Source organism: Rutidosis leptorrhynchoides, chromosome 11, assembly GCF_046630445.1.
Source record: "Rutidosis leptorrhynchoides isolate AG116_Rl617_1_P2 chromosome 11, CSIRO_AGI_Rlap_v1, whole genome shotgun sequence".
NCBI lineage: Eukaryota > Viridiplantae > Streptophyta > Magnoliopsida > Asterales > Asteraceae > Rutidosis > Rutidosis leptorrhynchoides.
The window spans coordinates 211868566-211940654 of record NC_092343.1 but is presented as its reverse complement, the minus strand read 5'-3'; the positions used below and the strand labels follow the sequence as shown (position 1 = coordinate 211940654).

The window sequence follows — 72089 nt, the reverse complement described above, 5'->3', positions numbered from 1 at the left end:
TTCTTGGAGTCATTCATGACATATTTGAAAAGACGTTGCATTCGAGTCGTTGAGTTCATCAAGATTATTATTAAATTAATTATAGTTAGATATATTATAAAATGGTATGCATGTCGTCAACTTTTGATGTAACGACAGATTGTCTTTTCAAAAACGAATGCAATGTTTGTAAAATGTATCATATAGAGGTCAAGTACCTCGCGATGTAATTGTGACAACCCGGAAATTTCCAACCAAATTTAAACTTTATCTTTATATTATTCCGACACGATAATCAAAGTTTGTTAAGTTAAATCACAAGAATTTTAAATTGTGTTCATACATTCATTATATCCTCGACCAAATTCCGACAATTCACGAACCGTTATATATAAATAAATATGTATATATATGTATATATATATTATAACTTGAGAATATTAATAAAGTATTAAACGTATAATACTTTACATGAACGTATTTGTTTCAATATGTTTATCGATGAAATTAGAAGATAATATCAAATGATTGATTTATCAGATACATTATGATATGATTACGGGTCTATGTTATGATGTCCACTGTGATTTAAGAAATCTATTCTTTTTGACAACATTCGGAAAATGGTAAAGTGATTTATAAGTAAGAACGTGAAGTGTAAATAACTTAGATGTTGGATATCGACAAGTTATGTAACTTGACATTTTTCATTAAGATGATTGCATATGTTTATTTAACCTTTGAACTTTATCCCATGCTTCACCAACAAACTGTAATTTAAAAACTTGAAACCTATTATGAATATATATGATTCTACTTTTCTAAAACAATTTATGATATAACGATTTCCATTATTTTAACCTTTAAACAAAATGATTCTTAAAAATATATTTGGTTTTGGAAAACAAAATTATTATATTTATTTGATTTAGTTTCAAACGTACAAAAACGTTTTCAGTTTAAAAAGAACTTTATTATTAAAACGTATATAACTTTTATAAATATCTAGAACCACTTTTGACAACTTATTACTTAACCAGTATGATAAAGATAACGATATTTATATTTTATTTTATTAAATATATATAACGATTTAGATTAATATTATATATATTTATACGCGTATTATATGTACATAGTTTTATACTTTTACTATACTTAAACTTTACCTTTACTTTATTTTTACTTTACTTTAACTTTAATAATTCACTTTAATAATTCATACTTTAATAATTCACTTTAATAATTCATACTTTAATAATTCACTTTAATAATTCATATTTTAATAATTCACTTTAATAATTCATACTTTAATAATTCACTTTAATAATTCAAAAATCTATTATAAATAGAATTCAATAGGTTTCATTATTTCATAAGAAACTTGAAAATATTTTTCTCTAAACTCTCTCAATCGATTTACATATATATATTTACTCCGTATTATTTCAAGATATTATTAGTATACATAAAATATTACGTCAGAGTGCTGTCCTAGTGATTTCGAAATTGTTTTTTCGAGTAGGATTGGATTAAGGAAATTATGGGTTATAGCTATGGAGGTGATTGGGTATGGTTCATGGGTATGCTCGTGAGATCAATATAGTGTTTATCATCTCCGTTGCGTCTACGTACCTTTCCTACAATATTGAATCTCAATATTGATACGTGAGAACTCATAATTTAACTTTTACATACTAATAGTGTATCCCTGACTAGTGCTCGAGTATATAGGATTATGCATGTTTGTACTTTTGATATTGCCTTTAGTTAGGTTATGTTGAATCCTGAATTAGTTATATATGCAACTGAGATAAGGTATAATATATGCATGTCATTGGAAAGCTAGTGAAAAATTAAGAACTTTTCATTTAGATATCGAATGATTTCGATGAACGGATTTGAAGTTATAGTCCATCGAATTTTTGTATTATTATTAAAAATGATTATTATTATCGTCGTTCTAGTTTTATCTTATTATTATTATTATTATTATCTTTATCAATAAAAGGATTTATCATTAAAAATTGTTATTTTTTTATTATTACTATCGTTATTATCGTTAAAGTTATAATTAGTATTATTATTATTATCCAATTATTATTATTATTATTGGTATTATTATTATTATTATCATTATTAATATATATATATCATTATTTAAAAATGGTTATTGTTATTGTAATTATTATTATTACTATATTATCATTAAGATAATTATTAGTATTATCGTTAATAATGTTATAGTAACTATCATTATTAATATTAGTGTAATTAAAACAAATATTTGTAACACCTAATTATTTTATTACTATTATCATTATTACGAACACGATATAAAAGACAATTAAAAGCTATTAAACGAAACGATTAGGAAATAATGGGAAGAGTATCATGATGAAATTAAAATATTATAAGATATTGATTTAGATAAAATTATCGTTCTTTTTATTTTTATCATTACTATTATTATTAAAATTATCGTTAGTATTAAAACTATCATTTTAACAAAAATTATCATTTTAATAGAAATGTCATTGTTACTATAAAATATCATTATTATTATTATTATTATTTTAAATAGAACTATTATTTTAAAGATAATATTAAAAATTATCGTAAATATTAAAGTTATCATAATTAGAATTATCGTTTTATCATAATGTCATCTTAGTAATTATAAATATTGATATTTTTATAATAATAATTATTATTACAAAATAATACAACTTTTACTTACTATCATTATAGACATTATTTTATTAAATAAATATTTGATACAAACATATTTTACTACGTGTAATAACTTACTTTAATAATACCTATCATATTATCTTTATAATATTTAATGAACCCTATAAATTTTATTACTTAATATATATAAAAGTATATTTTATTATATAAATATAATATAAAATTTTATTTATTAATAAATAAATTATATTATTTACTCTAATAAATCTTTTAAAAATATTTAAAAATATAAAACGACGATATTTAAACTATATATTAATCATGTATAGATTTTTGGAAATTATTTTGAGTCAAATTTACTTTTATTGACTTTTGCATATTAGTCTCGAGCATTAGGATTGTGGTACACTATGACTTGACCTAATTTGTTAGACAAATATTGACCAACACATAAATATATATAATTAATTTAGGTTCGTGAATCCGAGACCAACCTTACACTTGTTCAATGACATTATATGTATTTTTACTACGAAATACAGTATGGTGAGTTTCATTTACCTTTTTACCCTTTATATTTTTGGGACTGAGAATACATGCGCTTTTATAAATGTTTGATGAAATAAACACAAGTAATTGAAACTACATTCTATGGTTGAATTTTCGAAATCGAATATGCCCCTTTTTATTAAAGTCTGGTAATCTAAGAATTAGGGAACAGACACCCTAATTGACGCGAATCCTAAAGATAGATCTATTGGGCCTAACAAACCCCATCCAAAGTACCGGATGCTTTAGTACTTCGAAATTATATCATGTCCGAAGGAGGATCCCGGAATGATAGGGGATATTCTTATATGTATCTAGTTAATGTCGGTTACCAGGTGTTCACCATATGAATGATTATTTTTTGTCTCTATGCATGGGACGTATATTTATGAGAACTGGAAATGAAATTCTTGTGGTCTATTAAAATGATGGAAATAAATGATTATGATAAACTAATGAACTCACCAACCTTTTGGTTGACACTTTAAAGCATGTTTATTCTCAGGTGTTAAAGAAATCTTTCGCTGTGCATTTGCTCATTTTAAAGATATTACTTGGAGTCTTTCATAGCATATTTCGAAGAACGTTGCATTCGAGTCATTGAGTTCATCAAAGATTATTATTAAATCAATTTATAGTTGGATAGTGGATATTATGAAATGGTATGCATGCCTGTCAATTTTTGATGTAAAGAAAGATTGTCTTTTAAAAACGAATGCAATGTTTGTAAAATGTATCATATAGAGGTAAAATACCTCGTAATGTAATCAACTATTGTGAATCGTTTATAATGTATATGAACGGGTCCTTTCAGTTGGTATCAGAGCTGGTTTAATGCCGTTTATTAGCGGGTTAATCGTAGAGGGGGTTCTCACAGTGTTACCTGTGACGAAGCATTGGCTCTTACTCCTCACGGTCCCTATTAGGGTTGGCTGTACGTTGCCGAGAGGCGGGCCGTAAAATCAGTGTCTGAGGTACGCTCAGTGGTCACCAGGCGGTTAGCTGGGAAGGCACTGAGTGGGATGCGTCCCCAACTTTCAGTTGGTATCAGAGCGGTGGTCTTAGCGAACCAGTTCTGCGTTAGTGTGTCTAACTGATAAGTCGTTAGGATGCATTAGTGAGTCTGGACTTCGACCGTGTCTGCATGTCAAAAGTTTTGCTTATCATTTCTAGTCGGAAATCATCTGCTTATCATCCATAGGAAATTACCTGCTTATCATTATTAGTCTAGACACATCTTGCTACATTAATTGCATGAGTAGTGTATAGACAAAATTCATATCTTAGCGTATCTGCTAAATCATATCTTATCGTATCTGTTACTTAAACTTTGCCTGACATATCCTGCAAATTCCTCCGTAATCTATGAAATCTTTTGATCTCTATATATAGATATCCTATGTAAATAGAATACCACCCGATAGCCGAAAAATCATTTTATATCGAAAATCCTTTATCCAATTGTACGAAATGGAATTTGTCATCAGTTCAAGTCACTCGGATTCCGAAATGGAATCTCACTCAAGCTCCGAAAGCAGTGTGACCGAAATGGATCAACCAATCTGTCATCACCTATTCTGGATGAATTGGGGATGGGTTCGTAGCCTCCTCAATCATTGGAAATAAGAAGAAGGCGATCCTTTCCATCCACCACATTGCCCTCTTGGCGAAGAACCTGAAGCACTTACCGGCGAACCTGTTCGAGACACCATTTTCTCTCTCATTTCCAGGGTATCTCGTCATGATTATATACTACATCAAATTCTAGATTTTATTTATCCGCTCGTTCCGACCGACAATCATCCTGGAATAATAGAAGAAGTCAACGAACTTCGCGCTCGGGTAGTGGCTTTGGAGAATATGGTGCAGAGATTACAAACACCAGCAGCAGCACCAGCAACATAACCAGTACCACCATCATCAACGCCAATAGTACCATTACCACCTCCAACCACAACCGCATTGTAAACCTCAACTTCACAATCTGTCCCACGAGCATCAACGTCATACGCACCATAGATACCATGGATTACCAACAACAATAACTGACGAAGTATTAATTCATAACTTCATTGGATAAACATTCCGCAGCGATTATATAATCTCTAAAGTCTTAGAGATTATCTAATCTAGCCCTAACCATAAATCAGTTAAGCGAACCAAAATGATAGAAGGAAGAGTAGAAACCCTGACAAAAATGGTGTGTGATTAACAAGTTAAAATTGTTTTACCAACAGCATCAATAGTACCGTCAACGTCACCAGCATCGTCAGTACAGTCAACATCAGAATCAACAACACCTATAACATCACAAACTCCGTCAGTTCAAGAATCACTGTGGACATCATTACGAATCAATAACGTGTATATTGTATCAACAAGTTATGAAGAATTAACTCATTCCCTATGAAGAAATTATATATATATTTTATATATATATATATATATATATATATATATATATATATATATATATATATATATATATATATATATATATATATATATATATATATATATATATATATATATATATTTTGAAATAAAAAATAAATCTTTCCGTGCTAAGCTATTGTGTGTGAATCTTAACTACTCGGTTAATTCATATTACAAATATGCAATAATGTACGTCCCTCGCCCGCAACTTAACCATCGTTAACTACAATCTCTGTCTCAATTCAACAAGTTCCAATTCCTAATAAATCAAGTATATATTTGATTTTACACTTCATCATTGATGTAACCGAAACTTTTCAGATAACATCATTCGTACTTTGCGAAGTTCACAAGAATTTAACGAAAACCAACATCACATCTCAACAAATAACGAAGTATTGATTCATAATTTTAATATTATTGAAGAAATACTTATGTAACCTCTAAAGCCTTCAAGGAATTATTCAATTCTAGTTCCAACCGTAAATCGAATGAGTTTAATTTAGTATTAACTCATTAAAATCTATGTTACATCTGAGGAGAATATATACATATATATTTTCATAAAGACTGTAATAAAATTCTTATGTACAAAATATTAATTGTGAAAATTTTTTAACGGGTAGGTAATACCCGAGAGAGATATATAAATTCACAATTAATATGTTACATTCTTTGAATCAGATTAAGCAAATTATCAATTATACTTCCTACTTTCACAATAATATACATTCTTTCATAGAAATCAAAACAACCATACTCATTCAAACCCAATTACATATTCTGATTTTAAAATCTCATAATTCAATTCGAGATATAACCGGTACCATCACTTTTAGATTCCTACATCTTTCAAAGCTATACTTTGACTTCAAAAGTGTGTTAGAACATCAAATGTATACAAACGATTACAATCTGTGTTCAAACCCTTCGAAAATCTCTGAAGACACTTCAAATAATGAGCAATCGAGATGATGATCCAACCACATATTACCCACAGTTATGTACTTAAAAAGCTCTAGAAACCAAAGTCATAATTCAACACATATCTGTGTCAGATCTTTTGGCATTTATTAGCCAAAATAACCTTGCAATTCCTTTGCAAAGTAGCAAATTATATCACAGCTCCAGCAAGACAACTTCGATTTTTTCATTCGGAGTAGCCTTATCATAATTTTGATATATGTGATTACCCTTTTGTTACCGGAGAACCTTTCATATTCCACCACATTAGCAATAAACTTACCAACAACTTCACTGATCTTGGGCATTCTGAAGAATCTTTATATTTATCGAAACCTCATCATTTACTCATCTGCCTCTTGTAACGAGAATTGCCATACGAATCATTGGGAATTAGCAATCAGTATTTTGAAATCTCACAGCATGTTGACGCCAACAGTTATACATAACGTCTATTTCCAAGGCTTACATACTTCGAATGTGAAGTTTCTGAAAAACACTCTGAACCGCGAACTAGTTCTCGAAATGCTGATGAAGCAACAAAAACTGTAAACGACCTGAGCAGTAAAAAGTTTGATGATAAAGATTAGTGTATTAACAAAGCTCAGAAATAGAGAAGTTTTGGAACTGGAAAACAGATTGAGCAAAGTATGAAGGAGGCTGTGGACAAATCACAAAGACTGAACCTGCCTTCAAAGAATCCAAATGATTCAGTGTCTGCTGAAGTCATTAACGAATACCTTGCTCCTGACACTAAACCCTTACAGACAATATTCTTCATCATCCTCTGATATTAGAAATTCTAAGATATCATCGTATCTTTCATTATAAATATCCTCCATATTTCTGAAGATATTTCCATAACTATTCTTATATGGAATCATTTATCTCTTTGCGCTATCTGTATTACATCAAAAAGGAAACTGTTTAGTTCCTATACTCTGTAAACCTTTGAGTTTAAAATATGAATGTTTTTGAAGTAGTGTTGGAAACTGAAGCATGAGTTAGTATAATATAATGACACTTGATCAACGTGATTATATTACAGTAATTCATGCTGAGTTTCTAAATGGAACGTGATGATTCACAGATCATAACATCATCATGTGCCATGTTATACGACTCTTGTATTCTATTTAACCTCTAAAATATCAAGAAAATATTTCTTGATGATTCGGCCTTTTACAAGGTATTCTAGTAATTTGACAAGTCAAGATCGTGCCATCACAATTTCCTTCCTAGAACATTAACAATGTTCATTCCGAAATTCATATCTGTGAATTCTGGACCATTACAAGCGGTGCTTAATCGCAAGAAGAAGAAACGAAAGGACAAAACTCCGAAATAGAAATTGGGGTATAAATTGCAGCAAATAAAAGAGAGCATTAACTGTGGATGACAATGATTATAGAAGATAGAAACAGAGTCTTTGAAATATAAGGGAAGATATAAAGCCCAACGACAAACCAAAAATTATAAACCATATATATCGATGCATATAGCAATATAAAGACACGGGAGAACTAGAAACACTATAAACCCAAGAGTATAGTAGAAGTAAATAGATTCTTTCGGCGGTAGATGAAAAAGAAGAATGACCGATATGAAAGTTATAAGTATATCGAGAATCAGAACTGGATGGAGCATATTGATGAATACTTTAAAATATGAGTTGAGGGGGAAAGAATAGAAGGTGATGAAACATGACTAGGAACTTAGAAATCAACAGATTTAACACACACAATGATGGAATAAGTAAATCAAACCCTCTAGTGAATAGGTTAAGCTTTTTGGGATTAACTTAGTCATACCACAACTAAATCAAGTGTGATTAGATCAACACCTAGAGCTATTATTCACCACCTGGGTGATTTGGGTTGAGAGAGAATCGGAGGAGCTCACCAGATCTGAGTGTGTGTAACAAATGAGAGGCTTAACCTAAAATGAAGAACATAAGACTTTATATACCCCTGCTGTTGACTCACCCGTACGATTCATCCATCACATATACGAGTTGGCTTCATCAGCCATACGGGTGATCACTCACTTGTGTCTTCTCATTTAGGTTGTAATTATGACTTAGCTCAGCATCAACCGTGCGTATGAGCCTGTCAGCCATACGAGTGAGGCTTCACTCGGACGTCTGACTAAGTCTAACATAGTCAAACATCCAAATCTCGTTCCTGCAGTTGCTGTAACCACATACAAACACGGATAGGATAATAAAGAACGATCATGGTAGCCTGTAAACTGTTGTACCTGCAATGGACGTGGGTAGATGTCTAGGGACTTACGTAAAATGCATCAACAGAAGGTGTGAGTTGTAAGAAAATGAAGGAGGTGAATTTATAAGAAAATCTCTGACAGAAGAATTAAAATGGACGATCGCATTTAAAGCGGATCCTAATTCCTTTTGTTACCGGAGAATCAAATCTTATTACAAAGATTTTCTTCAAATCCCTTGAAATCTGGAAATCAATCATATCTACGTCAAATGATAAGATGAATCTACACTTACTTATTTCACTCTTCTCTGTTAGCTTCATTCGTACTCTTCATATAAATGGATTGTTTATCTAAATTATTCGCTGATGATAAAACTCTAATTTTCAGCCTGTATGCATCATGAAAACATACTTATTATCATTCGCGACCTTTCCACTCAAATTTTGGGACGAAATTTCTTTAACGGGTAGGTACTGTGACAACCCGGAAATTTTCAACCAAATTTAAACTTTATCTTTATATTATTCCGACACGATAAGCAAAGTTTGTTAAGTTAAATCTCAAGAATTTTAAATTGTGTTCATACATTCATTATAACCTCGACCGAATTCCGACGATTCACGAACCGTTATATATAAATAAATATGTATATATATGTATATATATATTATAACTTGAGAATATTAATAAAGTATTAAACGTATAATACTTTACATGAACGTATTTGTTTCAATATGTTTATCGATGAAATTAGAAGATAATATCAAATGATTGATTTATCAGATACATTATGATATGATTACGGGTCTATGTTATGATGTCCACTGTGATTTAAGAAATCTATTCTTTTTGACAACATTCGGAAAATGGTAAAATGATTTATAAGTAAGAACGTGAAGTGTAAATAACTTAGATGTTGGATATCGACAAGTTATGTAACTTGACATTTTTCATTAAGATGATTGCATACGTTTATTTAACCTTTGAACTTTATCCCATGCTTCACCAACAAACTGTAATTTAAAAACTTGAAACCTATTATGAATATATATGATTCTACTTTTCTAAAACATTTTATGATATAACGATTTCCATTATTTTAACCTTTAAACAAAATGATTCTTAAAAATATATTTGGTTTTGGAAAACAAAATTATTATATTTATTTGATTTAGTTTCAAACGTACAAAAACGTTTTCAGTTTAAAAAGAACTTTATTATTAAAACGTATATAACTTTTATAAATATCTAGAACCACTTTTGACAACTTATTACTTAACCAGTATGATAAAGATAACGATATTTATATTTTATTTTATTAAATATATATAACGATTTAGATTAATATTATATATATTTATACGCGTATTATACGTACATAGTTTTATACTTTTACTATACTTAAACTTTACCTTTACTTTATTTTTACTTTACTTTAACTTTAATAATTCACTTTAATAATTCATACTTTAATAATTCACTTTAATAATTCATACTTTAATAATTCACTTTAATAATTCATACTTTAATAATTCACTTTAATAATTCATACTTTAATAATTCACTTTAATAATTCAAAAATCTATTATAAATAGAATTCAATAGGTTTCATTATTTCATAAGAAACTTGAAAATATTTTTCTCTAAACTCTCTCAATCGATTTACATATATATATTTACTCCGTATTATTTCAAGATATTATTAGTATACATAAAATATTACGTCAGAGTGCTGTCCTAGTGATTTCGAAATTGTTTTTCGAGTGGGATTGGATTAAGGAAATTATGGGTTATAGCTATGGAGGTGATTGGGTATGGTTCATGGGTATGCTCGTGAGATCAATATAGTGTTTATCATCTCCGTTGCGTCTACGTACCTTTCCTACAATATTGAATCTCAATATTGATACGTGAGTACTCATAATTTAACTTTTACATACTAATAGTGTATCCCTGACTAGTGCTCGAGTATATAGGATTATGCATGTTTGTACTTTTGATATTGCCTTTAGTTAGGTTATGTTGAATCCTGAATTAGTTATATATGCAACTGAGATAAGGTATAAGATATGCATGTCGTTGGAAAGCTAGCGAAAAATTAAGAACTTTTCATTTAGATATCGAATGATTTCGATGAACGGATTTGAAGTTATAGTCCATCGAATTTTTGTATTATTATTAAAAATGATTATTATTATCGTCGTTCTAGTTTTATCTTATTATTATTATTATTATCTTTTTCAATAAAAGGGTTTATCATTAAAAATTGTTATTTTTTTATTATTACTATCGTTATTATCGTTAAAGTTATAATTAGTATTATTATTATTATCCAATTATTATTATTATTATTATTATTGGTATTATTATTATTATTATCATTATTAATATATATATATCATTATTTAAAAATGGTTATTGTTATTGTTATTATTATTATTACTATATTATCATTAAGATAATTATTAGTATTATCGTTAATAATGTTATAGTAACTATCATTATTAATATTAGTGTAATTAAAACAAATATTTGTAACACCTAATTATTTTTATTACTATTATCATTATTACGAACACGATATAAAAGACGATTAAAAGCTATTAAACGAAACGATTAGGAAATAATGGGTAAGAGTATCATGATGAAATTAAAATATTATAAGATATTGATTTAGATAAAATTATCGTTCTTATTATTTTTATCATTACTATTATTATTAAAATTATCGTTAGTATTAAAACTATCATTTTAACAAAAAATATCATTTTAATAGAAATGTCATTGTTACTATAAAATATCATTATTATTATTATTATTATTTTAAATAGAACTATTATTTTAAAGATAATATTAAAAATTATCGTAAATATTAAAGTTATCATAATTAGAATTATCGTTTTATCATAATGTCATCTTAGTAATTATAAATATTGATATTTTTATAATAATAATTATTATTACAAAATAATACAACTTTTACTTACTATCATTATAGACATTATTTTATTAAATAAATATTTGATACAAACATATTTTACTACGTGTAATAACTTACTTTAATAATACCTATCATATTATCTTTATAATATTAAATGAACCCTATAAATTTTATTACTTAATATACATAAAAGTATATTTTATTATATAAATATAATATAAAATTTTATTTATTAATAAATAAATTATATTATTTACTCTAATAAATCTTTTAAAAATATTTAAAAATATAAAACGACGATATTTAAACTATATATTAATCATGTATAGATTTTTGGAAATTATTTTGAGTCAAATTTACTTTTGTTGACTTTTGCATATTAGTCTCGAGCATTAGGATTGTGGTACACTATGACTTGACCTAATTTGTTAGACAAATATTGACCAACACATAAATATATATAATTAATTTAGGTTCGTGAATCCGATACCAACCTTGCACTTGTTCAATGACGTTATATGTATTTTTACTACGAAATACAGTATGGTGAGTTTCATTTACCTTTTTACCCTTTATATTTTTGGGACTGAGAATACATGCGCTTTTATAAATGTTTGACGAAATAAACACAAGTAATTGAAACTACATTCTATGGTTGAATTATCGAAATCGAATATGCCCCTTTTTATTAAAGTCTGGTAATCTAAGAATTAGGGAACAGACACCCTAATTGACGCGAATTCTAAAGATAGATCTATTGGGCCTAACAAACCCCATCCAAAGTACCGGATGCTTTAGTACTTCGAAATTATATCATGTCCGAAGGAGGATCCCGGAATGGTAGGGGATATTCTTATATGTATCTAGTTAATGTCGGTTACCAGGTGTTCACCATATGAATGATTATTTTTTGTCTCTATGCATGGGACGTATATTTATGAGAACTGGAAATGAAATTCTTGTGGTCTATTAAAATGATGGAAATAAATGATTATGATAAACTAATGAACTCACCAACCTTTTGGTTGACACTTTAAAGCATGTTTATTCTCAGGTGTTAAAGAAATCTTCCGCTGTGCATTTGCTCATTTTAAAGATATTACTTGGAGTCTTTCATAGCATATTTCGAAGAACGTTGCATTCGAGTCAATGAGTTCATCAAAGATTATTATTAAATCAATTTATAGTTGGATAGTGGATATTATGAAATGGTATGCATGCCTGTCAATTTTTGATGTAAAGAAAGATTGTCTTTTAAAAACGAATGCAATGTTTGTAAAATGTATCATATAGAGGTCAAATACCTCGTAATGTAATCAACTATTGTGAATCGTTTATAATGTATATGAACGGGTCCTTTCAGTAATCAACTGTTGTGAATCGTTTATAATAGATATGGACTTCGTCCGGATGGATTAGGACGGTTTATGACACAAAACACTTAACAAAATATCTTCTTCACTCATTTCCGGATGATACCTCTTCATATCAAGCATTTCATTCTACAAAGTTAACAAATATTAATGTTAGTATCATCATATAATAATACGACATCATTTAACCCCTATTATAATCAATATTGACTAATATTGACCAATATTTACCCCAATCGACCATTTGGCTCAATTTGACCCATATTGACCCATTTTGACCCATTAAACACAATATAGTCGTTTAAAGAAAAATTAAAAAAACAATAAAAAATTTATAAAAAATTACAAGTATGTATGTGTGTGTGTATCTATATATATACATATCAGTTTGTGTGTGTGTATATATATATATATATATATATATATATATATATATATATATATATATATATATATATATATATATGTACTTATGTATTGTTCCTCCGCTTTATTATCGGGGCCACACCATCCACCGCACTTCTTTATATGGTACGTGTGATTATTCTTGAAGGTTTCGATAAGACCAGGAGGATCCATAGCGGCCTGCAAACAAAATTATGTCAATTTGTATATATATATATATATATATATATATATATATATATATATATATATATATATATATATATATATATATATATATATATATAGACACACACACACACACACATTGATCAATAATACTATATACAACATTAATAATAAGAGAATTTAAGTAATTTACCAAACGGTCGGCGATAGACCGACTACCATGTGTACTTGGGTATTTCATTTTTGGCCGATTTCGCTTGTTCTAGGGCTGTTAACGAACCGAGCTTTTAACTAGCTACTCGAGTTCGAACTCGTCTATTTTGAGTTCGAGCTTTAACGAGTTCAAATTCGAGTCGAGTTCGAACAAAAAATATTGTTCGATTATTTTCACGATCCGAGTATGAAAATGCTAATATTCGGCTCGACTCGCTCGAAAACTCGTTTAATAATCGAACGAGTTAGTCGAGTCTATATGGCTCGAATAGTTTGTATGCTCGTTTATGTTTAAACACGAGTCGAGCTGCACGAGCCGAGCTAAACGAGCCAAGTTACACAAACCATGTTGAAAAATACAATATTATTGCATGTAGAAGGATTTGAACTCATGACCACTTGGATACACACCACTTGTTTTTACCACCAACCTACAAGTTATTTTTGTTATAATCTTTTTATCAATGGTACTTATATATTAAATTATTATCTTATATTTCATTTTCTTTATATGTAAATAACCACCAACACCAACCACCACCCTCCACCCACCAATCACCAATCACCACCAACACCAACCACCACCAACCACCACCACCCTCCACCAATCACCACCACCACCAACCACCACCACCCTCCACCCACCAATCACCACCATCACCAACCACCACCACCACCCTCCACCCACCAATCACCACCAACACCAACCACCACCACCCTCTACCCACCAATCACCACCATCACCAACCACCACCACCACCTTCCACAACCAACCAGCCACTACAACCATGGCCACCACCAACCACCCACTACCATCGCCACCACCATCCACCCACTACCATTACCATCCACAATCAACCACCGCCACCACCACCCAACACCCACCGCCACCACTACCACCCACCATCACCACCCTACACCAACCACCAACGTTTACCAACTACTACCACCACCACCCACCACAAACATCATCCACCACTCACGACCACACACCACCGACCACTACCACCACCTACCACCACCACCACCGCCACCATCATCCATCACTATCCACCCACAACACCACCACCCACCACAACCACAACAACGCCACCATCCACCATGACCACCACCACCTCCCACCACAACCACCACCTACCACTACCACCACCGCCACCATCATCCACCACATTACCACCACCCACCACAACCACCACCACCCATCAATACCATAAACTACCACCCATTACCACCAACCACCATCACTCACCACCACCACTACCACCAATCACTCACTACCACCATCGCCACCACCACGTACCCACCACTACCATCACTCACCCACCATCACCCAATACCAACCATCACTACCACTCACTACTACCACCAACTATCACTACCACTCACGACCACCATCCACCCACCACCAACACCTGCCATCACCACCACCCATCAACACCACCACCACCCATCGGCAAACACAAAGTTATATTTCACAAAATCTACAAGATAATATGTAGACCCATTCTCATACCCTATTATCGCCTCCTTAATTTGATACTTCGAACTTATTTTCTTCTTTACTTAGATGTCTTTGACATATGATAACTTACCGGAAATAGGTGAAAAACTGTAGTTATTATGTTCTCTCTTTAATCTAAACACTTTAATATGTTTGACCCAATACTTACATTTAATTTGCAAAATTAGATCAACATATATATAAAAATAAGAGAAAACTTGTATATACACACATTAAATATATTAATTTAAAGATTACAAATTAGTATCACTAACATTGCCTTTCAAAAAAAAAAAAAAAAAAAAAAAAAAAAAAAAATTGATTCTCAAAATATTTACATAAAAGAAAAATTAATAGTCATAAAATAATAGTTCTATTTAAAATAATTTTCCTGACGACTTTTGGCGTTCTTCCATCGTTCGGCACACAAAGAATTGACCCCGGCTTCCACAATCCTTTGGTCCCTTCCACCATTTAACTACCTATCCATCCTAAAGAAGTCCTACAAAAAATTAATGGATATAAAGTTAAAATATTTAACTTGTATATTAAATAAGGTGTAATTATATATAAGTATATATATATAAGTATCAAGTGATATATTATAGAAAGAACCGAATAAACTTACTTGGAGATCAGTCCAGATTTTATCTTTTTCGTCTTCGGGAACCTTATCCCAACTTTTGTAATGCTTAGGAAAGGTCGGGTCCCTAACAACTCCCGCTAGCATACTAATACAGAGCAACTTGTGCTCGCCAATCGTACGACCCGTACCCAACACATCAATGTCAAACTCAATCGGCAATGGACCCCAATTCAACCACCATTTTGCGTAGTCTATTGTTTGTTGTTGGGCCACAACCCCCCTTCTGCATATTCAAACCAATAAATTACACATTAAATAATAAACAAAATGAATAAAAAAGGTAATTTCTTTGGGGACGACATGTCGAACCTAAATGTCGTCCCAAAAAAAACTAGTCAAACTTCTCAGAAAAAACTGGGACATTTTTTGTCATTTTCCTTTCTTTTGGGTACGACTGGATGTCGTCCCTAAAAATGTTGTCTCTAATTCATCATTTTCTTATAGTGTGGTATTAAAGAATGGATTGAAACTCTTGTTGTATAACAAAAATGTTAATATTGCAAACTATATAACAAATGTCATATTTAAAGAGGGGCGACAAGTAAGGTTGTAAAATTCGTTATTCGGAGATTAATCGGTAGGGACACCAGTCTTTTAAACGCAAAAGAGGTTTTAAAATTTGTCAACACCACGGGCTCTTAAACTCAAACGGAATTTTCAAAATTTGTCAACACACAGACTCTTAAACTTAAAAGAATTTTTAAAATTTGTTAACACACGGGCTCTTAAATAATTCTTATACTTTTCTATTTTTTTAGTATCAATATTTATATATCAATATAAACTGAACTTACATTTTTTCACGGTTTTTAACACACCCGTACAACGTACGGGCTAAAAAACCTAGTGTGTATATATATATATCTGTGTGTGTGTGTGTGTGTGTGTGTGTAGGTAGGTAGGTATGTATGTATGTATGTTATGTAAGTTATGTATGTATGTAGATATGTATGCATGTATGTAGGTAGGTTTGTATGTATATATGTAGGCAGGTTGGTAGGTATGTATGTATGGATGTACGTATGTAAGTATCACTACTACAAATCGGCTCATTTAGTGCCCCTCATATAGACGTGTTCCTCAATCCACACATCTAATTAAGAAACATGAACACGTCTAAATGGTTAATTTTTGTTAAAAAATCGGAACACCACTAAATGTAAGTCAGAACACGTCTAATTAGAATCCTACAACACGTCTAACTAAGGGTAACACCTCTTATTGGTAACCACGTCTTATAAGTTTTACCGGGAACACGTCTATTTGACAACACGTCTAATAAGTTGTACCAGACACATGTCTAATTGACAACACGTTTAATTAACTTACCCCATACACGTCTAATTTAGTTTGATCAACACGTCTAATTGTAACACGTCTAAATTACTTAGAAGGCACACGTCTAATTAGTTTAACACGTCTAATATGTTGATAACACTAACACCGAAAACAAATTAACAGGTTATGTCGGTTAACATTAACGTGGGTAGAAGAGATCAATTAGGAGCTAGTTTGAACTAGGAATGAATTTGATTTAAGGAATGAGTATTTTTCTCAAGAGATAAGTATGAATATATATTATAATACAATAATAACTATAATATATATATATTTATATCTATCTATTAACTTATATAAATTACAAATAATCTTTAAAAAAATAGTTTTTTATATCGATCAACATATAAATTAACAATATAAATTACAATATAAATTGACAATATGATCGATTGTTAATTTTCTATACTTATCTTCCATATTATTCATTAACAATATCGATCATCATATCAACGTACATAAGTCTTCATTATCTGTCAAGTTTAATTCACGTGGAGTACATTTAACAATCAACATATCAAAATCGATCAAAGGTATGTTTTTTCTCTCTTTTTTATGCATGATACCGTAAGTTTTGTTTTCTTGTTGTTTGATATAGAAAACAATCAAAAAAACATGTAATAGTATATATAATAATTGGGTCGTTGTCTTATTGGATGTCGGATAGACCAATGTATCTTCGTCTCAATTGTTATTTTTTATGAAAAGCAATTTGATAAATTAACTTGAAACAAAGATACAGAGCATGAACTAGCCACAATACAATCAATAAGTGAGCTAGTAGATCAACACAGACCTAAACTAGTACAATTCATACTACGAGTAAAGCACAAACAAACAATACATGAGCCAAAATAGCCCAGCAACATCCCAAAAACAACCTGCAAGTTGCTGAGATTGCAACTAAGATATACATCCCAGTTAGTTTGTTATGAGATAAGCCACTTGAACCAATCTAAGATTACAGCCCAGTTAGTTTGCAACTAAGATTGCAACTAAGCTGTTTCGAAAAGATATACAGCCCAGTTACAACACGAGATAAGCACTCGAATTTCAAAGCCACTTGAACCAATACAGTCTCGAGTTTTGAAGTCTCCTAGATATCCACTCATAAGATAATATTTGTATCTCATTAACTAACACTGAAGTAGTCGAAATTTTTATTTTTGAACACTTTAGAATGTCTTGTTTTCCACAGAATATAACTACCCCAACCTAATACTTGCCATATAATTTTGATTGCCATATCAACTAACCTATAAACATTATTTAACCTATATTTAACCTATAACCTATCTATAAACTATAACTTAGGTGCAAATCCTTCTAATTATACCTGGACATCCAAAATGTAACATGCCTATAATTTTGCCAAATCAAAACCAAACAAAGGCTATATATCTATGCCCAATACAAAAATGAATATACCGTACTTTTAGTGCAGTATAACATACAGAGCATACAAGTGTGCAGGAACCAAACAAACAAAATATACACACCAATATAATACATCTGTATATGCCAGCCAGTGTACAGAATATAAATTGTTGCAGAATAGCCCACACAAACATAAAACTACATATATACTGTGTACACGAACCTATTAAAACGGGGTTACATTAACATAACAAAATTAAAATCAGTTTCCAACAAAGTAAGCATACAAAAGTTACAGTAACATTTCAAGTATCGATCAAGGATATTTAGTCCATAACAATTGGATTAATTTCAGTCTTACCTTTTCCATCTTTGACGAAAACATTTTTTGATAGCTTGATCTTTAGGATTCGTTCCGATTTCCTTCTTCTTATTGGTCGTACCAGAATTTTTTCTTCAATTCTTGGATTCTTCAACATTGCATCTATTTCTTTAATCACTGGATCGTTTTCTTCTTCGCTCTCCGGTTCTCCTCCTGTTGCTGATTCTCCATCGTCACCATCTTCGCTAGTTGATTGTTCTTGTTGTTCTTCTTATTCTTCTTCTTCTTCTTCTTCTTCTTCGATCTCTGTATCTGAGGCTTCTTCAATCACGGGATAGTCATCAAAATTCTCATGGTTGACAATATCTTCTTCGATCACTGGATCTTCATCATGCTTCTCATTGTCAACAATAACTTCATCGGTTGCTGGATCTTCATGAAGATTCTCATTGTCAACCATCTTCTCATTGTCATCAACAGCCCGATTCTAATCATACAATATTTTATTGTTAGGAACAAAAACAAATAATAGAGAATACTATAATTATGTTATTCGACCACCAAACGTTGTTAAAAAATTAAAGAACAGATTAACCATTAATCACCTGCAAAAAATTTGATCAATTATATCAATTACCTTTGTGTTTTTCAAGGCTAAAACCACTTTATGCTTTTTACCGCTCCCCACTTTCCGCTTTTTACCGCTCCCCACTTTATGCTTTTTATCGCTTTTGCTAAACCCAATTGTTCTACTAAGACCCCTTGTCCTACCTGTAAGACCCGTTTATTTGTAGTGTACATAAGTGTAGTTAATGTACTTGAAGTGGGGTTTTGGTTGTACATATTAAAAGAACGCAGAAAACTGGTCTGGGCGTTTGGCGTGCCGCACCATTGTTCTGTGACAGATTCCTTTCCTTTTTATTAGATATTTTGAGGGCAAATTGGTAAATTCACTAAAGGGCAGACTTTAAGGCTCTAGATTCAGTTTGGTGAGCCTCATAACACCATTTTCACCTACTTCACCTCTTCCAAATTAATTTAGTGAGAGAAAAGGTTTTCTAGAGTGAGAGAACTCAAATCAAGGAAGGAGAAGCTGATTTCGGGTCTAAGTGCAAGCATTAAAGTTGTTCATCTATCCTCTAGCTACGTTTTGATTGTAGTGGTATGCTCTAATCTTGATTTCCTAATTTAATTTTGTGAAAGGGTTAGTGTTAGGGTTAATGGTGAACTTAAAACCCACTTTGTTAGTAAATTGGGTGTTTTGGGTGAATTTGGGTCATGAAGACCTAAAGATGATTAACTAGGGTTTTTCAAAGTATTAATTGATGTTTATGAGCTTAAATTAGTTAGTTAATTACTAGCACACCTAGAGATAAGTAAATGGGCGTTGTGTGGTTTGGGGGATGACCCGAAATGGGTGTGTTGACCTTAATTTGGTCAAATGGGTCAAAATGGACCTAAGTTCGTTAATGTTGGTGTGTAATGCATAAACCTTGTGTTGAAATGTGTTTTAAACCTAACTTGGCTAATGATTAGGGTTTTGGGGATGTTAACCCAAATATTAGAGTTAAGGGTGTGAATGGGTCAAAATTGCACCATGGGTCAAGATACACTAGAATGGAGTTTTAGTTGGTTGACCAACTTGAGTTTGTGATTGATATTATGTATAATGTAATAGGTACGTTACATTGAAGATTTCCGAGCTTGATTATCTTTCACAAGAGATTTTGAGGTGAGTGGAGTAATTATACGTATGTGTATATGACGCGTTTATTTGTGGGTGTTATGGTATGAACCATCAAGCCGGTAGTGCCATAACATGTGTACGATAAGATGTGAACCACGAGCCGGTAGCATCAAGTGTGAACCACGAGCCGGTAGCACTATAAACTAGATGTGAACCACGAGCCGGTAGCATCGAGTGCGAACCACGAGCCGGTAGCACTATAAAATAAGATGTGAACCACAAGCTGGTAGCATCGAGTGTGAACCACGAGCCGGTAGCACTATAAAAGAGTATGACTCAATTGCGTATGGTGTGAACCACGAGCCGGTAGCACCATAGCGTTTATGGTTAACCATATTGAGATTGTCGTTTATCTAGCATATTGTTTATATATATATATATATATATATATATATATATATATATATATATATATATATATATATATATATATATATATATATATTGTGTTGAGTATATGCTAATGCGGTTTTGTGTTAATGTACGACTTGTTAAATGTTTTGGGTACGATGACATGCTAATTGAGTTACAAGTTCGTATGAGGTATTTGGTTAATGTGATTGCAAATAGATGAGTTATATATATGTATGTGTAATTATTGCATTCACTAAGCTTTGCTTACCCTCTCGTTGTTTACCTTTTTATAGGTTCGGTTGTGGACAAGTGTAAGGGCATCATCTTGGATTAAAGATCCCGTCGTTGTTAGAGAACGCTTTTGAGATATTTAGCTTTTGAAGTTTGACCGATACTTGGGTAGTTTAATCCCAAACACCATGCTCGTTGTGTAGTTTGGTACTTAAACTTTTTGATGGTCGAAACTCATATTTTGTATTAAACCCGTAAAACGGCCGATGAGGGCCCCGCTTCGTAAAACTCATTTTATTAATGGAATGTGTTAGTTTTACATATTTGAATATGTTGTTATAAGCGTTTTGTCTAATTATGTGGGAAGTCGCCAATCTTTTTCGCATTTCAAGACTTTTGGGACAGACCAGAATGGCGCGCCGCGCCATTTGCTGATCAAACAAAAAAAAATTTTTTTGTTATATTTTAAGCGGGTTCGATTGCGATTTGGTTTGGGTTGTTACAAGTGATATCAGAGCATGGTCTAAGGGATTTAGGTGACTTGAGATAGGCGCCTAGACTTAGACTTTTTGTGTGCGCATTATGCGGGACTTGTAGGACTTCAGGTCGAATCGGGTTTTGGTTAGTGCATAGATTTATGTGAACTAATCACGCGCTATTGTTTTGTGTGGCATTTGAAATCGTCAAGCGAAATAGACGTGGTACTAGTGAGTTAATGCGATGTGCTCGCGTAACAATGATTAGCTACCATTGTTACGGGTTCAAATAGTGTCAAACAAGCGATGTACGACGATTGTTGAGCAAGATGGGGTAGTGTGGTGTATATGTATATACATATGTGTTAAGTCCTTTCGTTTTGTTGCTTAATTTACTTCGTTTTATAGAATGAAGATGAGAAATGGACACGACACCAATGACGGAAGTACGAGTGAGGACGTTAAACTCACGGTCAAGGTTGAGGCCATCTTTAAAAGGCTAAAGAAGGATTTTCTTGACGATGTCCGAAAGGTCTTCCAAGAGTCGGTCGATGGACAAGTGACCGAAATGATCAGTGATCGAATGAAAGCCGTAATAGAGGAGGCTTTAGAGGCTAGAAACATTTACCCTCGAGGCGAAGGGGGTGAAGGTAAAGGTGGGGGTGGAAGGCGGGACTTCCACTACAAAAATTTCAAGGATACTCAACCTCTGATGTTTAATGGGGTGAGGGATCCATTGAAAAGCACTTGTTGGATTTCCGATATCGAGGGAGCGTTCCGTACCGCGGAGTGTCCTCCCGAGAAGAAGACGAGGTATGGGTCTAGCATGTTGCGCGAAGAGGGCAAATTGTGGTGGGACGATAAAATCAAATTATATGGTGAAGAGCAATGCATGTGCTTGACATGGGAAGAGTTTAAGAAGGAATTTTTCCAAGAATACCGAACTTCTTCCGATCTTGATAAAATCCGGGACGAGTTGCACCATTTGCGACAAGGTTCAATAGACTTGGTTACTCTCAAGTCTACCTTCTTGGCAAAGACTAGTTTTTGTCCGGAGTACGTTGGTGACGATCACAAGTTGATGCTAGATTTCTACCGTATTTTAAGTGATGAGTTGAAGGGTAAGATTAGCCGGGGTATGGCTAAGTCTTTCGAAGATTTATACGAATTGGCAAGGGGTTTTGAGCCGGAGGTTCCGAGGAAAAGCGATTTCACTTTTTCGAAGAGAAAGTTTGAAGGTTCGAGTTATTCGAACTTTTCAAATAAGAAGAACAAGAAAGGCTCCGAAAGCGTTAATAGTGTGAAGAAGGGTGCTTCCGGAGGTTTCGGACCCATGTGTTATAATTGTAATCAAAGAGGGCACATAGCCCGTGATTGTACCAAGGCGTCGACCAAGCTTACTTGTTTTAATTGTGGTAAAGAGGGGCACAAGAGGCCGGAATGTCCCGATTTGAATAATGATCATGTGAATAAGTTGGAGAGAGCGGCGGGTACGGCTAGGGGTCGCAATTACTTGATGACCAATGATAAGGCCAAGCAATCCAACGAAGTTGTCTCAGGTACTTTTATGGTTAACTCAAATCCGGCAAGGATTTTATTTGATAGCGGTGCAAATTTGTCGTTCGTGTCACCAAAATTTGTGCCTAAACTTAATAAACCATTACCTAAGTTAAGTCGTCCGGTAGAGGTCGAAATAGCGGACGGCAAGACGGTGCTAGTGGTTGACTTGTGTAAGAATTGTGATGTTGTGTTTGGTGCCGAAAACTTTAAGATTGATCTTATCCCGATGACTTTGGGCGATTTCGATATCGTTGTTGGTATGGATTGGCTCGATCATAATAGAGCCGATATTGCATGCCATGAAAAATTTATTCGTGTAAAGGCCCCAAGTGGGGGAGAGTTAATTATTCACGGTGATAAGCGTAGAAAACTTGTGCCGATATGCACTTTTGCACGGGCACGTTGTTTTCTTGTTGGCGGTGGCATGGCTTTTCTTGCTCATGTTGTTGATACTCGTGACGAGCCACCACCCATTCGTGAAATTCTGGTGGTTAGTGAATTTGAAGACGTTTTTCCGGACGAGTTACCGGGTGTTCCGGCGGAAAGACAAGTTGAATTTCGCATTGAGTTGGTTCCGGGGGCTACCCCCATTGCTAAAACTCCTTATCGTTTAGCGCCGACAGAAATGCAAGAGTTGTTAAATCAAACCCAAGAGTTTCACAAGAAGGGTTTTATTCGACCGAGTGCTTCTCCATGGGGCGCTCCAGTTTTATTCGTAAAGAAGAAGGATGGTAGTATGCGGATGTGCATCGATTATCGGGAGTTAAATAAAGTGACGATCAAAAATCGTTATCCATTACCTTGGATTGACGATTTGTTTGACCAACTCCAAGGTGCAACGTATTTCTCTAAAATCGTCCTACGGTCCGGCTATCACCAAATGCGGGTTCGTGAGGAAGACATCGAGAAAACGGCTTTTCGAACGCGTTATGGGCATTTTGAATTCGTAGTTATGCCTTTTGGTCTTACGAATGCACCGGCGGCATTCATGGACCTTATGAACCGAGTGTGCCAACCTATGTTGGACAAGTCGGTAATTGTGTTCATCGACGATATAGTTGTTTATTCGAAGAGTATGAACGAACATGAACGTCATTTGCGTGAAGTATTGAAGACGTTACGAAAGGAGAAGTTGTATGCTAAGTTCTCCAAATGTGAATTTTGGCTAAGGGAGGTTCAATTCCTTGGCCATATTGTGAACGAAGATGGTATTCAAGTAGATCCGGGGAAGATAGAGTCGGTGAAGAGTTGGAGACAACCGACTACGCCTACGGAAGTCCGAAGTTTTCTCGGGTTGGCCGGTTATTATCGTCGATTTATCCAAGACTTTTCTAAGATCGCTTCTTCATTAACGAAATTAACGAGGAAGAACGCGAGATTTACTTGGGAGAACGAGCAAGAAATTGCTTTTCAATTGCTGAAAGAGAAGTTGTGTCAAGCTCCGGTGTTAGTTTTGCCGGAAGGAGTGGAAGACATGACGGTTTATTGTGATGCTTCGCTAAATGGGCTCGGGTGTGTTCTTATACAAAGGTGTAAAGTCATCCCTTATGCCTCTCGATAATTAAAGGAACACGAGACGAGATATCCGATTCATGATCTCGAGTTGGCGGCAGTTGTGCATGCGTTGAAAATTTGGCCCCACTACTTGTATGGTGTCAAGAGTACGATTTATTCGGATCATAAGAGTTTGAAACACCTCTTCAATCAACGAGATTTGAATTATCGCCAACGTAGGTGGATGGATGTGGTGAAAGATTATGATTGTGAAATACTTTATCATCCGTGCAAGGCGAATGTGGTCGCGGATGCGTTAAGTCGAAAGAGTCATCACTCGGCGTTACGATTGGGATTGTTACGTATGATTATTACTAACGATTTTCTTGAAAAACTTGGTGTGATTCAAATAGAGGCTTACGTTCACAACAAGCATGCGGAACGAATCATGGGGCAATCGGAGTTCATTACTATGGGCTCGCATGGTTTGTTGTCTTTTCAAGGAAGAGTGTGGGTGCCTAATATGGGTGATTATCGACAAGTGCTACTTGTGAAGTATGTTGAATAATGCGTCACGTGTTTGCAAGTTAAGGCCGAGCACCAAAAGCCGTATGGTAAGTTACAACCGTTGGAAATCCCGAAATGGAAATGGGAGCACATTACCATGGATTTCATCACAAAGTTACCTAAAACGGCGAGAACCCAATTCGATTCGATTTGGGTTATAGTTGATCGATTGACGAAAAGTGATTTGTTTCTTCCCATTCGGGAAGCGATATCGTCGGAGACCTTGGCTAAGTTGTTTATCAAGGAAGTCATCTCTCGACACGGAGTTCCTATATCAATTATTTCGGATCGAGATACTCGTTTTACATTTCGGTTTTGGGAAAAGTTTCATGAAGATATGGGTACACAATTGAAATTGAGCACGGCGTATCATCCTCAAATGGACGGTCAAACCGAACGTACGAATCAAACTTTGGAGGATATGTTACGGGCGTATATTATTGATTTTGGTGGTAGTTGGGACGAGCACTTACCTTTGGTGGAATTCTCGTACAATAATAGTTATCATACTAGTATCGGGATGCCACCTTACGAGATGCTTTATGGGCGGAGGTGCCGAACTCCAATTTGTTGGGGTGAAATTGGTCAAAGAGATATCGGGAGTACCAATTTGGTTTTGGAGACGAATAACAAGATTGATATTATTCGGGATCACTTGAAGAAGGCTCAAGATAGACAAAAGTCGTATGCCGATAAACGTAGACGAACGATCGAATTTCAAGAAGGTGACATGGTGATGCTTAAGGTTTCGCCATGGAAAGGTATTATTCGATTTCGAAAACGGAGAAAGTTAGCTCCTCGGTTTAATGGGCCATTTAAGGTTTTAGCTCGTGTTGGTGAAGTCGCGTATCGTTTGGAATTACCCGAAGAACTTGCGAGGATTCATAATACATTTCATGTTTCCCATCTCCGAAAATGTCTTGCGGATGATTCTTCATGGATGCCATTAAACGAAATTGAGCTAAACAATAAGTTAGAATATGTTGAAGAGACGATTGCTATACTTGATGAGAAGGTGAAAATGTTGAGAAATAAAGAGGTGAGAACTTTTAAAGTTCAATGGCGTCGTAGTAAAGGTTCCGAGTTTACTTGGGAGCCCGAAGAGTTTGTGTTGGTTTACCTTCCTTCTTGTCATGCGGCGTGGATCGCGAGAACGCGCTCCGATTCAAGTGGGGGAGAGTTGTAAGACCCGTTTATTTGTAGTGTACATAAGTGTAGTTAATGTACTTGAAGTGGGGTTTTGGTTGTACATATTAAAAGAATGCATAAAACTGGTCTGGGCGTTTGGCGCGCCTCGCGGCCATTTGGCGCGCCGTACCATTGTTCTGTGACAGATTCCTTTCCTTTTTATTAGATATTTTGAGGGCAAATTGGTAAATTCACTAAAGGGCCGACTTTAAGGCTCTAGATTCAGTTTGGTGAGCCTCATAACACCATTTTCACCTACTTCACCTCTTTCAAATTAATTTAGTGAGAGAAAGGGTTTTCTAGAGTGAGAGAACTCAAATCAAGGAAGGAGACGCCGATTTCGGGTCTAAGTGCAAGCATTAAAGTTGTTCATCTATCCTCTAGCTACGTTTTGATTGTAGTGGTATGCTCTAATCTTGATTTCCAAATTTAATTTTGTGAAAGGGTTACTGTTTGGGTTAATGGTGAACTTAAAACTCACTTTGTTAGTAAATTGGGTGTTTTGGGTGAATTTGGGTCATGAAGACCTAAAGATGATTAACTAGGGTTTTTCGAAATATTAATTGATGTTTATGGGCTTAAATTAGTTAGTTAATTACTAGCACACCTAGAGATAAGTAAATGGGCGTTGTGTGGTTTGGGGGATGACCCGAAATGGGTGTGTTGACCTTAATTTGGTCAAATGGGTCAAAATGGACCTAAGTTCGTTAATGTTGGTGTGCAATGCATAAACCTTGTGTTGAAATGTGTTTTAAACCTAACTTGGCTAATGATTAGGGTTTTGTGGATGTTAACCCAAATATTAGGGTTAAGGGTGTGAATGGGTCAAAATTTCACCATGGGTCAAGATACACTAGAATGGAGTTTTGGTTGGTTGACCAACTTGAGTTTGTGATTGATATTATGTATAATGTAATAGGTACGTTACATTGAAGATTTCCGAGCTTGATTATCTTTCACAAGAGATTTTGAGGTGAGTGGAGTAATTATACGTATGTGTATATGACGCGTTTATTTGTGGGTGTTATGGTATGAACCATCGAGCCGGTAGTGCCATAGCATGTGTGCGATAAGATGTGAACCACGAGCCGGTAGCATCGAGTGTGAACCACGAGCCGGTAGCACTATAAACTAGATGTGAACCACGAGCCGGTAGCATCGAGTGTGAACCACGAGCCGGTAGCACTATAAAATAAGAAGTGAACCACGAGCTGGTAGCATCGAGTGTGAACCAAGAGCCGGTAGCACTATAAAAGAGTATGACTCAATTGCGTATGGTGTGAACCACGAGCCGGTAGCACCATAGCGTTTATGGTTAACCATATTGAGATTGTCGTTTATTTAGCATATTGTTTATATATATATATATATATATATATATATATATATATATATATATATATATATATATATATATATATATATATATATATATATATATATTGTGTTGAGTATATGCTAATGCGGTTTTGTGTTAATGTACGACTTGTAAAATGTTTTGGGTACGATGACATGCTAATTGAGTTACAAGTTCGTATGAGGTATTTGGTTAATGTGATTGCAAATAGATGAGTTATATATATGTATGTGTAATTATTGCATTCACTAAGCTTTGCTTACCCTCTAGTTGTTTACCTTTTTATAGGTTCGGTTGTGGACAAGGGTAAGGGCATCATCTTGGATTAAAGATCCCGTCGTTGTTAGAGAACGCTTTTGAGATATTTAGCTTTTGGAGTTTTACCGAGACTTGGGTAGTTTAATCCCAAACACCATGCTCGTAGTGTAGTTTGGTACTTAAATTTTTTGATGGTCGAAACTCATATTTTGTATTAAACTCGTAAAACGGCCGATGTGGGCCCCGCTTCGTAAAACTCATTTTATTAATGGAATGTGTTAGTTTTACATATTTGAATATGTTGTTAAAAGCGTTTTGTCTAATTATGTCGGGAAGTGGCCAATCTTTTTCGCATTTCAAGACTTTTGGGACAGACCAGAATGGCGCGCCGCGCGGCCTTCTGGCGCACCGCGCCATTTGCTGATCAAACAAAAAAAATTTTTTGTTATATTTCAAGCGGGTTCGATTGCGATTTGGTTTGGGTTGTTACACTACCACCATGTTCTTTGCCAACATGTAGTAACAAGGGATCCCCGCCCTCTTTATCAGTTTTACCTGGATTAAAACAACAAACGTACGTAGGGATAATGGTCAAAGCTTCCAATCACCCGTATTTATAAAAACAATTAAAAAAGAAAAAAGAATAATTGAAAAATTAAAAAAATGAAATTTTGAAAAAAATATATGAAAAAGGGATGATTTATATCAATAAAATTGAAGAATGATTCATATAGGATTGTAAACAAGCAATAAAGAAATCGGTTATAGTACAATTAGGAATTAATAAGGCTAATAATAAAAAGAAAAAATTTATCTTACCATCTTATCTATCAGCGACGTATCAGCACATAATGTCCTCTTCCCTTTTGTATCGGTCTTCTTCCTACCCAACACATAGTTCCTTGTAGCAGTATCAGTGATATCGTGGTACACGGTATGCTTTTCTGGATCACTTTGTTCCTGCTCCCATTTTTCTTGTTGGCTTCGATACCCGCAACGACCAACATGGGCAATGCTTTCTTTCTGTTTTTGCAGTGCATTTATGAGTCCTTATTCTCGTCGTGGCTTTACATTTTACATGGGATTTAAGAGCACATTAGTTACAAAACACATAATTAACTACATAGTGTTAAAAAATAAATGAGTAACAATAACCCATTTTGTTGGTGTGTCTTCAAGTTCACAAAACTTATTCCATTTTTCTGGACTTATGAATCCGTACTCTTTTCTTCCTTATAAGGAAGCTTCCCTTCATCCATATAATTTCTTAGCTTCCTCCTGAATCTCGTAAACACACATTTGCAGTGTTTAAGTGTCCGTTTCTTAGCAAAATCGTCTTTTATAGCATGTTGTTTCTGTAGACGTTAAAAATAAGTGGTCAATGTTGTTACATATATAAAGACAGAATTACTTAAACCCAAATTTCTTGGAATTTAGTAATTTATACCTTGATTTTCAACCACAAGGCATCTTTGTCGTCGGAATGTACCTTTTTCCAAGTATCAACAAGAAAATTAATCCTACGCCTTGTCAAAACACCTATGTTATTGGAAAAGGGGCTTTTTGATTTTTTCCTATAGCTTCGCCGAATCTGTTGAATTCAACCTCACTGGATATTTTTTTTAGTTTCTTGTTGACGCCACTTTTCGGCGGATCATAATTTTCCTGAAATTCCTCGTTCATATCCGTATGACTGTTATTATGTTGGTCCTGTGCACATAAAAAATACATTAGTCAACAACACAATAATTAAATCTTAAAGTTATCATGTTTATGCTTTAGTTTGATATGTGTTTTGCTTGTCACTTATCAGATCATTTTCTATACATAACTAGTTTATCTGTTGGTTTCTATACAGGATTCATAAAACATATTTTCCATAATGGTTGAACTCTACCACATTTGTTTTCTTGACCGATGAAAAATCAAAGTTTGAAAAACAGTAAAAAATTGAACCCAACAAAAATTCATAACCTGAACAACAGTAAGTAAACTAGTTTTATTAATTCTAGTAACATAACAAGAACAACATGGTGGACATAAAGCTTTTATTAATTCTACTTATATATCATTTTTATGTCAATAACTAGTATACTTAAAGAATTCATAAAACAAACACAACAAGAAATAACAAGAACAAGAACATCAGTCAAAATTAAAGTAATGTACTTACAGAATTCATAACCTTATTAGGTCCTTCGATATTAGCAGTTCGTTTGTAATTGCTATTTGCTGTTCTTTTGGTGTAACGAATTCCTGCAAATTAAAATCGAAGATAACTTAATTAAAATAATGAAGATTGAAATCAAAATTGAATTAGAATCGAACATGCATATAAAAATTAAATCAAACAATTGGATTGGGGAACTCACCAGACATCTTACTTCTTGTACGATTTAGAAATTAGGTTATACAAATTGAATAGGATTGGGTTTTGTTGCAGATTGAACAATTACGGGTTTCAATTAGAATACGAATTTGGGGGTATACGGGTTTCAATTGGAATACGAATTTGGGGGTATACGAGTTTCAATTGGGTTTTGTTGCAGATTACACAAAAAAATGAAAAATGAGTTATATATATGTGTGTTTTATTTTTATAAATTTTTAATATTTTATATATTATATGTAAATAATTTAAAATATAATTAATTAAATATTAATAAAGTTGTTTTATGAATAATTAATCTAATCCATATTTATATGTTCGTGTTTATTACTCTGTATTAATTAATCTGGAACTTTTTTAATTTTGATACTTACAAATGGACCGGAGTGAATGGATGTACGACATAGGACGCACTAGTATCGAATATATGAAAAGACTGGATGGATTTATAACTATTGCTGACACTGATCAATTACAGAAAGGAAACGCAAAAATTATCTGTCCTTGTAAGAAATGTTTCAATGGACGGGCCTTCAGCGATTCTATCGAAATCAGAAATCATCTTATATTAAACGGATTTATGAGAGGGTACACGTGTTGGTCTTATCACAGTGAATCATTAGTTGATAATAACTGTGGTGATTCGGGTTCCGATGAAGAAAACGAAGAGGATTCAGGTAGTGATATGGATCATGATAATTTTGAGGCCATGTTCGAAGATATGGAGGATAATGTTGACGGAAAGTATCATGACAAATTCCAACAACTAATCGTTGACTCTGAAAAACCGTTATATAATAGTTGTACGAACTTTACTAAACTTTCTGCCTTGATACAACCGTTAAACTTAAAAGCGAACAATGGTTGGAGCGACACGAGTTTCACTAGCCTGTTAGAGTTGTTGCACAAAATGCTCCCCGAAGCTAATGAGTTTCCGGTTTCAACATACCATGCCAAGAAAATTATGTGCCCGATGGGATTAGAAATACACAGAATACATGCATGTCCAAATGATTGTATGCTATACAGGAATGAAGACGAAAACCGTCATGAATGTAAATTATGTGGTACATCTAGGTATAAAAGTGGAAAACCAACTGAAGATGATAATGATGTGACGGAAAATGGACCGCTTACAAAAGTATTGTGGTATTTCCCTATCATACCAAGATTGAAAAGATTATATTTGAATGCCAAACATGCAAAATTATTACGTTGGCATGCGGAAGAGCGTAAAAAGGATGGAAAAATAAGACATGTGGCCGATTCACAACAATGGAAAACTATTTATAACGATTTTGAAGAATTTGGGGATGAGATACGAAATATAAGGTTCGGAATCAGTTCAGATGGAATTAATCCTTTAGGAGATAAGAGTAGTCGCCATAGCACTTGGCCTGTCCTGTTATGCATTTACAACCTTCCATCTTGGCTATGTATGAAACGAAAATACATAATGATGTCTCTTTTAATTCAAGGCCCAAAACAGCCTGAAAACGACATTGATGTATATTTGAAACCCTTGATTGATGACATGAAGCAACTATGGGATACCGGAGTACAAGTATATGATACATACAAGAAAGAGTACTTCTTACTACGAGCAATGATTTTTTATCACCATTAACGATTTTCCAGCCCTTGGTAATTTGTCTGGATATAGTACGAAAGGAAAAAAGGCATGTTACGTTTGTGAGGAAAATACTTACTCGATATGGTTGGCAAATTGTCAGAAACCGGCATTTATGGGACATCGAAGAGATCTTGATGCGAATCACCCGTATCGCTTACGAGATGACTTATTTGATGGTACTGTAGAGACAAGCGTGTGACCGCCACCGTTGGATGGAGAAAGTACACTATCCAAAGTTGCTAATATAAATGTGGTGTTTGGAAAAACCGGTAGAGGACCTCCGAAAGGTTTGTGGAAAAAGAAATCTATATTTTGGGAATTGCCTTATTGGAAGCATTTGCGCGTCCGACATTGTCTCGATGTTATGCATATCAAGAAAAATGTTTGTGAAAGTTTGGTAGTGTTACTTTTGAACATTCCTGGCAAAACAAAAGATGGAATTAAGGTTCGAAAGGACATGAAAGCAATGAAAATCAGACCAGAGCTAACACCTAAAGACATACCTGGAAGGTCCACCAAGTATCTTCCGCCAGCATGTTATACCATGTCGAAGGTCAAGAAAACTAAAGTTTGCCAATGTTTATATGATGTTAAGGTTCCAACAGGTTATTCGGCTAACATTAGGAAGTTGGTTTCGATGAAAGATTTGAAGTTACTAGGTATGAAGTCACATGACTGTCATGTACTAATGACTCAGATGATTCCTATTGCAATTCGTGGAATTTTACCCAACCGCATACGACACACAATAACAAAACTATGTTTATTTTTTAACATGATTCATTCGAAGGTGATTGATCATGCGGTGTTGGATGATTATCAAAGAGATATTATACTCACTCTTTGCGAACTTGAGATGTATTTTCCACCTTCTTTCTTTGATGTCATGGTTCACTTGGTATCTCACATTGTCGGAGAAATCAAGGAATGCGGTCCAGTTTTCTTACGTTACATGATTCCATTCGAAAGATATATGGGTATCTTAAAAGGGTATGTAAGGAACCACAATCGACCAGAAGGTAGTATTGTTGAAGGATATGCTTCCGAAGAGTGATTAACTTCTGCACAGACTATATGGTTGAGATTAAAAGTGTCGGGATTCCACAAAGTCGACATGAAGGTAGACTTTCTGGTCAAGGGACACTTGGCGCAAAGTGGGATTTCCAAAAAATGTTGATGGTATACATGAGGCACATTTTACAGTGTTACATCACACTACATGTATTGGTAAATCACCATCAATTGGCAGTAACTATAAAATTAGTGTGTTTATTAACTTTTGATTAATTTAAGTATTATATTTGTTAACAGGAGAGTGAAACGAAATCAATGAATAAAAATGTTGCTCCTTGTATTAAGAAGGTATAAATATTCTCAATTTGGACATTAGCATATCTAAATCAAGTTACATCATTATATAAATAATTTATAATTTTCTGATGATGTGGTGTTCAGGTGGTTCCAAGTAACAAACGAGTAACTGATTTGAATCAAAATGTTGCTCCCGGTAGTAAGAAGGTATATATATATATATATATATATATATATATATATATATATATATATATATATATATATATATATATATATATATTCAATTTAGACATTAGCATATCTAAATCAAGTTACATCATTATATTAATATTATATAATATTCTGATGATGAAACTGTGAAACTGTGATTGGTACAACTGTGAAACGGTGATTGGTACAACTGTGATAATGAAAATGTGAAACTGTGATTGGTACAACTGTGATAACGAGTATGATAATATTCTGATGATGTGGTGTTCAGGTTGTTCCAACTAACGAAGGAGTAACTGATTTGGATCGAAATGTTGCTCCTCGTAGTAAGAAGGTATATATATGTTCAAATTAGCCATTAGCATATTTAAAACAAGTTACATCACTATATTAATATTAATATTTTATAGAAATTCTGATGATGTGGTGTTCAGGTGGTTCCAACTAACGAACGAGTAACTAATTTGGATCAAAATGTTGCTTCTGGTATTAGGAAGGTATATATGTGATGCCCCGTACAAAACCATCGTGTACGAATCATCAACAACAGGATCATTACAAGGTCAACTACTATATGCTGTTTCAAAACAAGTTTGCATTCATGAATAAAGGTGACGTTTTAACCAACGTCAAATGTTTAACAACCAAAAGTATGCTTCTATGAATAGCAAGCAATAATAGTACGTGACCCATAGGTCGTTACAAATACATCGTTTCAAAAGTAATATAGTTTGAATGCAAAATAAACATTTCATGAGGTGACATCTCTAATAAGCGCAGCGGGTGTCTACAAAGCATGACTAGTACAGCGGAAGAAAGCAAACCTTAAGCACCTGAGAAAAACATGCTTAAAAACGTCAACACAAAAGTATATGTATAACCGTAGGCACTTGGTAACTAACTTAACGTAAATAACACCCCCTAAAGTACACTTGGCGAGTGCGTAAGTTTACGAAGTATTAAACACCCGTTAAATGCTAGCGCTACTAGCCCGAGTGGGGATGACAAACCCTATGGATCCATATCTAAGATTCGCGTTCACCGGTTCAAAGACCAATGACTAAACGTTACCGAGCTAAGGGGAAAGTTTATGCCGTTGTATAACCCACACATATATAAAGTTTAAGTACTCGTGCCTAGTATGTAAAACGTAAAATGCGCATGTATTCTCAGTTCTCAAAATAATTAAAGTAAAAAAGGATGCTATAACTCACAGTGGAAAGTAGTAAAAGTCGATACGCGGTAAAGTAAGCAAAGTGGTTGGTCCGAAAAGTCCTCAGCCTAATTCAAAAGTTATTAAGTCAGTCAATCGTTCCCAAAGGTTTAAAAGTATGTAAATTAGGTCATAAGTATCATCATCATTCATCATTAAGTCAAAAGGGTAAAGTAAGGTTTCATTCAAGAGTAGGGTTTAAAACAAAGGCTGATTTTGTTCAGTCGCCACGGCCTCTATACAAACTGAAATGAGGTGAGACCAGTGGCCATGGCTCCGTATATGAGTCCCCTAGGTACTGACCAATTTACAGAACCAAACTCGTCTTCGTTTGACCGTGGTGACGGTTTAAGTGCGAGTAGGTCAGAAATTTCAGCACAACGTTAATAGGGTGTAGTGACTTTCGGGAGGCCATAGATCCTAAACCGTAACTCGGATTAAGACGAGGTCTAAACGGAAAATCATCTACTCGAACCAAACTAACTGAAAATCAGCTTTCCAGTAGCCCAGGTGGTCTGATCAGACCCAAAAAACAGTAGGTTAAGTGTTCCGGTGGGTTCTTGGTGCTTGATGCTCATCACGGTTCTCATCCTTGATGCTTATAGCTTCAAGTGTACAACTCGTTGATGTGTTTGCATCATCTTAATCAAGGTTTGACCATCATAACACTAGTGTAAGTCTAAGATAAGTAGCACAACTCATTTAAGGGTTGTAAGTAGTTTGATGAACCAAAGTCACATCAAGATCTTAGATCCGACACATACATGAACTCTAAAAGTAATATTAAGTTACGAACTTGAAAGTAAACTAAATAAACAAGATCTTAAGTTGTAGAACATAGTTCTTAGTTAGATCTTGAAGATCCTAGACCCAAAAGTCTAGATCTAAAGTTCTTAAGTTAAACCCTAGTTATATAACTTGGATCTTTAACTTTAATGAAACCATAAGTCATGAAACCTTGGTTTTAATCTTGTAATATGTATGTAAGCTTACAAGCTCTTGTTTACAACAAAATTAGAAGACCATAAGCTATAGAAGCTTAGATCTATCAAAAGTTTATGAAGTTATAACTAGAAAGTTATACTCCCATGTTCTTGAACTTACAAAGTTAACTTTGGTTTCAAGAAATATGAGATCAAGATTAACTAGTAATACTTGACCAAATTAACAACATCACAACTTCAAAGTACTTACAAAAGAAAGAATTAAACTAAAGTACAAGTATTATGTTCATGTTTGTTTCATACTTAGGAAGATTCAAATCAAAGTTTGGATCTTAGGATTTAAGTCTACAAACATGAACACAAGTATGATAATGAAACTTATGAACTTTAAATATTGAAAACATTTAAATGTAGAACCATAAACTAACAAGTTTAGGTTCTTGTTCTTGGTTCTTCATCAAACAAAAGATTGAAGAAAGCAAAATTCATGGAGATGCAAACTAGGAAGTTTGATCTTGAATAATAACCAACAAACAACAACAAACAAACATCAAGTAACAAAACAAGTAAATGATGATGATATCTTGTGCTAGTATTCGGTTTTTAGAAGAAAAAGAAAGAAGAAATTAAAGCTTGTTTACTTACAAGGTAGAGAGAAAACGAGAGAAAATGAAAGTGCAAGTAGTGAAGTGTGTGAAATGAAGTGAAACTAGCAAATATGTATCAAAGAAAAATTGAAATGGAACTCCCTCCATGGAGCCTAAAGTGGACGGTTTTTGTGGCTTAAAGGGGGAAGTCAAATTTCATTTTTCAAGTGTGGGATAATGGTGGAAGCTAGAAAGGGTAATAAGGTTAAAAGTATGGAAAAGAATGCATGCATGCTTGAAGTATTTTGTCTCCAAATTAAATTAATTAATCCAAGTTTAAACTTAATGTAATACTAGCTTAATACATGGGCTTACAAGTCCATTAAGAGTGTAGGGTGGGCTTCCAAGTCTAAATCCATTAACTAAAGCTCAAGTCCAAGTAAGTATGCAACAAATTAAATAAAAGCCCAAGTAATTAACTACTAACATTAGTTAATTAAAAATGATTAATAATAATTAATCATGAACGTAAATAATATTCTAAATATTATTTGTGAAAAGTATGCATGTCACAAAGACAAGTCGGGCCATGAAAATCAAATACGGTAACAAGTAAATGTATATAAATACATTTATTAAAGCGCAAGTATTAATAATAAATATTAATAAATAAATGTTGGAAAAATTTCGGGTTGTTACAATATATATATTCAAATTAGCCATTAGGATATCTTAATCAAGTTACATTATTATTTAAGTATTCTGAAATATTTTCATGAGTTGGTGTTCAGGTTATTACAACAAAGAAACCAATATCTGATTTCCATGCCAAAAAGAAAGAAGAGGTGTATACCCAAATGATTATATTGGAAAACGCCTTACCCAATAGAAAATATGTAGAAGATGTGTATTTTAAATGGATGTCTCGAGAAGATCCTTCTGTCGGCTTAACTGTTACTTCCCTCCTGGTACATTTGCAGGCGAACCAGATGACTTCGTATGTACGATTGATGTTGATGACATCATGACACTTTGGAAAAGGCGTTGTTTGGATTGCAACATCATATACTCCTTCTTGATGCAAGTACATTTATGTTTTCTTTTTTCCCTTATTTTCATATGCACGTTTGAGTATAGTTTTATGTGACTGTGACATGATATGGTAACTTAATATGTCTCAGGGGTCTACACAATTTTATAAAATTCGCCTTTAGCAAACCATATGGGTTAATGAACCCTTATTTAATCTAACACTCTTTGATTAAATCTGACAAAAATGATGTGATAAACTACTTGAGGACCGCCTTCAAATCCACTGATCAGTGTTTCTTTGCACCATATATTCAGAAGTATGTGTATCTTCAAATTATATCATTGCTTAAATCTATATTATCGCTTAAATCTATATTATATATATATATATATATATATATATATATATATATATATATATATATATATATATATATATATATATATATATATATATATATATATATATATATATATATATATATATATAATATCTTCTAAACGAGTGTAATTTAATTTTCTAGCGGCCACTGAGTGTTGTTTTTTGTATCTCACAAAGAGCACAAAGGAATTATACTTGATTCAATGAATAAGAATCAAAAGAAGACGAAAGACGATTATCTGCTCACTGATTGTATAAATATGTAAGACTGCTTTGTTAACATGATCTTATTTGTTTTTTAAAATATAGATTTAATTAACATTCTGCTTGACAAGATAATTTGTTGTATTTTTTTTATTATCTATTATTCGATAGGGCTTGTGGTCCTATTAAATGGGATGTAGTTAAGGTTAGTGATCCAAACTATGTTCATGTTTTAGTATTGTATTTGGTTTGACATGTTAAACTAATATCTATACGTGTTACATGTCATTATAATACGCGGTCTACTTGTAATGCAGTGCAATCAACAACCCGGCAGTTGGGAGTGCGGTTACTATGTTCTCACTTGGATGTATTCGATCACAACTAGTCGTATGAAAAAAGATGTTGGTATTGACGAAATAAGTATTTGGTATATAAGATCGAATTGATAAATTTGTATTTGTTACATATTATTTATATGTTACATAAGTATTTGGATGTATTTTGTTTGTAAGTATTTGGATGTATTATGATCCAATTGGTTAATTTTTTCTGTTTGTAATTTAAATCTACAGCTTTCATGGGATGCACGTTGCTTTTCAAACATCGATCTAGATGATATTATTGAAAGATGGCATATGTGGAGTCCGTTTTGATCTGAACAAGGTATGTATTAATTGTTGTACACCTGTATCCGATTATCACACCCTTGAACTTAACATGAATTGTCTTTGATCTTTTTCTTAAATAGAAACACGAACAGGAATTGTTGCACTGATCATCAATTATTGTCAAATGTATTAATTTTGCACGAATTGTTGCATTGATATGCACTGATCATCAATCATGCACTGATCATCAATCATTTTTTCATTTTAAATTTTCATTAATTATTGTCAAATGGGGATGTTTTTGTAGGTGCATATTGCAAGATTGAAAAATATTGTCGAGTAAACAAGGGATGCAATTTGGATGAGTATATGGATGAGTAAACAAGGGCTGCAAAGACATTAGTTTTTTTAGGTTTAAAGATTTCGTACTAAATTTTGTTAGGTTTAGGTTACAGTTACGTGTAGTTTGTGAATATATATACTTTGATTTTCTATTACAAGTTGATTTATTGATTATTGATTTGGTTGATCATAATATTTATACATTTAATTATAATTTAAGCATTTTACCAGCTCTAGCATATATTTTATACATTTTAGCTGCATCAGGAATTTAACACGTCTATTTGCTGACACGTCTTATTGCTAACACGTCTATTTGCTAGTCTGTTATTTTTGGAGTGTTATAGGATCTGGTAACAAACTTTTGGCGGTTATTTACAAAATTGAAATATTTAATATTAAAATTTAAATTTTTTGATAAATATTTGGCGGGTACAATTCTGAAAGTTTAAATTATTTGAAAAATAATCAACACGTCTAAATGACCCTAACGGACCACGTCTAATTGAACTAACGGCACACGTATAATTGCAATAACGGAGCACGTCTAATTGAGACATGACTGCCAACTGCTGAACACGTTTAATTGTGAAAAACAGACACGTCTAATTGAACCTATTAGACCGGTGCAAGGAACCGCATTACTTGGCATTATCAATTAGTGTTGTGCCAGTTAGACGTGTTGGATAACACGTCCATATTGTCTTTTCCACACGTCTAAATAGGCAGATCTGTGTGTGTGTGCGCGCGCGCGTGTGTGTGTGTGTGTTTACGGTTCTTCTAGTATATCATTCTTTGATATGTCTTGAGATCCACACAGCATTATAAGGTACGCTCCTTTTTTTATGGCTCTATTAAGTGAGTCAGCAGCAAACTTCGATTTATTGGCGATTTGACTGCCGTTTAGAGCCTAAATTGAATTTCAGACATGATTTAAAACTCATGAAAATTTGATCTTACGATTTTCATGGCGCCTCTTTTTTATTTACTATATATATATATATATATATATATATATATATATATATATATATATATATATATATATATACACTTTTTTTGACCGGAGGTCTTTTTGGAAGCAATCTGTGATGCCCCGTACAAAACCATCGTGTACGAATCATCAACAACAGGATCATTACAAGGTTAAGTACTATATGCTGTAATTAAAGAAATTGCATTCGCGATAAAAAGGTGATGTCATAACCGACATCAAATGTTTTACATTTCAAAAGCATGCTTCACTAAGTAGAAGCAAATAAATAAGTGTACGTGACCCCAAAGGTCGTTACATAACATAGTTTCAAAGGTAGGAATGTTTGAATGCAAGATAAGTAGTCATACGGTAACAACTCTAAGCAGCGGGTTCTATAGCACGACTAGTACACAGCGGAAGCAACCTCAAGCACCTGAGAAATACATGCTTAAAAACGTCAACACAAAGGCTGGTGAGCTATAGTTTAAGTATAACAGTAAGTAAGGTAGGCCACGAGGTTTCAGTGCTACAAAGAGCGTTTCAAAACAGTATGATAAAGTATATGTTAACCGTGGGCACTTGGTAACTAACTTAACGTTTAAAATACCCCCTGAAAGTACACTTGGCGAGTGCGTATGTTTACGAAGTATTAAACACTCGTTGACTGCTAGCGCGACTAGCCCGAGTGGGGATGTCAAACCCTATGGATCCATATCTAAGATTCGCGTTCACCGGTTCATAAACCAATGATTAAACGTTACCGAGCTAAAGGGAATGTTTCTGCCGTTATATAACCCACACATATATAAGTTTAAGTACTCGTGCCTAGTATGTAAAACATAAAATCCGCATGTATTCTCAGTTCCCAAAATAAGTTTAAAGTAAAAAGGGAATGCTATAACTCACAATGATATGTAGCGGTAAAGTAGTAGTCGGGAAAGGTGTGCAAGTAAATGGTCCGAAGTCCTCAACCTAAGTCAAATAGTACTAAGTCAGTAAATCGTCTTAATAGGTTTAAAAGTATGTATTTAAGGTCTTAAGGGTCATCATCATTCATCATCAAACAAAAGGTGTAAAGTAAGTTTCGTTTATGAAAGTAGTTTAAAACAAAGTCTGACTTCAGTCAGTCACCACGGCCTCTACCCTTACTTAATTAAGGTGAGACCAGTGGCCATGGCTCCGTCTATGAGTCCCTTAAGTGTGGTAAAATTTACAGAAGCAAACTCGTCTTGGTTTGACCGTGGCGACGGTCTAAGTGCGAGTAGGTCAGAAATTTCTGCACAACGTTAAAGGACATAGTGACGATCGGAGGGCCATAAATCCTAAACCGTAACTCGGATTAAGACGAGTCCTATATGAAAAGTTATCTACACGAACTGAGCTATCTGAAAATCAAGGTTACAGTAGCCCAGGGGTACTGGTCTGTTACAGAAACCAGAAAAACAGAAACTGTACACAGAAAACAGAAAAGTAAATGGACATAGTGACGCTCGGAGGGCCGTAGACTCTAAACCGTAACTCGGATTAAGACGAGTCTTATATGAAAAGTTATCTACTCGAAAAGTTCTATCTAAAAATCAAGGTTAGAACAGCCCAGGTCTACTGGTATGTTCCAGAAGCATCAGGTCAGTAGGTTTTGGACAGAAGCAGTGAGTTTAAAAGGGTTCCGGTGGTCTTGGTGCTTGATGTTCATCATGGTTCTCATCCTTGATGCATATAGTTTCAAGTGTACAACTCATTGATGTATCTACATCATCTTAACCAAGTCTTGACCATCATAACCCATGTGCAAGTCTAAGACATGAAGCACAACTCACTTAATAGTTGTATGAAGTTTGATGAACCAAAGTTGCATCAAAGTCTTAGATCTAACACATACATGGACTTTAAAGCTAATAACAAGTTACAAACTTGAAAGTAAACTAACTAATCAAGATCATAAGTAGTAGAACATAGTTCTTAGTTTGATCTTGAAGATCCAAGACTCAAAAGTCTAGATCCAAAGTTATATTTAAAGAAAACTTGTTTGTGTGTTCTTGAACTTTCAAAGTTAACTTAATTTGTTCAAGAGATATGAGATCAAGACTAACTTGTAGTACTTGACCATATAAACTAACTACATGAAATTAAAGTGTATAAAATAAAGAAACAAGTTAATTAAACAAGTAATTAGTTCAAGGGTTGCTCATACTTTAAAGATTCAACCAAAGTTGATCTTTAAGTAAAGTAAACTTTAAGTTTACTTCCATGACTTACAAGCATGATTTCAACAACAATGAACTTATAATCTTTGAAACATTATATGTAGAACCTAAACTAGAGAGTTTAGTTCTTGATTGTTCTTGTTAAAACAAGATAAAGGATGAATCAAACTAGAAAGTTAGATTCTTGAAACATGTAAGTAAATAACAACAAGTAATTAACTAATCAAAGACTAGTAACAATAAACAAAAGATGATGATGATTATGTTCATGTAGAAATCAGTTTTTACCAACAAAAGAAAAGAAGAAAAGAAGTTGTTTCAAACACTTACAAGTATGAGAGAAAAAGAGAAGAAAGTTTGAGGGAATTTGCAAGTAAAGTGTGTGTGTTTTTGAGAGAGCATACAAGTGAGAGTAATGAAGGAAAATGAAATCAAAACACCACTAAAAGAACACCATGGTTTCGGCATTCAGTAGAAAAAGGGAGGGGGAGAGGTCTGTTCTTTGGTTACTAGCTTGTAAAGATGACAAAAGTTGGATATTAAGGTGTTGGTGCATGGGGATGATGTGTAACAAGATTCCAAGTGTTGAAACTAACTAGTTACCTCACTAAATGATACTTACACTTGAAGACATGGGATAACTAAGTCCACTAGTAGTGTAGGGTGGGCTTGGAAGTCCAATAACATGAGTCCATTACACTAACAAAGCCCAAGTTCAAATAAATCACAAGTTAAACCAATTAAAGCCCAAGTAACTAACTAGTCACCATAGTTAATTAAAATGATTAATAAAATAAATCATGAATGTAAATAATACTTGAAAATATTATTCGTGAAGTTTCCGGGTGTCACAAAGACGTTTCGGGCCCTTAAAAGTCAAGTACGGGCAATTATGGCAACATGTAAATGTAATAACGTACATTCGTTTAAACACGCGTATTAATAATAGTAATTATTAATAAATAAATGTTGGAAATTCCAGGGTCGTTACATTACCCACCTGTTAAAGAAAATTTCGTCCCGAAATTTAAGCTGAAGTAGATGGAGTCGTTGGGAAAAGGTGAGGATACTTTCGCATCATTTGATCCTCTCGCTCCCAAGTAAACTCAGGTCCTCGTTTGGCATTCCATCGTACTCGTACAATCGGAATCTTGTTGTGTTTCAAAGTTTTGATCTCACGATCCATAATTTCAACAGGTTCCTCCACAAAGTGGAGTTTGTCGTCAATGGTAAGTTCTTCCAATGGTATGATAAGTTCGGGTGCAGCAAGACACTTCTTCAAGTTCGATACATGGAAGGTAGGATGAACTGAGCTCAATTGTGCTGGTAGATCCAAACGGTATGCAACTGGTCCAACACGTTCCAAGATCTCGAAAGGACCAATGTATCGTGGGTTCAACTTTTCACGTTTTCCAAAACGGATCACACCTTTCCAAGGTGCAACCTTTAACATTACACGATCACCAACGTTGAATTCAAAGTCTTTACGTTTAAGATCGGCATAACTCTTTTGACGATCACGGGCAGTCTTAAGTCTAGCTTGAATCTGAGCAATCTTCTCCGTGGTTTCGTGGACTACCTCGGGTCCGGTAATTTGCTTTTCGCCTACTTCGGCCCAACAAATAGGAGATCGGCACTTACGGCCATACAATGCTTCAAAAGGTGCAGCATTAATGCTAGAGTGATAACTGTTGTTGTACGAGAATTCGGCGAGTGGCAAATGTCTTTCCCAGGCCTTTCCAAAATCAATGACACATGCACGCAGCATGTCCTCTAAGGTCTGAATCGTTCGTTCACTTTGCCCGTCAGTCTGAGGGTGATATGCAGTGCTCATGTCGAGACGAGTTCCCATGGCTTCTTGCAAAGAAAGCCAAAATCTAGAAGCAAAACGGGGATCGCGATCGGAGATGATCGATAAAGGTACACCATGTCGTGATAAAACCTCTTTGATGTATAACTGAGCAAGTCTTTCCATTGTATCAGTTTCCTTCATCGCTAGAAAGTGTGCAGATTTGGTAAGGCGGTCAACAATAACCCAAATAGTATCGTATCCGCCCACCGTCTTTGGTAGCTTAGTAATGAAATCCATTGTGATCCTTTCCCACTTCCATTGTGGGATTTCCGGCTGTTGAAGTAACCCAGAAGGTCTCTGATGTTCGGCCTTAACTTTCGAACAAGTCAAACACTTCCCAACATAAGTTGCAACGTCCTTCTTAAGATTCGGCCACCAATACTGTTCTTTAAGGTCGTGGTACATTTTACCCGCTCCAGGATGAATCGAATATCTCGATTTGTGTGCTTCATCAAGTATCAGGTTTCGTAGATCTCCATAACAAGGTACCCAAATTCTTCCGGCATAACATCGGAGTCCAGACTCCCTAACCTCGAATCGAGAGACAAGTATGTTCAAATGTTCGTGAGATATATTCTCCTCCTTGAGAGCCTCAACTTGGGCTACTCTGATCTGGCTGTTGAGGTTCGAGTGGATGGTGATGTTCAGAGCCCTAACACGAAGAGGTGCCGTCCTCTCCTTTCGGCTTAAAGCGTCAGCTACAACATTGGCCTTGCCAGGGTGATAACGGAGTTCACAATCGTAGTCGTTGAGCGTCTCGATCCATCGACGCTGTCTCATATTCAGTTGCTTTTGATCGAAGATGTGCTGGAGACTCTTGTAATCGGTGAAGATAGTGCTCTTAGTTCCATACAAATAATGTCTCCACAATTTGAGCGCAAAGACAACGGCTCCAAGTTCAAGATCATGCGTAGTGTAGTTCCGCTCGTGAATCTTCAATTGGCGGGAGGCATAGGCAATAACCTTTGATCGTTGCATCAGTACACAACCAAAACCACTCTTCGATGCATCACAATAAACAACGAAATCGTCACTGCCTTCGGGAAGCGATAGAATAGGTGTGGAGGTTAACTTCTTCTTCAAAATTTGGAATGCTGATTCGTGTGCGGGTTCCCAAATGAACTTCTTGCCCTTGTGAGTCAGCGCGGTCAAAGGACGCGCAATCATAGAAAATCCTTCGATAAACCTTCGATAATAACCGGCGAGACCTAGGAATTGGCGAATATGCGTCGGAGTAGTGGGGGTCTCCCACTTGCTGATGGCTTCAATCTTGGCGGGATCAACTTTGATACCCTGGTCGCTCACAATATGACCCAGAAACTGTACTTCCTTCAACCAAAATTCACACTTGGAGAATTTGGCATAAAGTTGTTCTTGTCTCGAGAGTTCAAGTACTAGTCGGAGATGTTGCTCATGTTCTTCTTCGCTCTTAGAGTAGATGAGGATATCATCTATGAAGACGATAACAAACTTGTCCAAGTAAGGCTTGCAGACACGATTCATGAGGTCCATGAACACGGCAAGTGCATTTGTCAAACCGAATGGCATCACGAGAAACTCATAATGACCATAACGGGTCCTGAATGCAGTTTTCATCACGTCACTTTCCTTCACCCTCAGCTGGTGATATCCGGATCGCAAATCGATCTTTGAATAAACGCTCGATCCTTGTAGTTGATCAAAAAGATCGTCAATTCGTGGAAGAGGATACCGATTCTTGATAGTCAATTTGTTGAGCTCACGGTAGTCGATACACATACGAAAGGATCCATCCTTCTTCTTCACAAACAACACAGGTGCGCCCCAAGGCGAGAAGCTTGGTTGAATAAATCCTCGGTCTAACAGCTCTTGTAGTTGACTCTGTAATTCTTGCATCTCGGAAGGTGCGAGTCTATAAGGTGCGCGAGCTACAGGTGCAGCTCCTGGCACTAAATCAATCTGAAATTCTACGGCTCTCGGCGGTGGTAATCCAGGCAATTCCTCTGGGAAGACATCGGAAAATTCGTTCACAATTCGAACGTCGTTCACGCTCTTCACCTCAGTTTCTACCGCTTTCACATGTGCTAGGACAGCAAAGCGTCCCTTCTTCATAATCTTTTGCGCTTTCACGCAACTAATGAGGTTCAACTTCGAGGTACATCTCTCTCCATAGATAACCAGTGGTTCGCCATCTCCTTGTGGTATGCGAAGTGCTTTATCTCCACAGATAACATCGGCCTTTATCTTGCTCAACCAATCCATACCGACGATCACGTCAAAACTTCCTAGTTTGATAGGTATCAAATCAATTTCGAAATCTGCACCAGCTATGTTGATAATAGCTCCACGACTAATATGGTCAAACTTTTCAAGTTTTCCATTGGCGACCTCGACAAGCATACTTTCTTTTAACGGGACTAATGACCAATTAATCTTATCGCAAAAATGTCTACATACATAACTTCTATCCGCACCAGTATCAAACAAGACAGAAGCTAAAAGATTGTTGATTTTGAATATACCTGTCACCAAGTCGGGGTTATCGCGTGCATCCCTTGCATTAACATTAAAAGCTCTAGCACGCGGTGGTCCGCCATCCTTTCGTTTGTTCGGGCACTCGTTTCTGAAATGGCCCGTCTGCCCGCATTCGTAACACTTTTTCGGCCCGTTGGTGTTCGGCCTCCCTGTCATCGTGGTAGTCTTGCAGTCTCTACCGATGTGCCCGCTCTTCTTGCACTTCTCACAAACAGCATTACAATACCCGGTGTGGTGCTTGTAGCACCTCTTGCATTGTGGTAGCGTGCCTTTGTAGTTCGGGTTGGAGTTGTTGTTGTTGGGGTTGGGGTTGTTGTTGTTTTGCCTGAACCCTTCATGTCGCTTCGCCGGGTTTTGATCATAGTTTCTACCCCTGTTGTTGTTATTGTTGTTGTGGTTGTTGTGGTTGTTATCCCATTTCCTCTTTTCGCTACTACCAGCTTCAAACTTAGCCTTCTCCGGCTCATCAATAAGAATCTGATTCATGAGAGTATGCGCCATGCGCATTGCTTCGGGAACATTCGGTGGTTTGGATGAGGTGACATTTCCCTTGATGGACTTAGGAAGTCCCGAGAAGTATTTCTCCATGCGCTTGAATTCGGGGGTGACCATGGTCGGACACATTAATGCTAACTCCAAAAACCTACGATTATAACTGTTAAGGTCGTTCCCTACGGCCTTCAACTGCATGAATTCGATCTCCATCTTTTGTATTTCGGTTCTTGGACAGTATTCCTCAATCATAGCACACTTAAACTCTTCCCAAGGCGTAGCATACGCCTCATCAATCCCTTTTGCTTGAGCTAACGTGTTCCACCACGTTAGCGCACCGTCAGATAGCGTGCAAGATGCAAACTTGGTTTTATTATCCTCCGAACAGTTGCTAACTCGGAATACTGATTCAAGTTTTTCGAACCATCTGGTGAGACCAACTGGTCCCTCGGTGCCGCTGAAGTTATGTGGTTTGCAGCTCTGGAATTCCTTGTATGACACCCATTATGAACAGGTGGGATAACTGGTGGTGGTGGCGGTGGAGCTTCGAGATTTCTTTCTGCTAGGGCTGCAGCGACCCGTTCGTTGATCATGTCCTCAATCTGGGCGGCAGTAGGTGTGGTTCTTCCGTTAGCCATGGTATTCTAAACAAAATTTTTGACTCAAGTCAAAATCCAGCATTCGATATGTAGTAATATAGTACATAGTAACCAACATGGAATCAAAACATCACATGTTATTAAATAATGCATCTAGGTACAAATACCACAGGATCATCGTAAAGCAATGTAAATAGAACATCGTGCAAGAATTAAATAACGCAAAGTTCCATTCATTAATAATAATAAGTTTCATACATCTGAATAAGTTCGTACAATACATATGAAATACATGAAACTATAACTAGATTACATCATGAAATCTAAATACAAAGTCCTACGGTGAAGGCGGGTGAACTGCTCCTCGAGCCAACTGCTCCTCGAGCTCAGTGACTCGAGCTCGGAGAGTCTCAACCTCCCTCATCAGTTCCTCGTTAGAGGGAGCTGGTGGGGCAGGTGGTGCGGGTGGTGCTGATGTAGATGGTCCGGCTCCGGATGTAGACGGTACGTCCCTAGATGTAAGCGGTCCGTATCTAAATCTAGGTGGTACGGTTCCAGGAATAGTCAATACGTAACGGGGAACCTTACGTATCTGTGGGTCGGCAGGGTATGGCACAACTCGTTTACGAGCAGTAACCCTACGACGATGGCCAAAAGCGTCAGTAAAAGCACGACCTCTATTCACCCCTGGAATGACGGTGCCGTCGAAACGGTACCGCTTCTTCGGCGGGGTGGAGGGTGCCTGAATAGGTCTATCAGCAGGATCCTCATCATCGCTGGAGTCGTCTGATGATGAAGAATCGGCGGATGAGTCATCCGAATCGTGTGGTGGTGACACTGGTGGCTGAGCTGGTAATCCAAAGCGTCCGAAGGCGGCCAACATCTGTCGGTGTCTGCCTGGCGGAATCACGACTAAACGTCCGTCGGGAGTGCGTCGGCAAGGCGTGCGCATGTGGTTACGAAACGGCCCTTCCCCGAACTCCGCGGGTATCTCAATACCACCAATGCGGGGCTGTGACCTCGAGGGTCCGGGAGCAGACACTGGGGCAGGTGCACTAGTACCAGCTCCGGAAGTAGAAGCGCCGGGATCACTAGTGGGTGTCGGGGCAGGTGTATCGGCAGTAGCAGCAGCAGGTGTAGCAGTAGGTAGGGCGACGGGGTCTGAGTCTGTACTGCCCGAAATGCCAGCAGGTGGAACATCCGACATCTGAACAAGGAAAAATAAATTTTCCATGTCAGTATGTCATAAAGCAAGCAAATAATAGGCCAACAGTTTAAATCATGTATAACAGTAACTAGCATGGCAATAACAGTAATTCGTATGAAAGTAGCATGCAATCGAAAGCAAGTAGCATCATGCAGTAGTGAAATCATGTAATAGCATATGGCATATAGCAGTAACAGTAAGCAGCAGCATGCAGCAAGTTCAACGGAAACAAGTAAACTAGCAAGTTGTAGATTAGTCCTATTAGTGAATCCTACTCGGGTCGGTCTTAGACTCACTAATGCATCCTAATTCCCTACAACCAATGCTCTGATACCAAATGTGATGCCCCGTACAAAACCATCGTGTACGAATCATCAACAACAGGATCATTACAAGGTTAAGTACTATATGCTGTAATTAAAGAAATTGCATTCGCGATAAAAAGGTGATGTCGTAACCGACATCAAATGTTTTACATTTCAAAAGCATGCTTCACTAAGTAGAAGCAAATAAATAAGTGTACGTGACCCCAAAGGTCGTTACATAACATAGTTTCAAAGGTACGAATGTTTGAATGCAAGATAAGTAGTCATGCGGTAACAACTCTAAGCAGCGGGTTCTATAGCACGACTAGTACACAGCGGAAGCAACCTCAAGCACCTGAGAAATACATGCTTAAAAACGTCAACACAAAGGTTGGTGAGCTATAGTTTAAGTATAACAGTAAGTAAGGTAGGCCACGAGGTTTCAGTGCTACAAAGAGCGTTTCAAAACAGTATGATAAAGTATATGTTAACCGTGGGCACTTGGTAACTAACTTAACGTTTAAAATACCCCCTGAAAGTACACTTGGCGAGTGCGTATGTTTACGAAGTATTAAACACTCGTTGACTGCTAGCGCGACTAGCCCGAGTGGGGATGTCAAACCCTATGGATCCATATCTAAGATTCGCGTTCACCGGTTCATAAACCAATGATTAAACGTTACCGAGCTAAAGGGAATGTTTCTGCCGTTATATAACCCACACATATATAAGTTTAAGTACTCGTGCCTAGTATGTAAAACATAAAATCCGCATGTATTCTCAGTTCCCAAAATAAGTTTAAAGTAAAAAGGGAATGCTATAACTCACAATGATATGTAGCGGTAAAGTAGTAGTCGGGAAAGGTGTGCAAGTAAATGGTCCGAAGTCCTCAACCTAAGTCAAATAGTACTAAGTCAGTAAATCGTCTTAATAGGTTTAAAAGTATGTATTTAAGGTCTTAAAGGTCATCATCATTCATCATCAAACAAAAGGTGTAAAGTAAGTTTCGTTTATGAAAGTAGTTTAAAACAAAGTCTGACTTCAGTCAGTCACCACAGCCTCTACCCTTACTGAATTAAGGTGAGACCAGTGGCCATGGCTCCGTCTATGAGTCCCTTAAGTATGGTAAAATTTACAGAAGCAAAATCGTCTTGGTTTGACTGTGGCGACGGTCTAAGTGCGAGTAGGTCAGAAATTTCTGCACAACGTTAAAGGACATAGTGACGATCGGAGGGCCATAAATCCTAAACCGTAACTCGGATTAAGACGAGTCCTATATGAAAAGTTATCTACACGAACTGAGCTATCTGAAAATCAAGGTTACAGTAGCCCAGGTGTACTGGTCTGTTACAGAAACCAGAAAAACAGAAACTGTACACAGAAAACAGAAAAGTAAATGGACATAGTGACGCTCGGAGGGCCGTAGACTCTAAACCGTAACTCGGATTAAGACGAGTCTTATATGAAAAGTTATCTACTCGAAAAGTTCTATCTAAAAATCAAGGTTAGAACAGCCCAGGTCTACTGGTCTGTTCCAGAAGCATCAGGTCAGTAGGTTTTGGACAGAAGCAGTGAGTTTAAAAGGATTCCGGTGGTCTTGGTGCTTGATGTTCATCATGGTTCTCATCCTTGATGCATATAGTTTCAAGTGTACAACTCATTGATGTATCTACATCATCTTAACCAAGTCTTGACCATCATAACCCATGTGCAAGTCTAAGACATGAAGCACAACTCACTTAAGAGTTGTATGAAGTTTGATGAACTAAAGTTGCATCAAAGTCTTAGATCTAACACATACATGGACTTTAAAGCTAATAACAAGTTACAAACTTGAAAGTAAACTAACTAATCAAGATCATAAGTAGTAGAACATAGTTCTTAGTTTGATCTTGAAGATCCAAGACTCAAAAGTCTAGATCCAAAGTTATATTTAAAGAAAACTTGTTTGTGTGTTCTTGAACTTTCAAAGTTAACTTAATTTGTTCAAGAGATATGAGATCAAGACTAACTTGTAGTACTTGACCATATAAACTACTAACTACATGAAATTAAAGTGTATAAAATAAAGAAACAAGTTAATTAAACAAGTAATTAGCTCAAGGGTTGCTCATACTTTAAAGATTCAACCAAAGTTGATCTTTAAGTAAAGTAAACTTTAAGTTTACTTCCATGACTTACAAGCATGATTTCAACAACAATGAACTTATAATCTTTGAAACATTATATGTAGAACCTAAACTAGAGAGTTTAGTTCTTGATTGTTCTTGTTAAAACAAGATAAAGGATGAATCAAACTAGAAAGTTAGATTCTTGAAACATGTAAGTAAATAACAACAAGTAATTAACTAATCAAAGACTAGTAACAATAAACAAAAGATGATGATGATTATGTTCATGTAGAAATCAGTTTTTACCAACAAAAGAAAAGAAGAAAAGAAGTTGTTTCAAACACTTACAAGTATGAGAGAAAAAGAGAAGAAAGTTTGAGGGAATTTGCAAGTAAAGTGTGTGTGTTTTTGAGAGAGCATACAAGTGAGAGTAATGAAGGAAAATGAAATCAAAACACCACTAAAAGAACACCATGGTTTCGGCATTCAGCAGAAAAAGGGAGGGGGAGAGGTTTGTTCTTTGGTTACTAGCTTGTAAAGATGACAAAAGTTGGATATTAAGGTGTTGGTGCATGGGGATGATGTGTAACAAGATTCAAAGTGTTGAAACTAACTAGTTACCTCACTAAATGATACTTACACTTGAAGACATGGGATAACTAAGTCCACAAGTAGTGTAGGGTGGGCTTGGAAGTCCAATAACATGAGTCCATTACACTAACAAAGCCTAAGTTTAAATAAATCACAAGTTAAACCAATTAAAGCCCAAGTAACTAACTAGTCACCATAGTTAATTAAAATGATTAATAAAATTAATCATGAATGTAAATAATACTTGAAAATATTATTCGTGAAGTTTTCGGGTGTCACAAAGACGTTTCGGGCCCTTAAAAGTCAAGTACGGGCAATTATGGCAACATGTAAATGTAATAACGTACATTCGTTTAAACACGCGTATTAATAATAGTAATTATTAATAAATAAATGTTGGAAATTCCTGGGTCGTTACACAATCTCTCTATCCGTCGAATATAGAGAGGGAGGACTTTCTTCACTCTTGGAGTGTTTCACTCGGGGTAGAGAAATGACTTCTCTTTATTCTAGATTAGAGGAAGAATTATCTACGTCTCACCCCTTCATACCCCACACATGTGGAATTGGGTATTGTTATTGTTGTATAATATATATATATATATATATATATATATATATATATATATATATATATATATATATATATATATATATATAATTTGAATTTTAGAAAATTAGTATGTTGTAATAAATATAATTAACTAAATGATAATGGACACCTATCTGTACATACTTTTAATTTCATTTGGGTACAAGCAAACAATCCTGTTGAAAACTAACACAAAGAAAATAAGCAATAACTATTCACTTTTTTTGAACATCGGTTGGGATCATCGAAGGGGAACTTTAACCACCCGTTGCGATCATCTCCCGTTTCGACTATGCCGATGCAGCGATAAACCTCGCCCTCATCGCTGCCCGGGAGGAAACCTTGAAACCGATCGAAGGACACGGCCAAGTAAAACCCCCTCCCTTTACCCCCAAACGATATGGAAAAGGTGTCATGGGTGGATACTTCATGGCATAATGAAATTGTACTTTTAATATATAGCCAACGGGTCAAATTCCTGACCTCCCCGAAGCAGGCATTAACCGCTGAACCACATCACAATTTAACAATAATAACTATTCACCTATTGTGTCTTATTGATGTAAACTATAAATAAATACGAATCAGTGAGTAATCGGAATAAACAATAAATGTTCACTGTTTCACCTCTTTATTTGTTAGTGCCTAGGTCAAAAAACAAAAAGCCCAAAATCTATCATCTTATCTAGAAATATAAATAATACTACTTATAATATATCTTCACGACATCATATAAAGTAGCATGCGGTATATATTATATAATTATAATTATATAATATAATAATAATATCACAATAGAGGCGTGACGGTGCCTAGGCGAGCATGGTGTCAGGTGGTTGACGTGTCTTTACAATAAGACGCTTAGAAGTTATAAAATGCCTACGGAATGGAGACTCAGCGAGATTATCCCCATTTACAAAAATAAAGGGGATGCCCAAATCTGTGGTAATTATAGAGGCATAAAATTACTTAGTCATACTATGAAGCTTTGGGAGAGAGTGATTGAGACTAGACTCCGACGCGAAACTACGGTTTCCGAAAACCAATTTGGTTTCATGCCAGGGCGCTCTTCGATGGAGGCAATTCATATTTTAAGAAGCGTTATGGAGAAGTATAGGGAGAAACAAAAGGGTCTAGAGATGGTCTTCTTAGACTTGGAAAAGGCCTATGATTGCGTACCGCGAAAGTTGATTTGGAAGACCCTTAACGTTAGGGGTATCCCAAGTAGATATATTAGAGCTATTATGGATATGTACGATGGGGCGAAGGCCTGCGTTCGGACGCCTGTGGGAAACACAGAGTATTTCCCGATAGAAGTAGGGTTGCACCAGGGATCGGCCCTTAGTCCTTTCCTTTTTGCTTTGATCCTCGACGAGCTGTATCGAGGAATACAAGAGAACATCCCTTGGTGTCTGATTTTTGCCGATGATATCGTGCTTGTATCGGAAACAAAGGATGAGCTTAATAGAAGGCTGGAACAATGGAGGGAAGCCTTAGAACAAAATGGGCTACGGATCAGTAGACAAAAGACGGAATATCTTAGTTGCAAATTCGGTAGGACTGATGATGAACTTAATGTTGGAGGGAACATCAGCATTGGGGACCAGATCTTGCACCCACAAGAGTCGTTTAGATATCTAGGCTCGGTCCTCCACAAATCAGGGAGGATAGATGAGGACGTGACTCATCGTATTAAGGTAGGTTGGTTGAAGTGGAGAGCAGCGAAAGGGGTCTTGTGCGACAAGAAGATACCACTCAAATTGAAAGGAAAATTCCTCAAGGTGGCAATCAGACCTGCCATGTTGTACGGATCAGAATGTTGGCCAATGACGAAGGCCCAAGAGAGAAGGATGGAGGTGGCAGAAATGAGGATGCTTAGGTGGACGTGTGGTAAAACCATGCTAGATATGATCCCAAATGGTGTGTTTAGGGAAAAACTTGGAGTCAGTAGCATCATCGACAAGCTAAGAGAAGAACGACTTCGTTGGTTTGGGCATGTGATGAGACGACCACGTATTGCCCCGGTTAGGAGAGTTGAGGCACTCACGGTAGATGGTGTAAGGAGAAGGGGTAGACCTACTCGTAGGTGGATGGATAGACTAAGACTCGACATGAGGGAGCTTTCGTTGACCGAGGACATGACTTCTGATAGGGATGCGTGGAGGGCTAGAATAAGAATAGTTGATTAGGGCTACTTTTATTATTATTATTGTTATTGTTATTGTTATTGTTATTGTTATTACTGTTATTACTGTTACTACTGCTATTACTGCTATTACTGTTATTATTCTTACTATTACAATTATTAGTATTGTTATTGTTATTATTATTATTTTTTGTATCACTATTATTAATTATTAGTGTATTAGTATTTGTATTACAAATATTTATTACTATTAATATTTATATGAACTATTATTATTACTATTATTTGTATTACTATTACTATCGTTTTTATTAGTTTTATGTACTGTTACTAATATTATTAAATGAGTATGTTTTTGGTATCTTTGGTTTTGGATGTATGCATGCTTGCTTGGTTGTTTGTACGTATGCACGTAGGTTCTTGTATGTTTGTATGTATGTATGCATGCATGTAGGTTTTGTAATGAAGGTGTGATGCAGTTACACACGTTTTTGTATGTGAGTTTGTTTTTTATGTATGTATATTTGTAGGTAGGTATGTATGTATGCTTGTTTTTTACTTGTCTGCAGGTGTGGTATATTCACTCATGTATGTATGTTTTGCTAATAGGTTTATGTAGGACTGGGTGTTTATGCTATGTATGTATGGTTGTATGTGTGGCTTTATGCATGTATGTATGTACGTAGGTATGTTTCATACTTGTACGTAGGTATGTCTCATGTATATACGTAGGTATGTCTGGTGTGTATGTAGGTTTAGGTATGTGTGTATGTATGTACGTATGTATGCATGTATGTATGATCAAGTGATTCGCATCGCTCGGTGCATCTTGGGACCATTATGGCTGAGGACGACTTCCCTTGCTCTAGAGCTTGGTTGGTTCCTTTTAGTTGGGTGGTTTCGGGAGTGTCTACCGTAAAGGTGCATGAGTGGTTTTTGGTTTGCTAAGGGTGGTTGGCTCTTTGCTTGCGCAACAACTTCCACCCGGCATGCCCTCGAGTTGCTGTCCACAAGGTCTTTTGGCTCTATTTATTGAGGCAACGACAAGCGTCGTTTTAGTGGCGTCTTGACTGCCGCTCAGAGCCTAAATTGATTCTTAGGCATGCTTTAAACCCCATGAAAATCTGATTCTACCATTTTCATGGCGTCCCCCCTATATTTTATTATTATTATTATTATTATTATTATTATTATTATTATTATTATTATTATTATTATTTTTTATTTATCTTTGTATGTTTTAATTTATTTTTTATTTTTTAATTTCTATTTTCTAGTTTTAAATAAAAAAAAAAAAAGAGTCTTTTTTTAGCCGGAGGTCCTCACGGAAGCAATCTCTCTACCCTGGAGTAGAGAGGGGGATGAATTTCCTTTACCGTGGGTGGAGAATTCTCTCGACTCGTGGTAACAGAAACGACTTCTCTTCTAGTTTAGGGTAGAGGAAGGATTATCTACACCTTACCTCCCCCATACCTCGCAGGCGCGGGATTGGGTATTGTTATTGTTGTTATTGTGTAATAATAATATCACATCATATATATTTCATTTTATAGCTACAGTTGTTGCAGGGTATAAAAAACAGAAAAAAAATTTAGTGGAATCAAAAGAATAATAAGTAATACATACAAGTATACAACTATAGTATAAAACCCCGGGTTATAAATGTTACCTTTAAACAGAGAAACAACGGTTGAAGATGGAAATGTATAACAGCTTTTTCTTTCTTTTTTTTCAGATTGAAGTTTAATAACGATATTATAAATAATGGGAAAAATACATGTTGTTTCATGATCGTCAAAATCTGGAGGACTGACTGTAGGAATAACGATGTAGCGGTGGTGATGGTGGTATTTTGGAGGTGGTTATGAGTGTTGTATATGGTGTTGTTTGGGCTGTGATGATTGGTGGTGGTGGTTGACTACTTGACTGGAATCTTGAGATGAGAGAGGAGCGTGGTGGTGGTGTTGAAAAAGAGGAGGCTTGAATTGTTGAATGGTGGTGATAATGAGAGTGTAGAGGTGGACTGGCTTTTATAGAGTGAACCCAAGAGTAAACAGTGATTGCGTGATCAAATCTCATTTAAAATTTGTTTAAATTGGTTTGTCATAGATTATATATGGATATAGTCATATAGATATTAGATATTTACAAAATAAATCATGTCTGAATTGTCAAATCATGATTTTTCTTTATCAAACAAAAAAAGAGAGTAAACTTATTTGGGAAAATAAAGAGACCCCCTCCCTAGTCTTCTGTCAACTTGCCTGACACCCTTTCATTTGTTTATTAATTTTCTTTTTTTCATTTTTAATTTCTTTTTTCGTTTCTTCGATCTATATTCTATATTCTATATTATATATTATATATAATAATAAAGTCATCTTTACCTAATCTTTTTCAAAAAAATTTAAATGGAGTAGAAAGAACCCTTGAATTAACTTCCATCTTTCAATAATAATCATTAGATCTATAACTCAACATTTATCTCTCACCTAAAATTTATTTGTTTAATTACAACACTACCCTAAGCAAAACACCTCTATTAAAAAATAATACGGGGTCGTCACATGTGTTCCACTATTCCAAATCAACGATCCAGTACGAAATTAAAATTAGGGTTCTAACTGGTGTTGTCCTCTTAGGCGATGATGAATCATTGATTATCACAGCTCACGTAAATCATGCTCCAAAATTGATTAAGGTATTCGTTTCATACGATTTCTAATCATGAATAGTCTGATTCTTCTCTGAATTTCATTTAATAACGTTAATTATAGTTTCTTTTCCTTCACTATCTGCTCATAGTCAGAATCTATTGTATGAACGCATCGACGATTAATAGGTTAGGATTACAAAATTTTATTTGTTACTAATATGTTATTTGTTGGGAGATCGATTAGGGTCACATACGGAGTATTTGTCTTTCGAAATCGTGATTCTCCATCTCATGTCCTCCACAGTTTTTTCTATCAGGTATGTTTCTTAATTTCATAGCTCAAATGTATTTTTGTTAGTTTTTTCTTATCTATCTTTTTGCTTATATATCTTTCTACTTCATAGTCAGATTGAAATGGAGAACTGAATTTATTTATGGCATCAGTTTGGTTATATGCTTAGATTATTGTTGTAGATATAAATTGATTTTAAGGATTTAACTATGGCCGTGTGTTACATTCAATTCCAGTATTTTTGCTGTTTGGACTGTTTCGAAGATCTAATTATAAGTTCTTATTAGTTGGAGTTGATGCAGGTTTTACAAGTTACTGAATGTAAGTTACTAAATATAAGTTTTTATTAGTTTTAATTCTTATGTTTGATGTTTGTAAATACATATATTAGGTTACTTACCTTTGCTTGGGCAGAAAATAATGACGAGAAGGTTAGTCGTTTTGAAATGTTTATTTGTTGATTGATATTTATTCTATAGTGGTCATGAAGACATGACCAATAAGATCATGTAGTGATTATATTTCACGCTACCATGGCACAAAATATGAGAATTGAATATGGAGGGAATTCTAACAATCTTAAGTAAATCTGTCTCTTTTCTTTAATATGCACTGACTTGACAGGTAAACAATTTTATCTTGCTCTCTACATGCCAAAAGGGTTTGTTTTGGGTTAATTTAAACCCACTAAACAATTTTTATAAAGTATAGATATTTGTTAACATGTGTTTTTATGTTTCACTTAATGAATTACTTTTACAGCTACATTTGCTCATCAGGACAGACTTAAACGAAATGGATCTTATCTTTGTTTGATGAGTATATGAAGAGCTGGGTATGTACTATATATAACATCATGCATTACCCTTATCTAAATTACTCTTAATAAAAGAACGTATTGATTCACTGTTCATCCAAAGATTCAGAGATGTATTAGGTTTTTTTATGGTTATTATTATAACAAATTTATTTCAATTATAATTCAGATATATGGTATGGCTTATGGTTCTCCTGGTTGAGGTGATTGGGTTTTTTATATTAGTATAATATTACATGTGTATGCCTTTAGCCTATTGAGTGAAAGTTGCCATTTTGGTGTACTGACATTGAATTTTAATAAGGAGCCCCCCAAGTGGAAGTTGAACCATTTTACTGTTACCAGTATCAAGCGGAAATTTTAGCGAGCGGGTTAGCCTTAAACTATTCTCTTACTTATTCTAATATGAATGATGTACGTTTTATGTCGACTTATGTTTTTGTGACGAGCTCAACTATGATTGGTGTGTTCTATTGTGTATCATTTTGCGGTTTGATATTTTTAATATTGAATTGTAGCTGTAGTGAGAGTTTGTTTTTGTGGTACCGCAATTGTAGGGGGATACTGGAGCATAAACAATGGTAGTTAGGTAGTTGTGCACGAGTATTCAAGGTATGATTAACTCAAGTTTGCTATTATTACTTTCACGAAATAATATTTTAAAAGTGAGGTATGCATGTTATTGGTACTACTTAAATTGTAATTGTTGTGATGGAAACATGTTTTGACTTTAATTGGTTTCATTATCTTTTATTTTAAAAACCCGCGAAATCGCGGGTTATAAACTAGTTATTTTTCATATTCCTTTGACAAAATTACGCTCGTTGTCCCTGAACTTGTATCCAATCTTCTCAGGTCATCCTTAAACTTCTTTTTTTGCTGACGTCGTCCCTTAACTTGTACTTTGTAACTCCGGTCGTCCCTCCGTCTAACTTCCGTTTAAATTTTCTGTTAAGTCATCCCATGTGCTAGGCACATGAGGGTATTTTTGTCTTTTTATCTTTTTGTTCTCTTCACCCTCTTTTCTCCACTTAACTCATATATTACCTTTATCCTAAAATCATGAACCCTCATATTTTTATACTAAATTCAAACAATTTAAATTTTCAATTCAATTCAAACAAATAAGTAGTACTGTTGTTTAAATTAGAGATGACTAATGATAACTTTTGAAACTAAGAACACGGTTATCTAAAAGTTAATTGAATAAAATTGTCACTCGCAAACTTAATTTTAATATAAATAAATGATAAATGATGACTAATATACATATACTGATATACATATGCACACGGAATAATTGAACTTGAGAAACAATCATACATACATCAAAAGAATATAAGCACACATGATTAAATAAATACTAAAAATGCTTCAGAATTTAAAATTTAATTGTACCCATTGTTGGAATTTTGGCGATTTTAACTCAAATACAAATACAGAACCTTGAATTTTGTGGTAAGATTTGTTCGTTTTTGCTCTCGATTTGTGCGTGCTTGTGTTGGTCACCCACCGCCAAACTCTTATGAAACCCAGATTTGTAACAGCGACCAAAATCAAATGATGAAACCCAGATGGCAAAATCAGATGTTCAAACGACGGGGTGGTTTCAGATCTCAAAAACCTGCAACCAACGCAAACTGTCGCCTCCACCATCAGAAACCTGCAACGATCGCAACCGCCGCCTCCGCCATCGGGAAACCTGCAACCATCGTCGGATATATTTAATCGTATTTTAGATCTGAACACATGTGAGACTCCCCATTTACTCTGGTAAAAACTTCTGGCAGTTCTTTTGATTTGATTAAAAAAAAAATGAGAGAGATTTTAGAGAGAGAAACAAGGGGAGGAGGTGGGATCTGGAAAATGAAAGGAGAAATTGTGTTTTGAAGAAGATAAAAAGGAAAGAAAAGAAAAATAAAAGAAACGAAAAATTAAATTATTTCAATAAAAAGTGCTAGAATGACGAAAATACCCTCATGTGTCTAGCACATGGGATGACTTAACAGAAAATTTAAACGGAAGTTAGACGGAGGGACGACCGGAGTTACAAAGCACAAGTTAAGGGACGACGCCAGCAAAAAAAAAAGTTTAAGGATAACCTGAGAAGACTGGATACAAGTTCAGGGACGACGAGCGTAATTTTGTCTATTCCTTTATATACTTTTTAAATCCTTGACTTCTTATATCTTTTTTTCAAAAGCAAATAACATTTATTATTCTTATAATAAATTTAATTATCACTACTCCTTCCGTCTCTAGTTCGTCCTTAATTAATTGTCCTTTATTTTATTTTGAGATTTTCTATATTAATTGTCGATTTTTATAAATAGATACAAAAAATAAGGTAAAGCTCTTTTCTACTCTTACTTTATGCAAGACAAAAAGATAAGTAAATGGTAAAACTGTAAAGTAACAATATACAATGTAATGACGATATTTCTTAAATTGTGTATTTTTTTCTGTGATTAATAGTGTACTTCTATAAATAGATAAGAATATTTGGTTAAAGTTATTTATACCTCAATGTATTAAGCAAAATAAAAATGTAAGTAAAAAATAAGGAGTATAACTGAAAAGTAGATAAAAAGTACATGTAATAGTTATATATTCTTAAACTCTGTATTTTTTGTTTGAGAATAAATATTAAATTGTGACGGAAGTGGTAACATTTTTTAATTTCAGTGAAACCAAATTAATAAGAACAGTTGTAACGGGTGGCTACAACCCCGTTGTTGGTCTATGTGGCAGCCAATTCAACGCGAACACGGCCCGTATCCATGCGTTTGTTAATATCCGTTGTTGGTCTAGGTTGGAATCAAACGTGTGTTGTTGGTTTTTCATAATTTTTTATTATTATAATAATATTATTTTTATCCTTCTTTTAATATTTGTCCAATTATATTTGACACATCATCACAATACTTCTAACCCACACCAACATCCAACACCACCACTACTCCACTTAATCTCACAACACGTCATAGTCATCAAAAAGTGCAAAAAATGCACAACACGAACTCACAACGCGAATTACCATTACAAATGGTCTAAGTATTACTTCTTATAAAGATGTAATGATGACTATGGTGTATTATAAACATTATTATTCGTATTATTATATATCAATTTATTATTATTTATTTTAAAAAGTAGTGATGGGATATGCACGGAGTCAAGTGTGTCGGACTATAGAATTAGGTATAGGGGTTTAAATAATCCGACCCAACTTATTTATAGGTACTCCGTGTTAAATTTCTTGGCACCTACAAGGTCATTGCTAAGCTTCTTGCCAATCGTCTAAAAAAGGTCATCCCTAACCTAATCGGGTTCGAGCAAAGTGCATTTATAAAGGGAGAAATATTTTAGATGGTGCGCTTATTGCGAATGAAATTCTCTCTTTTCTAAAGCACAAACATCTTAAAAGTCTAATCTTCAAGGTCAATTTCGAGAAGGCATTTGATTGTTTGAATTGGGAGTTTCTAGATGAAATAATGCTTCAATCTCGGTTCTTGTAAATGGGTCACCTACAAAGGAATTTAATTTGGAACGTGGGGTTCGACAAAGCGACCCATTAGCCTCTTTTCTCTTTATTTTGGTGGCGGAAGGTTTAAATGTCCTTACGAAGAATGCGGTGAAAAACAAAAATTTCTTGGGTGTGGAAATTGGTCATGAAAAAGTTCCAATCTCTCACCTTTAATATGCAGATGACACAATATTTTTCGGGTCGTGGAGTGAAGGCAATTTTCACAACCTTATGAAACTCCTGAAGTGTTTTGAACTTACTTCCGGTCTCAAGGTTAATTATCATAAGAGTAGTTTAATCGGGGTTGGTGTTGACAAAATTGAAGTAGCGAACATGGCTAGAGCATTTCGTTGCAAAGTTGGTACATTTCCTTTTATCTACTTAGGACTCCCCGTTGGTGGTCATATGAAAAAAGAAGATAATTGGAAGCCGGTTATTAGTAAATTTGAGAAACGTATTTCGGATTGGAGAGCCAAAACGGTGTCATTTGGTGGGCATTTGACTCTTGTTAAAGCGGTGCTAAATAGTCTTCCGTTGTATTACTTATCTCTCTTCCGTGCCCCGCCATGTGTGATTAAAAACCTAGAGAGTGTAAGACGTTCTTTTTTTTGGGCGGGTCGGGGGGTAGTGTAACGTCCTCCCAATAGGGTTTGGAAGGAACGTCACTAATATCAAAACATACCAACATATTATAATAAACGAGAACAATACTAAATGATGAATTTAACTTTAATGAGTACGCAGCGGAAAATGAAATGTCGTTACAATGACAGGAATAACAATATCGTAAATGTTCACATGCAGAAGTAATAAATGCGATATCTCTTGATCCTATGTCCAAGTAGCATCACATAAGCGGTAAGTATAAGATCTTGAATCAAACAGCACATGAGACAAAACATGCTAAAGTGTCAACCAAAAAGGTTGAATGAAGTTCATAGGTTTAACAAAAAGTTTGTCGTTGTTTTAGACCACAAGAATTAGTTTGTAAAGTTGATCTCCCGCAGGATCAAAAAGTTATGCCAATGCGTGATATTTAGACTAAACGTTCAAGTTTTGCCCCATGACAAGTTGTGTCTGTCCTTGTCGGTTTAATTTCATTATTAAGTAATACAATGACTTGGTCAAATGTATCGGGGAAGTTACTCCCGATAGGCCTACCCCCAATAATTAAGCATGCCGCAGCAATTAAAAATATCACTGTAGGGACTTAGTCGGACATAGCCGGGTATAGCATAGTTTAACAGTTTGGTACTTGTGTCTAAATTGTAAAAAGTAATAACAACATGTGTCTCACCCCAAGTAAAGTAAGTAAGTTTGCTAGCAATAAAGAGGGGCTATGAATTCACCTTAGTAAGTAGATAGAGAGTTATTCCTCGGAATAAAGAGTTGAACGAGTGAGCAGGAAAGTCAACCTATTGACATTTAAGAGTAGTTAAGTGTTTGGCCCATGTTTAAGTTTAAGTATGTGTTTGTTTTACTAAGTTTTTATTCCTAGTAAGTTACTATTTTTATAAAGTTTCTATTTTTAGAAAGTTTCTTATTTTACTAAGTTTCTATGACTAGAGAGTTTCTACTTTTATCAGTGTTTTTCATTTTAGGATACTTGCCGTATTAGATAAGCTTCCAATCACCCATTTCCCTTCGAATGGCTAATTTAGATCTAGGGGCTTGAGCCATTGGACCCTTTAAATCGGAAATCCAAACCCTCTGCCTAGAATCTCATAGAAACCATTCGTCAAGAAAGTTCGAAGATCTATACATCTCTAATACATATCCCAAAATGTTTTTATGTTACAATATAAGTAGTAGGTTATAGGTGCTAGTAATAGTAATAGTGTATACATGTTATTTATTTTATTTTTAATTGCATATAATTTATAATATTATTTACATGTTTCGGTAAAAATAATAACCGAAGTAAAAAGTAAAAAGTAAAAAAAATAAAAAGTAAGAAAAGAATACTTACTAGTAGTAATTCTTCAAAGAGAGAATGAGAGAAATTTTGGTGTGAGTTTGAATGAGAAATGAGGGGTATTTATACTTGAAAAAATTAGGTAAAAAGAATAAAATAATTAAAAAAAAAAAAGAAATATTTTAATTCTTAATGGAATTTTAAAATTAAAAAGTATTAAATGTTAGGTCATGGGATAATGCACAAAATAAAATAATAAAAGTAGTTTTTCCATTAAAATTTTTAATTAAAAAGTAATTTATTTATTTATTTATTTTTTTTCATTTATTTTAAGGATTTTTTTTATATAAATAAACAAATTGATTTAATGCTTTTTCAAGAATATTTGTCAATAATATTTTATTTTATTTTATTTTATTTTTTTATTTAATTAATAAATATAAATTTTGCATAAAAATAATAAATAATTCGGTATTTTGTATTTTTAATAATAATTATGATTTTAATTATTAAACTATAGTTTTAGTAAGTTTGTAAATATTATTACATTTATATATAATTAGATTTATTATATAGTTAAATATATAATACATTAACTAAATAATAAAAGTGATACAGAGTTTATATACTTAGTTAAATTATGTCAAATTATATAAATTAATAATATATTATTTATTTAAGCGTACATTGTTGACTAAAAATTACTATTCGGTCAATATTTAATTGTATATAACAACCCTTAATACATATAGTCAGACATATAACTCTAGGGTTAATTCAGTAAATTTAGAAGTCGAAAAGTGAGGGTTGTTACAGTACCTCCCCGTTAATAAAAACTTCGTCCTGAAGTTTTAGGTAGACTTCTCGGATGCATCAGCGGTTGAGAAGAGATGGAGATATTTCTGTTTCATTTGGTCTTCACGTTCCCAGGTATACTCGGGGCCACGTCGTGAATTCCAACGGATGTTAACAATAGGTATGGTGCTTTGTTTTAAGCGTTTAGCAGATCGGTCCATGACTTCTACCGGTTCCTCTATGAAGTGCATTTTATCATTAATGCGAATGTCATCTAAAGGAATAACGAGAGTGTCATCAGCGAGACACTTTTTAAGATTCGAGACATGAAATACATTGTGTACGCTGCTAAGTTCAGCAGGTAATTCTAATCGATAAGCTACGGGTCCGATCCTTTCAGTAATCTTGAAGGGTCCAACAAAACGCGGATTTAGTTTGCTTCGTTTACCAAAACGAACGACGCCTTTCCAAGGGGATACTTTCAACATGACTTTGTCACCAACTTGGAATTCCAAATCTTTCCGACCTTTATTAGCATAGCTCTTCTGTCGGCTGCGGGCAGTTTCTATTCGTTTCTTAATCTGAACTATCTTTTCGGTTGTCTCGTGTATGATTTCAGGACCAGTTAACTGTCTGTCCTCTAATTCATCCCAGTACAGTGGGGATCTACATTTTCGTCCGTATAAGGTCTCAAAAGGTGCAGCCTTAATACTTGAGTGGTAACTATTATTGTAAGAGAATTCAACCAAAGGCAAATGTCTATCCCAGCCTTTGCCGAAGTCGATAACACAAGCGCGAAGCATATCTTCCAATGTTTGAATGGTTCGTTCACTTTGACCATCGGTTTGCGGATGATAAGCAGTACTCATGTCTAGTTGAGTTCCAAGAGCAGTTTGTAAGGATTTCCAGAATCTGGAAGTGAATCTACTGTCGCGATCGGATATGATTGATATAGGAACACCATGACGAGAGACAATTTCTTTGATATACAGTTGTGACAATCTCTCCATCTTGTCGGTCTCCTTGATCGGTAAGAAATGAGCAGATTTAGTAAAACGATCTACTATGACCCATATAGTATCATTGCCACTAGAAGTCTTGGGCAATTTAGTAATAAAGTCCATAGCGATACATTCCCACTTCCACTGTGGAATATCGGGTTGTGTCAACAGACCAGAAGGCTTTTGATGTTCAGCCTTGACTTTCAAACAAGTGAGACACTTATTAACATAAGTAGCAATGTCGGCTTTCATATTAGGCCACCAGTAGAATTCCTTCACATTGTGGTACATCTTACTGGAACCCGGATGAATAGAATACCTAGTCTTATGCGCTTCATCCAAGACTAGTTCACGAAGATTACCGAAGCGAGGAACCCAACTTCTGTTGCCAAAGTACCGTGTACCATTAGCTTTCATTTGGAGTTGGTTCTCGAAATCGATAGATCCTTCACCTTCGATAAGTGTTGGTTTAATAGCTTCCAGTTGAGCTTCGCAGATTCGTGATATAAGATTTGATTTGATTTTCAGATTTAAGGCACGAACACGTTTAACATCGTCTTTTCGACTAAGGGCATCAGCAACTACGTTTGCCTTGTCAGGATGATATTCCATCTTACAGTCATAATCGTTCAATAACTCGAGCCATCGGCTTTGCCTCATATTCAGCTGTTTTTGATCAAAGATGTGTCGAAGACTTTTATGGTCAGTGTACACCGTAAACTGGGTACCATATAGATAATGTCTCCATATCTTTAATGCAAATACCACGGCACCTAACTCAAGGTCGTGTGTGGTATAGTTCTCCTCGTGTTTCTTCAACTGTCTAGATGCGTAGGCAATAACCTTTTCACGTTGCATTAAAACACAACCAAAGCCTTGTTTTGAGGCATCGCAGTAAACAACAAAATCGTCAGTACCTTCAGGTAAAGATAGAATTGGGGCTGTGGTCAACTTCTCTTTCAGAATCTTGAAAGCAGATTCCTGTTCTTCGGACCACTCAAACTTCTTCCCTTTTTGAGTTAGCTTCGTAAGAGGTTTGGCAATAAGGGAAAAATCCTTTATGAATCTCCGATAATAACCGGCAAGTCCTAAAAATTGACGAATATGCTTCGCAGTCTTTGGTATCTCCCAGTTCTGGATAGCGGTAATCTTAGCTGGATCGACATGTATTCCATTACTATCAACAACGTGTCCGAGGAATTGTACGGTTTTGAGCCAAAACTCGCACTTAGAAAACTTAGCGTAGAGTTGTTCCTTTCGTAAGAGTTCAAGAATCACGCGCAGATGTTGCTCATGTTCCTTCTCACTCTTGGAGTAGATCAAAATGTCATCAATGAAAACAATGACGAATTTATCGAGATAAGGTTTGCAGACACGGTTCATGAGATCCATGAAAACGGCAGGAGCATTGGTCAAATCAAAAGGCATGACACAGAATTCATAGTGCCCATAACGAGTGCGAAAAGCAGTCTTAGGAATATCAGATTCCTTGACTCTAAGTTGGTGATATCCGGACCTCAAATCAATCTTTGAATAAACACTTGACCCTTGAAGTTGGTCGAATAGATCATCAATACGTGGCAACAGATAACGGTTCTTGATAGTAAGCTTGTTAAGTTCGCGGTAATCAATGCACATCCTTAACGTACCATCCTTCTTTTTAACAAATAAAATAGGAGCTCCCCATGGGGACGAGCTTAGACGAATGAAACCTTTATCCAATAGTTCTTGGAGCTGGTTGGATAATTCATTCATCTTGGAGAGTGCTAAACGATACGACGCTTTAGCAATAGGAGCATCACTAGGAGTTAAATCAATTTGAAATTCAACTTGTCGAGGAGGTGGAAGACCAGGAAGATCTTCGGGAAACACATCGGGAAAGTCTTTAACCACAGGTACATCTTCAATACGCTTCTCTTTCGATTCAATCATCTTAACGTGAGCTAGAATAGCTGGATAACCTTTCTTAAGGTATTTGCGAGTTTTAATACATGAGATGATGTTGAGATTGGAACCACTCTTTTCACCTTGGATGATGAGAGTCTCTCCATTTCCCAATGGAACATTAACAATTTTATCGTAACACATGATATATATAAAACACTTTATATTATTAAGGAATGAGGCATTAAATACGCCTTTTAGTGCACGATTCGGAAATAGAAATAGTTTTAAGGCATAGCCTTTACAAAGACAAGGAATTGGAAAAATAATCTAGGAAATATTAAGATTGAAGTAATCTTCATATTTCTTCTTCTCATCCTCCACCTTCTTCATAAACTCATCAACTTTCTCGTTCCTTGCCTTTTGCTTCTCATAAAGCTACTCGAGGTTATCGTAGAGGTTGGTAACGCAGCTGTTGACTGCGTTGTTATCGTACCCCTTTAGAGTAAGCTGCTTATTGACTCGATTTCTTTCCATATCCAACCAGAAATCAACATTCTCCTTGAGATGAGCAAGTGATTGCTTTCCCTAACGGGTGTTACGTTCTTCCTCATACTTCACCAACTTTATCTCTTTCTTTAACTCCACGTTTACCTCCAAGAGTTTCTTAATTTCGCAATCCTTCTCATCCATACGAACCTCTATTCTCGCCATGTGGCGAAGCAAACCTTCCAAGTTTCTCTCGGTATCTTTTCGCAGGCTCATGATCTCATACTTATCAGCATCATCATAAGAAGGAGATCAGACTCTTTTCCTTGACGGACTAGTTTCCTCAGGACGTTTCCCCTTGTCTTCAGTTTTCGGGGTTGGGTAGTGATCGGGAGAATTAGGTAAAGTATCCGGACTATAGTTTGGTGAACGAGGACCACCAAAGCAATAAGGTGGACTTTGGGCTAGTCTTTCAGTGGAAGACCAATTAGTATCTTCTTCGATCGACTTGAAAAGAGTCATTTTGTTCGGTTGATGAAAATTAGACATTCTAACATTAGGAAAGAGACTTTGATTAGCATTTTAAGACCAAGATTATCAAAGCAAGGTTGTTAAGATTATAAGGTAATCCTAAGTGCTTTAAGTCTAAGGCATGAAATGTTATAGTTTCCTAGATTGCTAAGGCACCCTAGCTAACACATAAGGCACACACAAAAATGCAATCCTGGTTCTCTTTAACAGCCTAGTTATGCTCTGATACCAATCTGTAACGTCCTCCCAATAGGGTCTGGAAGGAACGTCACTAATATCAAAACATACCAACATATTATAATAAACGAGAACAATACTAAATGATGAATTTAACTTTAATGAGTACGCAGCGGAAAATGAAATGTCGTTACAATGACAGGAATAACAATATCGTAAATGTTCACATGCAGAAGTAATAAATGCGATATCTCTTGATCCTATGTCCAAGTAGCATCACATAAGCGGTAAGTATAAGATCTTGAATCAAACAGCACCTGAGACAAAACATGCTAAAGTGTCAACCAAAAAGGTTGAGTGAAGTTCATAGGTTTAACAAAAAGTTTGTCGTTGTTTTAGACCACAAGATTTAGTTTGTAAAGTTGATCTCCCGCATGATCAAAAAGTTATGCCAATGCGTGATATTTAGACTAAACGTTCAAGTTTTGCCACATGACAAGTTGTGTCTGTCCTTGTCGGTTTAATTTCATTATTAAGTAATACAATGACTTGGTCAAATGTATCAGGGACGTTACTCCCGATAGGCCTACCCCCAATAATTAAGCATGCCGCAGCAATTAAAAATATCACTGTAGGGACTTAGTCGGACATAGCCGGGTATAGCATAGTTTAACAGTTTGGTACTTGTGTCTAAATTGTAAAAAGTAAAAACAGCATGTGTCTCACCCCAAGTAAAGTAAGTTTGCTAGCAATAAAGAGGGGCTATGAATTCACCTTAGTAAGTAGAGAGAGAGTTATTCCTCGGAATAAAGAGTTGAACGAGTGAGCAGGAAAGTCAACCTATTGACATTTAAGAGTAGTTAAGTGTTTGGCCCATGTTTAAGTTTAAGTATGTGTTTGTTTTACTAAGTTTCTATTCCTAGTAAGTTACCATTTTTATAAAGTTTCCATTTTTAGAAAGTTTCTTATTTTACTAAGTTTCTATGACTAGAGAGTTTCTACTTTTATCAGTGTTTTCCATTTTAGGATACTTGCCGTATTAGATAAGCTTCCAATCACCCCTTTCCATTCGAATGGCTAATTTAGATCTAGGGGCTTGAGCCATAGGACCCTTTAAATCGGAAATTCAAACCCTCTGCCTAGAATCTCATAGAAACCATTCGTCAAGAAAGTTCGAAGATCTATACATCTCTAATACATATCCCAAAATGTTTTTATGTTACAATATAAGTAGTAGGTTATAGGTGCTAGTAATAGTAATAGTGTATACATGTTATTTATTTTATTTTTAATTGCATATAATTTATAACATTATTTACATGTTTCGGTAAAAATAATAACTGAAGTAAAAAGTAAAAAGTAAAAAGTAAAAAGTAGAAAAAATAAAAAGTAAGAAAAGAATACTTACTAGTAGTAATTCTTCAAAGAAAGAATGAGAGAAATTTTGGTGTGAGTTTGAATGAGAAATGAGGGGTATTTATACTTAAAAAAATTAGGTAAAAAGAATAAAATAATTAAAAGAAAAAGAAATATTTTAATTCTTAATGGAATTTTAAAATTAAAAAGTATTAAATGTTAGGTCATGAGATAATGCACAAAATAAAATAATAAAAGTAGTTTTTCCATTAAAATTTTTAATTAAAAAGTAATTTATTTATTTATTTATTTATTTATTTTTCATTTATTTTAAGGATTTTTTTTATATAAATAAACAAATTGATTTAATGTTTTTCCAAGAATATTTGTCAATAATATTTTATTTTATTTTATTTTATTTAATTAATAAATACAAATTTTGCATAAAAATAATAAATAATTCGGTATTTTGTATTTTTAATAATAATTATGATTTTAATTATTAAACTATAGTTTTAGTAAGTTTGTAAATATTATTACATTTATATATAATTAGATTTATTATATAGTTAAATATATAATACATTAACTAAATAATAAAAGTGATACAAAGTTTATATACTTAGTTAAATTATGTCAAATTATATAAATTAATAATATATTATTTATTTAAGCGTACATTGTTGACTAAAAATTACTATTCGGTCAATATTTAATTGTATATAACAACCCTTAATACATATAGTCAGACATATAACCCTAGGGTTAATTCAGTAAATTTAGAAGTCGAAAAGTGAGGGTTGTTACAGGTAGAAAAACAAAGATTTCATGGGTCAATTGGGTTGAAACACAATTACCTTATTGGGAGGGTGGGTTAAATTTGGGGACCCTTAGTGGCAAAAACATGGATTTGATTGGCAAGTGATGGTGGAGGTTTAAAACCGAAACCACTTCTTTGTGGGTCAAGGTCATTTCGAGTATTTATGGATCATCAGGCGGTCTTTTGTTAGATGACTCATTTCATATAGATTCCTACAAATCGGTATGGAATGACATCCTAAAAATCGGTAATAATATTAATGCAATTGGTCTTCCATTTCGAAGTTTTTTTGTGAAAGATCTAGGTGATGGCAAGGCTTCTTATTTTTGGAAAGACTTTTGGATTGGCAATGAAGTGTTAAAAGACAAGTTCAAAAGGCTTCCGAGACTTGAAAATGACATTAATGTCTCGGTTAAAGATCGGGTTATTCGGAATGGTGCAAAAGGTGTAGGCAATTGGTCTTGGGCAAGAGAACCATTTGGGCGAGCAAAGGACAAACTACAAAGTCTAACCGAATTGATCTCGAGTGCAGCTTTAAATCCGGAAAAGAAAGACGCATGGAGGTGGGCACCGGGCACTAATGGGTTGTTCACCACAAAAGTACTTACGGATATGATTAATTCGAGACTTTTACTTCAAGTGATTCAAATTGTGAGACCTTACGCAACCAACTAGTTCCAAAAAAGGTGGAGGTATTTTTTTGGAGAGCAAGGAAATCACGTCTCCCGATTTTGGTAGAACTTGACAAAAGAGGGATTGATCTACACTCGGTTCGTTGTTGTAGTGACCCGAACTTTTCCATGTTTATATATATTAAATGAAATTGTTATTTACATGATTAAGTGTTTCCAACATGTTAAGCAATCAAACTTGTTAAGACTTGATTAATTGAAATAGGTTTCATATAGACAATTGACCACCCAAGTTGACAGGTGATTGACGAACGTTAAAACTTGTAAAAACTATATGATGTCATATATATATATATATATATATATATATATATATATATATATA

At 34.8% G+C, this 72089-nt stretch overlaps 1 protein-coding gene and 1 long non-coding RNA gene across 8 annotated transcripts; one reads left to right on the top strand and one right to left on the bottom strand.

The window, feature by feature from the left end:
- Positions 1-19545: 19545 nt before the first annotated feature.
- LOC139876492 (uncharacterized) lies at positions 19546-56881 on the bottom strand. 7 transcript variants are annotated; one of them, XR_011768135.1, is made up of 7 exons: positions 56483-56881; positions 35124-35190; positions 30537-30619; positions 29811-30073; positions 29183-29718; positions 19769-19902; positions 19546-19618 (listed from the first exon to the last, which is right to left on the bottom strand). XR_011768135.1 is itself a non-coding variant. In XM_071863815.1 (3 exons), exon 3 carries the CDS (start codon positions 49093-49095, stop codon positions 48199-48201), a length of 897 nt encoding a protein of 298 aa, XP_071719916.1. In that variant the 5' UTR covers positions 49096-49728; positions 50202-50267; positions 56483-56881; the 3' UTR covers positions 48126-48198. The 7 variants fall into 7 exon arrangements, 2 of the variants coding, with proteins under 2 accessions (XP_071719916.1, XP_071719917.1); XR_011768136.1 differs by lacking the exon at positions 35124-35190 and having other exon boundaries at positions 29183-29428; positions 29519-29718; XR_011768134.1 differs by lacking the exon at positions 35124-35190.
- Positions 56882-57375: 494 nt separating this feature from the next.
- Positions 57376-61393, top strand: LOC139877428 (uncharacterized). The gene is made up of 4 exons (XR_011768579.1): positions 57376-57514; positions 57705-58949; positions 59136-59190; positions 61264-61393. It is a non-coding gene; the product is annotated as an uncharacterized lncRNA (long non-coding RNA).
- The last annotated feature ends 10696 nt before the right edge of the window (positions 61394-72089 follow it).

Coding starts and splice junctions, on each gene's coding strand:
- LOC139876492 (XM_071863815.1), bottom strand. CDS start 49,095: ATGGAAAATTTATTTTTCCTTGTTCAGATGTCGGATGTTCCACCTGCT.